Raw genomic sequence first — 72,089 nt, 5'->3', positions numbered from 1 at the left:
CTCCCTATTTTTCTCTTATACCCTTATTTTCTCTTTCTCTTAAAACTTTAGTAGTTAGAATATCAAATTTAAAACCCCGGTTTGACCGAAGCGATTAGACTACGAAATAGAAAAGCCTCTCTGTGGATTCGACCCGACTTCCCTAGCTATTTATAGTGTAGGCTTGTTGGCATTTATTTTTGGTGTTGAACGACACGCATCAGGCGACATTTAGGTTTAGGAGAAAGAGGCTGAAATGATTTGCGAATTTAACAAAACACGATTATAAACCCTCGCTGGAAACACGTTACTCGATCGAGTGGCCCACCTACTCGATCGAGTGGCCCCTACTCGATCGAGTATCCAAGCTACTCGATCGAGTAGCCTCTACTATATCGAGTACCACCCCAAACTCAAAACACAGGATAACTTTGGTACGCACTTCTAAGGACTATTACTGCTTCCAAGGCCGGTCAACGTTGGTCAACTGGTCTCTAAAAAGGGCGGGTATTACAGTCTTCCCCCCTTAAAAAGAACTTCGTCCCCGAAGTTCAACTCACATATCCAAAGCACACGATATGGAAACAAAGCGACATCACAACTCCTCCGACATAGGTCACTATTCTCGAAAACACCACCCCCCGTGTCATCATCATCAACTAACTATCACCCCACCTAGATCGACTTATACACTCAACCAAAAGAAATACCAACCTCACAACACGAACCGGCACAACCAACGATTACCCAACACACTACGAGATTACACTTTCACTAGCAGCAACCATCAACACGAAATAAGTCACGTTAACGCCACTATGTTACTCAACGATACGATTCTATTCCAACACATGACATCATAACTATCTCTTTATGACCGTCTTTTAAAGCACACTATCAACTTTTACTTCAACACACAAATTACTCAACGAACAGTGCAAACAATTTTCATACGAGAAATGTAATCAAAGTAATAGAAAACATTATAAACAAACAACAAAATAATTGCAACATCGGCCTTTTTATTTTGCGACATTACTCTTCCCCTCTAAAAAGGAACTTCGTCCCCGAAGTTCACCACCAAATTACTACACATGTTACTTATTACTTACATCTTGACATATATCCAAACCATATTATTCATTATTGACATTACTCATTAATCATACAACCATTAAACCATAAAACATATGCAACTATATTCGAATAACTAGCCACCGTCAAGAATGCATGTATATACCATTTGTATTTGTATATGGAAGGACACAACTCCGGTGAAATATAATTAGTAGACATTACGGATGTAAAATGAATGCAATAAAAAACAATTACTACTTCACTATTCGTTACGAATACGCATCCAAAACCCAAACACGACTTTCAACATATGAAATTAATGGTTCAAACATGTTACTAATCATCACTAACCATGTTAAACACCAAAACATGTAATGATATAACCATGAAAACAATTTTAATTAACGAAAAGTTCCTGTAACAGTGCTACTCGATTGAGTATATAGGGTACTCGATCGAGTGCCCGCTACTCGATCGAGTGTCTTGGCTACTCGATCGAGTAGCCCTGAGATCATAACACTTCATCTCTGTCACACCTGCAGCTACTCGACCGAGTGTGGGGCACTCTGTCGAGTAGCCACGGGTCAAAACCTTAGAAATTCCTGTCATAAACCCCATATATATATATATATATATATATATATATATATATATATATATATATATATATATATATAAAACGTCACATAAGCGCGAGTCGGGATGACAACCCGACCTCCAAAATCCTGCAAACGAGTTCGAACTAAGAAAATTCGGCCTTAGGGCCATCCATACAAACAAAACGTAAAAAGTACCAACTAAAAACAACTACTATCATCCAACATCAGCAACCATAAACAAAGAGAACGAAAAGGAGTATCACTTGGCCGTCATTTGCTCATCCATCACCTCATCTCCACCACCATCTCCTCCCGAGGTGCTCGCTCCCGATGACCCAAGACCCGCATCAACCCCGCCCCATCTCCAGGACTCACATACCATGGGGTCAGGCCACCAAAAGCAAAGGACTGTGGTGTCCCCCATGCCGTCTGGTCCATCCCGTAAGAGTGGAAATCCTACTGTAGTCCCCAACTCTGCTCCACCGCACTGGATGTGGTCCCTCGGTCCCAATCCCCTGAGCATACGCCATCTCATGCATGTTCCGGAGTGTCAAAGTAGATGACACTCTCTCTGCCAAGTAGCTTGAACGCGTCTCTGGGGTATCGAGGTAGGGGTAACAAGGAAAAGGGTGCTGCTGTGGTGCTGCTGGCCGTGGTCTGGTCTCAGTTGTCCTCTCCCTTACACGACGAGGTCCTCTCCCCAACCTGGGCCTATCCTCCACTGTTGCCACGTTCTCCCCCTTCTTCGGTTCGGGCATCACCTGAAGAATCGTGTCATCAATGAGGTATGTCTGCAACTGTCTAGGTACATCATCATCCTCCTCCTCCACATTGGAGTCAACATCTACCACCACTGGGTCTAACGGCTCTGTCGGTGGGAGGTGCTCAGGAGTCGGGATCCTCATCCAGCTCATACCCCACACTCTCCAAGCTAGGCTACCATCAGCTAAAGTTCTCAACCATTTCAGGTCGAGGTAGTAGTCTCTGTCCATAGTAGGCACCGGTGTGGATAGGGGAACGTACTCAGAAGAAGCCTCAAAGGAGGCTAGCTTTTCAGCTAGCCGAGTGGAAATAGCACCACAGCTCAAGTACCGAGTGGTAGAAGTAGCCATCAAGGCAAGGCTAGCACAAACCATGGCATGAGCATTAAAGACCACCCTCTCGGTCCGCTCCGGGTTAAGATAAGACATCAAAAGCAACAACTCATGATTGTTCAGCTTACTCATATCCGGCCTCTCATAAAGAAGATTCGAGATAGAACGAAGAAAGATTCTCAAGGTAACATGTTGAACATCATTAATCAACATGTTGCTGGAGGTGGGAGCTGACTTTCCGGAAAGACAAGCCATAAGGCGGCAAACACCGCACTCAGATGGAATCCTTGGGAGGCTTGGCCAACCCAAGGTGAGAAGCAAAGAGGTCCATAGACAACACAAAACTCGTGTTCATAAGACGGAACTCAACAGACTGCTCAGCTGGCTCGTAATTAAACGAGCTCATAAAATCCAAAGTCATAAAAGGGTAGGAATGCTTCCTTAAACGATACAACCCCATGAATCCCAAGGTCTTCAAGATATGACGGACATCCTCTCAATTCCCAAGTCATCAAGAAGTGTGGTATCCACACAACGGGTGGGTCTCATCTTGAGTTTCTGTAACGCCACAAATCTCTCTCTCTGTTTAAAGTCCACAAAGACCACTGAAGGGTATTCCGGTACAGCGGGTACCACGGGTCCACTACCCTCCCCAACTTTGGGCTGTGAAGCCATCCCCCTCTTACTATGTCGGGTTCCCAAGTTTAGTCTCGGCATCTGTTTCAGCATACAGTTTAAACATACTTGCATAGGAACTTAAAACATGTAATTTACACAATAGAACATTGAATAATCATCTAGGTACACACTTTCACCAACAAATTCCCAATTTGATATATAAATTCAGTTTATAGCATTTCAGACGATCTCTATGGCTGTGAAAAGTTTAACATGTTAAACATGATTTACTCGACCAATTCAGCTATCATGGCATGGCTCAAACGCTACTCCATATATATACTTGATAACATGTGAAACATTCATATATGTTCATAGAAAGGCAACTTAATACATGTCATCACCAACATTCAACATTATGAGCAAACCTCTCAATCAAACTAGTCAGACGGTCTCTACAGCTGTAACGATTTTGATACATTCATCAAGAATTCACATCACCAATACTATATTAAAAGTTTAACTCTTGCATATGCATTCATATTCAACACAAAACCTCAGTTATGGAAAACGAATTTCAATTTGGGGCACTTTTAAGACGGAGTTTTAAGGCAAGTTTTAAGGTAAAAATCACAAAATCCAACTTCCAACATGATATATGCAGCATATAGCACTCAATTTCATCATCCAATAAGTAGAAAACAACCAAAAATCAATTTTGATTTTACAAACCCTAGAAAAATTCATCCCCAATTTTGCAATTTCTATTCTATTTTAGCACAATTAACATCAACAATCATGAAAGGGAAGCATGTGAATCACATTACAACAATTACAAGCAATTTTTCGTCCATATGAATCGAATTTTCAGTTTATTCTATCATTCTAATAGATTCAAAGTGCTAAAAACATGTAAATAGGGAAGAAATTCATACCTTGATTAGATAGGACGTGAAAGAACGAAATTAAACAAAGAGAATCACCCCAATTAATCACCACAACCACAAGAATATGAGAGTTTTTGAGAGATTTTAGAGCTTGGGGTTTCGAATAAGGAAGAAAGAATGAGAAGATTGAGGAAAAACAAGGGTTTTATGAAACTCGTAAAGGCCACTGTACTGTAGCCTACTCGATCGAGTGCCTAGGGTACTCGATCGAGTGCCATCTACTCGATCGAGTAGGTGCTATTTCGTCGAGTATCCGCAGAAAGTTCTCACATCTCGACGTCATAGCTTCCTAACTAGATCGAGTGAGGTCTACTCGGTCTAGTAAGCACTCGCACTCGGTCAAGTAAGGTTGAGTACTCGGTCAGAAGTACAGAAATTAATTGAAGATTCCTGCAAAACAATATCACGTGTCGATTCCAAACCAAGTTCGGAATTCGTCACTGGTTATCGTACTCACTTCTATATCACCATTACTACTCAAACATATCATACCGTCTCATCAGATAAGATTCATATCATATTACGCTACAACAACTGCACACAATACGGTTTACCTACTACTGAGTCATTCATATACACAATTATGTCACCATATCATGTCTAAACTCGTCTTACCACATTGCTAGCAAACTTATGCTCACGTTAAATACAACATTTAAATAATGATAAATTTCCACATGTCATCCAAGTGTATTACTATCATGTTCCAGTTTCAACATAAACAAATTATTCTACACAAATTGATCACCACACAGCGGAAACTTTCAACCATTAAACATTGCATATACGCATCACTATTTGCTATTTCTCATATTATAACTCAACACTTCTTTAACTATCATCATTATAGCTACGGTAGGACTTATAAACTCATATAGGATCACCATTACTAACAACTTGAAGCAAACACCAACATGATCACTTTTCATACTACAACATACACTTCTACACTTTTCACGCATTTCTATTAAATAAAACTTTGTACGTTTCTCATTATCATCACATAAACTCACTAATTCTACCAAACTTCACCATACACGATCCGGGTGCAACTATCACGCCTACATCAACTTCAACAAAGACTCAACCACATATAGTTCCAACGCAATCCACTTTCATGTCAAGTACATACTCACGGACTCCACATTCCCATACCCAGTGACTGGCTTAAGTACAATGGGGCCAAGATTTTGAAATGGGGGCGCCTACTCACCCAAAACCTAGCATCAGCTGGGGCTCCCATTATATATACACCAGGTTCAATATATTAGACTCACTACGTTCATTATGTTCATTGGTTACAGGTTCCAAAATCGTCGCTCTGATACCATTTTATAACACCCCCATATACCGAGGAGCCTTATCTAGACCTTCCTTAGCATATAAGGGCGTTACCATCTCGGTTGCCCGAGGTTAATAATCATCAAAGGTCGATAACAGAACAATTATAGTTAGAGTTACAAGTGTTACATCAAACCAACCAAATAAAGATACAACTCGTCAGCAACACACTATCTCTATCAGTACTCGTGATGACTCATCCCCGCCAGAATTCCAGCCATCAACCACATCAACACCTGCTAAGACTGACTGCTCACCATAAGGGATCACGGCAGACACATAAACAAACAAGACAACCACACAAGGTCAGTAACTGAGACAAGACTCAACACAACCAACAACAATCGTCATACAATAGAAACACAACCAGTCACTCACAATCACATCCACTCCAATCAATCTCTATCACCGACTGTCCACTGGACCAGCCCTGCCAGTGGGGGACCGCAGCCGTTCCCACCTAAGCCCCGCTCATCATACCGAGCGATAATCCTGTCCCATTAATGTGCACATCCTCTCCCGTGGCGGGTTCCACGGAGGGCGAAACTAGGGCGTGAAGCCACTTCCGCAAGTGACTCCACTCAGCCGAGGACGCACCTCGAGAACCAGAGACAATCAATCACAGACAGCTGCAATACAACAACAACCAACAAACTGTACACACCAACCGATTACTGCATATACTCTGCCACACAAACACAACGACAACACAACAACCACGACACAACAACCGACACACTAGACCATCCACAGAAACTGAGTAGGCGAACCTACCTTTAAGCAACTGCAACCATTCCATGCCAACACACGCAATATCCAGCAATCAAGCAACACCTATATACATAATACAATCATCTATTACTGCCATTCTAATCCTAACTGAAAACACAAGACACAGACGATGATGACGACATACCAACCTGAGGAAAACTTGGCAAAGGACCGCTACCCGACTCAAGCTATGCACTCCTAAGGCATAAGGACCTTCTAGGGCTTCCATGGAGGACATATGGTGAAGGGAAGAGGAAAGGGCGACATTTAGGTTTAGGAGAAAGAGGCGGAAATGATTTGCGGATTTAACAAAACACGATTATAAACCCTCGCTGGAAACACGTTACTCGATCAAGTGGCCCACCTACTCGATCGAGTGGCCCCTACTCGATCGAGTATCCAAGCTACTCGATCGAGTAGCCTCTACTATATCGAATACCACCCCTAACTCAAAACACAGGATAACTTTGGTACGCACTTCTAAGGACTATTACTGCTTCCAAGGTCGGTCAACGTTGATCAACTGGTCTCTAAAAAGGGCGGGTATTACAGTCTTCCCCCCTTAAAAAGAACTTCGTCCCCGAAGTTCAACTCACATATCCAAAGCACACGATATGGAAACAAAGCGACATCACAACTCCTCCGACATAGGTCACTATTCTCGAAAACACCACCCCCCGTGTCATCATCATCAACTGACTATCACCCCACCTAGATCGACTTCTACACTCAACCAAAAGAAATACCAACCTCACAACACGAACCGGCACAACCAACGATTATCCAACACACTACGAGATTACACTTTCACTAGCAGCAACCATCAACACGAAATAAGTCACGTTAACGCCACTATGTTACTCAACGATACGATTCTATTCCAACACATGACATCATAACTATCTCTTTATGACCGTCTTTTAAAGCACACTATCAACTTTTAATTCAACACACAAATTACTCAACGAACAGTGCAAACAATTTTCATACGAGAAATGTAATCAAAGTAATAGAAAACATTATAAACAAACAACAAAATAATTGCAACATCGGCCTTTTTATTTTGCGACATTACTCTTCCCCTCTAAAAAGGAACTTCGTCCCCGAAGTTCACCACCAAATTACTACACATGTTACTTATTACTTACATCTTGACATATATCCAAACCATATTATTCATTATTGACATTACTCATTAATCATACAACCATTAAACCCTAAAACATATGCAACTATATTCGAATAACTAGCCACCGTCAAGAATGCATGTATATACCATTTGTATTTGTATATGGAAGGACACAACTCCGGTGAAATATAATTAGTAGACATTACGGATGTACAATGAATGCAATAAGAAACAATTACTACTTCACTATTCGTTACGAATACGCATCCAAAACCCAAACACGACTTTCAACATATGAAATTAACGGTTCAAACATGTTACTAATCATCACTAACCATGTTAAACACCAAAACATGTAATGATATAACCATGAAAACAATTTTAATTAACGAAAAGTTCATGTAACAGTGCTACTCGATCGAGTATATAGGGTACTCGATCGAGTGCCCGCTACTCGATCGAGTGTCTTGGCTACTCGATCGAGTAGCCCTGAGATCAGAACACTCCATCTCTGTCACACCTGCAGCTACTCGACCGAGTATGGGGCACTCTGTCGAGTAGCCACAGATCAAAACCTTAGAAATGCCTGTCATAACCCCATATATATATATATAAAACGTCACATAAGCGCGAGTCGGGATGACAACCCGACCTCCAAAATCCTATAAACGAGTTCGAACTAAGCAAATTCGGCCTTAGGGCCATCCATACAAACCAAACGTAAAAAGTACCAACTAAAAACAACTACTATCATCCAACATCATCAACCATAAACAAAGAGAACGAAAAGGAGTATCACTTCTGCTGCTGCTGCTCATCCATCATCTCATCTCCACCACCATCTCCTCCCGAGGTGCCTACTCCCGATGACCCAAGACCCGCATCAACCCCTGCCCCATCTCCAGGACTCACATACGATGGGGTCAGGCCACCAAAAGCAAAGGACTATGGTGTCCCCCATGCCGTCTGGTCCATCCCGTAAGAGTGGAAATCCTACTGTAGTCCCCAACTCTGCTCCACCGCATTGGATGTGGTCCCTCGGTCCCAATCCCCTGAGCATACGCCATCTCATGCATGTTCCGGAGTGTCAAAGTAGATGACACTCTCTCTGCCAAGTATCTCGAACGCGTTACTGGGGTATCGAGGTAGGGGTAACAAGGAAAAGGGTGCTGTTGTGGTGCTGCTGGCCATGGTCTGGTCTCAGCTGTCCTCTCCCTCACACGACGAGGTCCTCTCCCCAACCTGGGCCTATCCTCCACTGCTGCCACATTCTCCCCCTTCTTCGGTTCGGGCATCACCTGAAGAATCGTGTCATCAATGAGGTATGTCTACAACTGTCGAGGTACATCATCATCCTCCTCCTCCTCATCGGAGTCAACAGCTACCACAACTGGGTCTAACGGTTCTGTCGGTGGGAGGTGCTCAGGAGTCGGGATCCTCATCCAGCTCATACCCCACACTCTCCAAGCTAGGCTACCATCAGCTAAAGTTCTCAACCATTTCAGGTCGAGGTAGTAGTCTCTGTCCATAGTAGGCACCGGTGTGGATAAGGGAACGTACTCAGAAGAAGCCTCAAAGGAGGCTAGCTTTTCAGCTAGCCGAGTGGCAATAGCACCACGGCTCAAGTACCGAGTGGTAGAAGTAGCCATCAAGGCAAGGCTAGCACAAACCATGGCATGAGCATTAAAGACCACCCTCTCAGTCCGTTCCGGGTTAAGATAAGACATCAAAAGCAACAACTCATGATTGTTCAGCTTACTCATATCCGGCCTCTCATAAAGAAGATTCGAGATAGAACGAAGAAAGATTCTCAAGGTAACATGTTGAACATCATTAATCAACATGTTGCTGGAGGTGGGAGCTGACTTTCCGGAAAGACAAGGCATAAGGCGGTAAACACCGCACTCAGTGGAATCTCGCTGATGGAATCCTTGGGAGGCTTGGCCAACCCAAGGTGAGAAGCAAAGAGGTCCATAGACAACACAAAACTCGTGTTCATAAGACGGAACTCAACAGACTGCTCAGTTGGCTCGTATTTAAACGAGCTCATAAAATCCAAAGTCAGAAAAGGGTAGGAATGCTTCTTTAAACGATACAACCCCATGAATCCCAAGGTCTCAAAGATATGACGGACATCCTCTCAATTCCCAAGTCATCAAGAAGTGTGGTATCCACACAACGGGTGGGTCTCATCTTGCGTTTCTGTAACGCCACAAATCTCTCTCTCTGTTTAAAGTCCACAAAGACCACTGAAGGGTATTCCGGTACAGCGGGTACCACGGGTCCACTACCCTCCCCAACTTTGGGCTGTGAAGCCCTCCCCCTCTTACTATGTCGGGTTCCCAAGTTTAGTCTCGGCATCTGTTTCAGCATACAGTTTAAACATACTTGCATAGGCACTTAAAACATGTAATTTACACAATTGAACATTGAATAATCATCTAGGTACACACTTTCACCAACAAATTCCCAATTTGATATATAAATTCAGTTTATAGCATTTCAGACGATCTCTATGGCTGTGAAAAGTTTAACATGTTAAACATGATTTACTCGACCAATTCAGCTATCATGGCATGGCTCAAACGCTACTCCATATATATACTTGATAACATGTGAAACATTCATATATGTTCATAAAAAGGCAACTTAATACATGTCATCACCAACATTCAACATTATGAGCAAACCTCTCAATCAAACTAGTCAGAAGGTCTCTACAGCTGTAACGATTTTGATACATTCATCAAGAATTCACATCAACAATACTATATTAAAAGTTTAACTCTTGCATATGCATTCACATTCAACACAAAACCTCAGTTATGGAAAACAAATTTCAATTTGGGGCACTTTTAAGACGGAGTTTTAAGGCAAGTTTTAAGGTGAAAATCACAAAATCCAACTTCCAACATGATATATGCAGCATATAGCACTCAATTTCATCATCCAATATGTAGAAAACAACCAAAAATCAATTTTGATTTTACAAACCCTAGAAAAATTCATCCCCAATTTTGCGATTTCTATTCTATTTTAGCACAATTAACATCAACAATCATGAAAGGGAAGCATGTGAATCACATTACAACAATTACAAGCAATTTTTCGTCCATATGAATCGAATTTTCAGTTTATTCTATCATTCTAATAGATTCAAAGTGCTAAAAACATGTAAATAGGGAAGAAATTCATACCTTAATTAGATAGGACGTGAAAGAACGAAATTAAACAAAGAGAATCACCCCAATTAATCACCACAACCACAAGAATATGAGAGTTTTTGAGAGATTTTAGAGCTTGGGGTTTCGAATAAGGAAGAAAGAATGAGAAGATTGAGGAAAAACAAGGGTTTTATGAAACCCGTAAAGGCCACTGTACTGTAGCCTACTCGATCGAGTGCCTAGGGTACTCGATCGAGTGCCCTCTACTCGATCGAGTAGGTGCTATTTCGTCGAGTATCCGCAGAAATTTCTCACATCTCGACGTCATAGCTTCCTAACTAGATCGGGTGAGGTCTACTCGGTCTAGTAAGCACTCGCACTCGGTCAAGTAAGGTTGAGTACTCGGTCAGAAGTACAGAAATTAATTGAAGATTCCTGCAAAACAATATCACTTGTCGATTCCAAACCAAGTTCGGAATTCGTCACTGGTTATCGTACTCACTTCTATATCACCATTACTACTCAAACATATCATACCGTCTCATCAGATAAGATTCATATCATATTACGCTACAACAACTGCACACAACACGGTTTACCTGCTACTGAGTCATTCATATACACAATTATGTCACCATATCATGTCTAAACTCGTCTTACCACATTGCTAGCAAACTTATGCTCACGTTAAATACAACATTTAAATAACGATAAATTTCCACATATAATCCAAGTGTATTACTATCATGTTCCCGTTTCAACATAAACAAATTATTCTACACAAATTGATCACCACACAGCGGAAACTTTCAACCATTAAACATTGCATATACGCATCACTATTTGCTATTTCTCATATTATAACTCAACACTTCTTTAACTATCATCATTATAGCTACGGTAGGACTTATAAACTCATATAGGATCACCATTACTAACAACTTGAAGCAAACACCAACATGATCACTTTTCATACTACAACATACACTTCTACACTTTTCACGCATTTCTATTAAATAAAACTTTGTACGTTTCTCATTATCATCACATAAACTCACTAATTCTACCAAACTTCACCATACACTATCCGGGTGCAACTATCACGTCTACATCAACTTCAACAAAGACTCAACCATATATAGTTCCAACGCAATCCACTTTCACGTCAAGCACATACTCACGGACTCCACATTCCCATACCAAGTGACTGGCTTAAGTACAATGGGGCCAAGATTTTGAAATGAGGGCGCCTACTCACCCAAAACCTAGCATCAGCTGGGGCTCCCATTATACATACACCAGGTTCATTTTATTAGACTCACTACGTTCATTATGTTCATTGGTTACAGGTTCCAAAATCGTCGCTCTGATACCATTTTGTAACACCTCCATATACCGAGGAGCCTTATCTAGACCTTCCTTAGCATATAAGGGCGTTACCATCTCGGTTGCCCGAGGTAAATAATCATGAAAGGTCGATAACAGAACAATTATAGTTAGAGTTACAAGTGTTACATCAAACCAACCAAATAAAGATACAACTCGTCAGCTACACACTATCTCTATCAGTACTCGTGATGACTCATCCCCACCAGTATTCCAGCCATCAACCACATCAACACCTGCTAAGACTGACTGCTCACCATAAGGGATCACGGCAGACACATAAACAAACAAGACAACCACACAAGGTCAGTAACTGAGACAAGACTCAACACAACCAACAACAATCGTCACACAATAGAAACACAACCAGTCAAACACAATCACACCCACTCCAATCAATCTCCATCACCGACTGTCCACTGGACTAGCCCTGCCAGTGGGGGACCGCAGTCGTTCCCACCTAAGCCCCGTTCATCATACCGAACGATAACCCTGTCCCATTAATGTGCACATCCCCTCCCGTGGTGGGTTCCACGGAGGGCGAAATTAGGGCGTGAAGCCACTCCCGCAAGTGACTCCACTCAGCCGAGGACGCACCTCGAGAACTAGAGACAATCAATCACAGACAGCTGCAATACAACAACAACCAACAAACTGTACACACCAATCGATTACTGCATATACTCTGCCACACAAACACAACGACAACACAACAACCACGACACAACAACCGACACACTAGACCATCCACAGAAACTGAGTAGGCGAACCTACCTTTAAGCGACTGTAACCATTCCATGCCAACACACGCAATATCCAGCAATCAAGCAACACCTATATACACAATACAATCATCTATTACTACCATTCTAATCCTAACTGAAAACACAAGACACAGACGATGATGATGACATACCTACCTGAGGAAAACTTGGCAAAGGACCGCTACCCGACTCAAGCTACGCACTCCTAAGGCAAAAGGACCTTCAAGGGCTTCTATGGAGGACATATGGTGAAGGGAAGAGGAAAGGGCGACATTTAGGTTTAGGAGAAAGAGGCGGAAATGATTTGCGGATTTAACAAAACATGATTATAAACCCTCGCTGGAAACACGTTACTCGATCGAGTGGCCCACCTACTCGATCGAGTGGCCCCTACTCGATCGAGTATCCAAGCTACTCGATCGAGTAGCCTCTACTCTATCGAGTACCACCCCTAACTCAAAACACAGGATAACTTTGGTACGCACTTCTAAGGACTATTACTGCTTCCAAGGTCGGTCAACGTTGGTCAACTGGTCTCTAAAAAGGGCGGGTATTACAACCTTATCGCCCAACGTAAGTCTGAATAATTAATAGCCGCTCACAAAACTAAGCTACTATCATCACTTATCATAGGGGCATGAAAAGGAATATTGAGGACGAATGCATGGGTGGTATATAATGGAGACACATAATACGGAATGGCAAAGTAAAATCAATAACAAGACAAAAGCAATGAAATTGATCTTAGGATGATTACAGAAATAACCAAGAATCATAATAATAACAAGGTAACATGATGATGATAGAGAGTGGCTTTAGTAGATGTAACAGAAAAGGATTAGGAGGCAAGTGCATTGATAAAGCAACCGTAAGATTGTGGAGTTGTGAGAATTTTGACCTCTTTAATACTTAGGGTTACGTAAAATGAGGAATTAAGGAAAATATCTAAAGGTAAAAACAATAAAACAGAATAAACACAAAAGTGAATAACCCAATTAAAAGATTAAAGATTATATTTTTTCTATTCAAAATTAGTTTCTTAATATATCAAACAATATTTACTTAAATATAAAATAACAAAAGTTTACATACGATAAAAATATATGGAGTATTACAATCTTCCCCTCTTAAAAGGAACTTCGTCCCGAAGTTCGAGTTTAGAAAATATTGACACTAAAAAATTTGAGTGGTATTACACTCCACCATCCTTAAAAATATAGTTTGTCCTCGAACGTAAAATTTTCAAAAAAAAATAAAAAAAAAATGCATTATAAATTGACCTTATGAGTTTTTGACTTGATTCTTTTTCTCATGGTTTACTAACTCTCTATATTTTCTAAAAAGTATAAGTTCTCAAAAAGTAATTATGTTATTATTTATTTATGATTTTTGGATGTTGTAACATGTTTTCTTAGCTTTGAAAAAATGTAAGTTTTGTTTCTTATCTTTTGCACATTGATATTTGGATGTTGTAAATTTTGTGAAGTAGAATAACATGTCTAGTGATATGCGGAATGTGTTTCCCTAAGCCTATTTATATATTGCATCCAAGTTTAAGATTAGATGTTGTTAGTAAGAAATAAACGCGCAAGTAGTAAGTTTAAATAATGTTAGTTCGAATATACTATACAATGTGGGTTTGTTATCAAAGTAATTCACAGATTGTTGTTATCTATTTAACCATTAATCGATGTAATGTTCAAGGTGTATTGCATGTTCTTGTGGTGTTATAATAAGTGATTTAAGTATTTCCGTTGTCGATATCTTGAACTTCGAGGACGAAGTTAATTTTAGGGGGATAGAATGTGATACTACAAATGTTTTGAGTTATTGTTGTGACATCTTTTGACAAATTGATGTAATTGATAATTGTAAATGGATAATTGTGTTATCATAAGTTGTATGGTGCTCAGTTGTGTGGATGTTTATAAATGTTGTTATAGTAGTTATGGGCGAACTTCGGGACGAAGTTCATTTTAAGGGTTGAAGACTGTAATACCCCGTATTTTGGTAATAATTTATATGAATAATTAATGTAATTAAATAGTTAACTAATGACATTTCTAATAATAGTTGCAGATAATACGTTAATTAAATAATAAAATGAGTAAGCAAGTCGGGAATTGGGCTTAGCTAATAATAGGGCCTTGGGCCATGTGCTATAATTGTATGGATAGATTTTAATGGCTTAGTACGAGTAGTAGTCGAGAATTGTTTTAGGATTTAATAATAATATTAATAAGAAGAATAATAAAATAAGTAAAGGTAATAGTAATTATACTATTAATAATCCTAGTAATATTAGTAATAAATTAGTAAAGGAAGTATATGGTAATCCTACTTATGGAAAGACTAATATAATATGTACTAGTAATAATAGTTGTAGTAGTTGTAATAATAATAATAATGATGATAATAATAATAATAATGATAATAATAATAATAATAATAATAATAATAATAATAATAATAATAATAATAATAATAATAATAATAATAATAATAATAATAATAATAATAATAATAATAATAATAATAATAATAATAATAATAATAATAATAATAATAATAATAATAATAATAATAATAATAATAATAATAATAATAATAATAATAATAATAATAATAATAATAATAATAATAATAATAATAATAATAATAATAATAATAATAATAATAATAATAAACAGAGAAACTTTCCTAAAATAATTAATACTACCTTACTACTATATATATAATTTTAAGTTTTAGTTTATCACCTAATCATGTCTAGATTAAATATAAGTAGTGACGAGTTTGTTAAAGAATAAAGTTACAACGATTCTGTAAATCTGTAAGTTGTCTTAAACGAATTATCAGACTGTTTTAAAATCGTTATCTTCAAAAACGTAAAAAAAAAAAGACTTAGGTTATTTTCAAGTCTACTTGATGCCTGTAAATTTTCGTAGCCATTGACCATGTAGATTTTCCAGAATAAATTTGTTATGAACATGTCGACTGAGAATCCGCGAATGCACTAGTAGTCTAAAGTTTATTTCGTAAACCTAATTTATAAATTGAAATTTAGTTGAGTCTTTTGCATATATTAACTTTGAATAATCTAGATGATGGTAGGCATTGTAACTTATCAAAAATAATATGTTAAACTTGTTTTATGAATCGATACTTTTTATGCGACTGAATTCATCAGTATTTATAAAGCTTTCAAGAACACCTTGATAAGTCTGGAATTTTAGGAAAGTTTATTCACAAGAATTGTAGATATGTGTCTTAGGGTTCCAACCTCACTTGTCTTGCATCGTTTGGATTTTTATTGAATTAATTATGAATTTTATAGCGAGACTGAACTGTGCTGTAAAACGGTAGAATTAGAGATTTAGCTTTGAAGTTATCAAAAGGATTAGGACGTGGTGGGTGCATGATTAGTTGGTTGATTATTGGTTATATAGTAATTGTAATTAATTATGTTATGTAGGTTATGAATTTTTATAGGATCAATTTTGATTGCTTGTGTGACTCGCGTGACTCGAAGATTTGCGAAAAGGTGGGATAGCTACTCAATCACTTTAATGTTTACTTGAATGATATTATCTGATTGTATTGGTTGAATTGTTTGGAATTGTGATGGATGATATGTGGTTGTTGGTTGGTTGTATTGAGATGATTTGATTTATGACTACCTCAGCTCGTGACTGAGATGATTTGATTATTGACTTCCTCAGCTCGTGTCTGAGATGAATTATACTATTGATTTCCTCGCCTCGTGTCTGAGATGATAAGAATGTTTTATAGCTCAATTGTTTGCATTTCATATCATGAGCACTTGCATTGGTTTCCCCGGGCTGGTTCTGCAGGACTTGACTCTGGATGTTAGTGAGATTACCCCGGCCAGGGATTGGCGGGATGAACGGAAGCGTCGAAGGATTGATCATGAGCATGCGTTGCATTTGCATTTAATATTGTCTTGTATTCATTTATTGTTGTTGTTTGGCTATTCCTACTTAACCTCGTGGTTGACAGTGTATTCGTGAATACCTGTGATGAACCATAATGGGGGCAGATTTGACAGATACTAAAGATTAGCTGACTTGGGAGCTACGGGGTGCGTGAGGACTTGGCCAATCTACCTAGAAGTCTAGACCACATAGATTATGAGATCACTTTATTTATTTCTGCTGCGAGTTGTAATTATTTTATATTAAGTTTTAGTTGATTAATTTGTAATACATATGTACTCATTAAAGTTTTAATTTAAAATACTTTGGTGAGTTGGACTTTGTTATTCACTACCTCGGGAAACCGAGATGGTAACAGTCTTATTTAGTTGTGAATACATATGTATTCATTAAAGTTTTAATTTAAAATACTTTGGTGAGTTGGACTTTGTTATTCACTACCTCGGAAAACCGAGATGGTAACAGTCTTATTTATTTGTGAATATCTAGCTAAAGGCTCCTGGATAAATGGGGGTGTTACAATAACTCTGGTTAGAGGCTTTAGCGAAAATGATAGTATCCTATTTTTGTGTGCATCCTTACTAATAAGGGGAAGTATATACATACCATCATCCATTATAAGAGTACTTTGGTCATAATTGGAACTTTCGCACGTCCTTACTAATAAGCGGAAGTATATACATACTGTCATCCTTTATAAGAGAACTTAACTAAAAAAAATAGGAAAAAAAATTGTATAGAGATCTTTTTCTGCACCATTGGGCGATAACTGATGGACCATTATAAATAACTTGATCATAATAAAAGACTAGTACAAATTCCGCGCATTGCATGCGCGGTATATAGAGTTTTTTTAGTGTATTATTTATACTTTATAAATTTACACCTCATTAATATTTAATATTTAATATTTCACTTCATTATATTTTGATATGAAACGAAAAAAAAATTGAAATGGAAAACTAATCCAAGAGAAGGAAGTTAAGTTATTGTTTTTTTAATGATTTTGGTTTATTGTCATGAAGCTAGAAATAAGTATGTGTCAAGTTATTCTCTTCGGTAATAATGATTGCATTACTGAAAAGTTTATAGTTTAATACCAACTTTATTTTATTTTAATGATAAAAATCATAATTATGAATTTAATTAAGAGAATAGAGTTTGATTACAAGAATATATTCATCGAAAAGATCAAAAATTTTTGCCTCACGTACTCTTTCTCGCCTGCATCCAAACCCGCAAAATGTCTATCCCCGTCTTTGTAGTTTGCTAGACGGTGGTTGTGATATACACCGCTCTCGGAAATCAATATGTTCCAAGCTATCAACTTTTTACCATCTACATCATTAACCCTATTCTGCACGGTTCGAATCCGGAACATACACTCACACTTAGTTGTCCCTTTCTTCTTAGGCTTGTCGGGAATGTCGGGCTCGTCGGGATCAATCTTATTTCTGGTTTGCCCGCACCTTGAACAACGAAAGTATGACCCCAACAACTCCGGTTGTTTATGATTCTTGGACCCATTTGATGCTTTCACGAAAGCAAACCCGTTATCAAAAGCTGTCTTTTGAGCCCAGTAAAGCGCATCATCTCGACTTGCAAAGCTTGTATCCGTCACAAATAAATGGTTAATTATAATTAACACCGTCACTACCAAATTTCTCAAGTCAATCCTGTTAACATGCAAATTTAACAATGATTAGGTACTAAAATACGTAAAACGACGAAAACAAAAATTAAAAAACCGATCCATGAAGCGACATTGGATATCAACGTCCAGCATCAGCCTAGACGATGATATCCAACGTCCTGATCCATAGGAGACGAATAATCCACACGTCCTGTCCCAACAGGGACGAAGGATTCAACGTCTTGTTCAGCCCAGATGTTGAATGCCCACGTCTTGGCCCATTGCAGACGAGCATTATCATCGTCTAAGCCTACCCTGTGCAAATTAATCATCCCAGCCCACCCTAGACGTGGACAATCAACGTCCAGGTCCAACAAGGACGTGCATTATCAACGTCCTGGTCCAACAAGGACGTGCGCATTCAACGTCCCACTATATTTCTACATCCACTTTCATAATCGATTCATACTAGGCAACAACTAATACTCTAGGTAGCACATACATTCCTCCTAACTAGCCGCTCCGCGTCCGACACCCGGGAATTCCACACTCGTCGGTCACACGCCTAAACATGTTATAATTAGACGAGAAATAAAATGTCAAAAGAGATTGATTAAAAAATGGGGTTGGGTGGAAAATGAGAATTAGTTATAGTCAAAATTAAATTTTACCATCATTTATTTAAATCTGTATATAATAATTAGAACACAAACTAAACACTTACCTAATTGACACATCGTTATATCTAGCCTAATAATCCACATCATCACCATTTATTATTTAAAAAGAAAAAGAAAAAGAAAAAGTTGATTATATTTGTAGCATTAAACAAAAATTAGATTATAATAAACATTGAAATTTGGGTTTTAATTTCAAAGTAGATTATACAACATCAAACATAAATTAAAATTAAAATTAAAATTTTTTGGTTTTATTTTTAAAATCTGTTATATGACAAATAAAAATCATATTACATCACTCTATATTTTACGTTGTTTGTAAATGTTACCCTCTTTTGTTATATACCTCCTTATTTTTAATAAATTAGATACATAAGGAGATGTTGAAAATTAATGTTTTAACATAATTTTTCCTATAACGTACTCAAATATTATAATAGCATAAAAAAATTAAAATATTGTACTATAAGAATAATATTAAATACCCCATGTTACTCTTCTAAAGTCTTCATATGCAACAATTCGCGATGAGAACAAAACAAATTAAAGTAAAAAAAAGCACGTGCTACAAGTCTACAACAAGTGAGAACAAAAAACAACAAAGATACATCATCGACCAAAAAAATATTGCATGAAAAGAAAATATATAATGAAATAGAGAGAATTAAACAAATTGTGCATTACAGAGATTTTTTTTTTTTTTGAAAAATAAACAAAAATGCATTACCCTACCACCAACACGCCCACCCTCTCCTAGCCTACCACCAACCTATCAACCCCTTCCAAGCCACCATCAACCCGTTATGCCCCTCCTAGAAACATGCCAAATACGAGTTCTCTCGCCCATTAACCAGTTATTACCATCACTACACCCTTCTCACTGACACTTCTTTTACGGCTGACTTCCACACAACCACCGTAAATCAAATAAAACCTTAAAAACCTCAATCCTTAAATAAAACGGAAAAGAATTGAATACTGGAAAACGGAGAAGAAAAATACTAATATGATCAATAATTTTTAATAAACAAATCAAATACATTTTCTGTAATCAAATTAAGTTTTAGGAAATTAAGTTTATTGTTTTTTTTAAAGAAAAGAGTATACAAATGAAAAGTGTACTAGATACATAAATGCATACATTATGCCAGTTAATATAAATATTAATCGTAATATTAGCAAATTTATATAATGACAATCCTAAAAAGTGACACTATAATTGTTTATACAACCAAACAATTTCAAACTTTATTACGAAGTATATAGAAAAATATTGGCCAATGATGAAAATAAGCTACACATGTATCGAATATTCATTTGACATGGTTAATTTTATATCGCAATTCTTAATGTGAAAGGAATAGTTCTACGTTATATTGATACGTTATTACATCTACTTGCCCGTCTAATATTATAACACCTTGAAATTGAAAATAAATATGTTGTTTTACTTCTCGCTAAAATACATGAACAACAATTTATGTGCAACATTTTTGCGTACCAGTGTATTTAGCACAAGGCAATAAAGATGTCAGTATGTATCAAACAAATGAGGTTAAGTTATGTGTGTGCTTACACAGTTAATTTCAAATGCTCCCGTGATTTTCACGTGTACAAAAACTAATTAAGTAGTCATAACTTAACCCGTTGAAGCAATATTGTAGATTCTTCGTTAAAAAGCTTCTCTTGAATTTGATGTTGTTTTAATTGATGTCCAGAGATAGATGGTTGTAAGGTGCTCGATGAAATTCCCCAAAGAAAACTAAAAGACAAAGTACAAGGTGATTTCTAACTTTTAAACTATCCATTTGGAATTATGCTCCGTATATTTTATGACTTGGTTGTAGTTTATTTTTATTAATAGTATTATGTACATAGCTTGTTATCATGTAGCTTAATTTAGTAAGTTAATAATGTACTCATCGTTTGCACATGTCAAATCAAGTAACTTTGTTTACAGAGCACTAAATCATGTTCAATTTAATTAATATGATGATCTATCCTTACTTACATGTATAATGGTTTAATGAGCATTTGCAGTGTTCATTGGGACAAATATTACGGAAAAGAATTAGATTCTATATTTGAACAAATGCTTCGAAATGGTCTAAGTATACATTCATCTTTTGGCTGATTTTATTTTTTCAGTGATGGGGTCCTTTATAATTGAAATGAGCAGGAGAATGGTTTACAACGAAGGAACTCCCTTCAATATCGTTCATAGAGTTGACATCAACAAACAAGTAAGGACATCGTTCCTACTAAGATGTTGCTCTAATTGTCTTTTGTTCAGTTGTATCCTTGATATGATTTCAAGTATTTTTTTTTTTTAAAAATACAATTTTATATCCATGTCTTAGAATACTAGCCGGAAAAACCACGTGATACGCCCGCGGCATCCAACTCTTTTTGGCAATACCAAATTGCAACTGAAGAGCAAGTGCTATATCGCCAAAATAACAATTTAACTAAGAGAGTATGGTTTAAAGCAATTTTCTCTATCAAATTTTCATTATGCCAAGCTTTCATTAATATAGCAAACGGCTTCTTATTACATCATACATATTTTTAAGACTGCAGCATAATAACTACAAGTATCAGTAGCTGAAAGTTGGAGAGGAAAGACTAAAGAGGACTGATTCGTAGTGGGAACTTAAATAAGAAGTTCATCAATGGAGGGAAAATGTGCACGAAGGTGGAGAAAAGTAATGTAACGGTGGTCAAAACTCAAAATGCTAAGTGACAACTCTAACATCTTAACCACACTTCCACTTGAGTCTAATAGATTCAATTGATGGCAAAATTAAATAGGCTGCAATTAAGAGTAAATATAAAAGTTTTAGAACGATTTCATAAGCAGAAACTATATTTTTGAAGCAACAATTTTGCGAAGTTTCAAAAGCGACCAAAGTTGACGATGTCGACTGAATGAAAGTAATAAGCAATTACTCTCCGGTCTCCGTCGTCGCCATCCTCATCATTGTCATCACTGTCGTCCATTATATTCGCAACGCATCTCTCCTTGACCAGCCTCCCTTGTGAACCATGATTTAACATGGAGAATAATGTTGTCTCAAATGGTAGAGCTGCATAAAAAATCGCATCATCATAAGAAAGAAAAACATATATGTATAAACTAATAGACAATATATAAGTATGGAAACCAGAAGAAATCTTCATATGTATACAGCCTACTCACCCACTTACTGGCTTACTGCATCATCATCAATATCATCTTCATCCTTTGGAAGATATGGAGGCTGGAGGGTTTTAAAAAGTTGAAAAAACTCAGATTTACAATCTTAGTAATAGGTTTGTTATTTTTAAATCCTTTTTTAAGGTTTTTTTATTAAGATTTTTTAAGTCAAACACACAGAAAGCCATTCGATCTGCGTTCCACAAAGTATAAACAAAGTACATGTAGGTATTAAAAATTATAGATCAAAGTGATAAGATGGTTTCCCTATCGCCTTCTCTAGAATAGGTTCATCAATCTTAGTATAAACTGCATTTTTAAAATAAGTATTTTCATCGAAAAAGGACAAGATTGAAGCCCTTTGGATTGTCATTCCTAGGTATATATCCCACTTAGGGGGTGTTTGGTTCAAGCATTGTAGGTATGAGGTATGGGTTTGGAATGAGCTAAACCCATACCTTGTGTTTGGTTCACTATTTTTGTAATTTGATACCCATACCTCAAACCCATGAGGTATGAGTTTCTCATACCCAAGGAGGGAGGTGGGTATGAAAATGATACCTTGGGTATCATATCAAAGAAGAGTATTTGAAAAAAAGTTATCATTAGAAAAAATTGTTTTTTCCTCACAAAACTAAATATATTAATATAATTATTTTTTTTCCGAGTTCTTTCTTTTCCGTGAAAAATACAAATGATGATTTTTCTTCAACATTTTTGATAATATTTAAGAATAGAAGTATTAAGATATCAAAAAAAGAAGAAAATATGTATAAAAAATTATATTCAAGTTTTTAACTAATTAATATATGAAAATTTAAAGGAGAAAATCAATACTCCCTCCATTATTCTTTATATGTCATTCTAGCAATTTTCACAATTTTTAAGAAGTGATTAAAAAGTGATTATAACATCAATTAAGCATTTAAGTAAAGCTTTGAAAAATATTAGTTTTTTTTTGGTGCATAAAGTTTTGAAAATTGTAAAATAGTTTAAATCAACCAATGGAAGGACGTTTAAAGAGGATGGTATTAAATATCGATAATTAATAGTGCATAGAAAAATGCAAAACGACATATAATGAGTAAATTGTTCAATTGTCTAAAATGACATATAAAGAATAATGGAACGAGTACAATAAGTAAATGGTACAATCAATAATATAGACATACAAAAAAAAAGTTCATTCCTCATTCCGGAGTTGAACTAAACACAAGGTATCAGGAATGGAGTTCCAAACCCATACCACCCTAGTTTGATTCCTGATCCCATACCGATACCTTTATGCGAACCAAACGCCCCCTTAATGTCTTTAAGATATTTAAAAGCTTATTCACTATGCTTACCTGAAACCACAAATTAAATAGGTAATTTTCAAGTTCTAATCATAAACGTCAAACAAAATTTAATGCTAAAAAATGGTCAAATCTGGCACGCAATCACCTCATCGGACAAATTTCACTAATTGTTCATTAGTTTGTTGAGTTGAGCCAAAAGTTGAGTACACTTTTCTATGAGCACAGATTATCGAATACAACCTTCCATTCAGTGAGAACAAATATTTAAACCTTAAGATTGCTAGCACTTTTGAAATTATTTCCAAGCAATATACAGTAAAATTAAGCAGGAACAGTTGCTACCTTCTGAAGCTTCCGCTATTTGCGTGGCTTCTTTTGCAACTCTCTAAACCTCAACTATACCATTAACAATCTCGTACCCTTATAGATGAAAGGAATGCAAATAGAATTTAGTTAGTTCAAACATTACAATTCACATATCAAATACACTCTGCCCTCAGAAATAACGAAACAAAGACATAATTTGTTAGCAATCATCAGAAACATACCTTTATGTAACGTTGTTCACAGAGCTTTTGATATTTAGCTCCTAGAGCAGGTCGCTCCTCAAAAATTGGGACTCCAGCTCATCGTATCCTAATGAGAATAAAAGAAAAAAGACTCATGAGAATGATAAGTAATAAGAGAGGAGGGAGCTTGATGCTCAACAGCTAATCGAACATGTTGAAAGAATCAATAGTTAGGACAATTACTGAAAAACATGAGAAACAAAGCACAAAAAAAACTTAAAGCCACTATAACCAACAACAATTGAATGCAGTTACTGAATTCCACTGCCACAGAATAAAAACCAGTGATGGCTTACAAAAATCTAAATTCATTAAAATTCTACAATACCAAAATAAGGAGAAAAAAACAAAGCATATACTTTAAATTAAATAAGAAGAACTAAGACAAAAGAAAGTACACACGTACATAACTTCGACAACAAAACCTTTGTGTAAACTATGATTTTGCAGTACGAAAGAGAGAATCTACAATACACGACAACTGAAACACAGATAAATATTTTTATTTTTGGTACATTTTGATAAATATTAATTACCGCCTAAGGTAGGTTTGACGACAAATGACAAGCCAAAGTCAATACCACAATGCCAAAGTACTGACAATTGAAACACAGGAACTTAATGCCTTTGTACTAATCCTACTGACAAAGCCTAGCCGTTCATTCAAGCAAACCTTGCATTAATCAAAAGAGTGCCCTGAGGATGCAAAGTCAAACTCATTACAAAGAAAAGTGCATTCAACATTTTGACTATGATTTGATCTTTATTTTTTTTTTCTCGGTACTACAATACTACCACTAATCATACCATTATGCAGCGTTGTATGTCTCCAATTGTTTCACACAAACACACAGGATATGCTAGAAAATACTCAACCACCAATCAAAACCACTGACAACACCGACTTTATATCGCTGCATGAATGAGCAAGACTTGAAAACAACCTAATTGATAGGAGTTTAGTATTCATAAAAAATTTTAAAAACCTGAACCTACGATCGAAAAAATGACAAAAACTACGCACCCAAATGACCTAAAATTTCATCGATCATGCACAAACTCCCCTTTTAAATGCAATGCAATGAGCAGTCGAGTGATAAAATTGTTGTTACAATAATGAGTGCTTAAGAAACCCCTTCTGAATTATCGTTATTGTTGGAAAAAGTCAACTTATATATGAATACTTTGTTAAAAAAAATACTTACAACACTTTTCTAAACACGTAACGAAAAAAAAAATTTACCACCATAATTAGCAAGGTCTAATCGAAGTGTAATCGTCAAACATTTCCCACATAATACTAAAGGCAACAACTAATTACAATACTTGCTATCTGGGAGAGCATACGAAACCCTTAACAATTTACGAAATATCAATTCATAACAAGCAATTTCTAAAGTAACAATACAAACTTTTCTATTAGACATTTCCACAAACAGTTGGTATGCAGTAAAAAAATACTACTCTAACCTTTCAATACAACAACTAATAAATAGCATAAGCAAAAGACAAGCAATTTCCGTGGAATTGCAATTTGCAATGTAAATAATAAAAAAACAAAGCGATTACCTTGTATATGTGATGTCTAATGACAAATATCTCATTATGAATGTCCCAGATTTAGTAATTTTAAAACGTTGCATCAAAGTCTTGTAATTAAATGAACATAGTCGTATTTAGTAGACGTTCTGAATAGCATAGCTACAAGATAAGTAGGAAAACAAAAGTTACAACAATGATACTGAATTATAATGAGACAATCAAAAGAAGCGTTTTGAATAATCAAAAGAACAATATTGAATTAAGGGTATTGTCAACAACATAAGAAATGAAACTTGAATTATAGAAAAACAAACATGATTAAAGAGAATAAAATCATACCGCAATAAATAATTTTGAAGGATACAAACGCAGTCAGTGATGTCTGAGTATTTGGCGGTGGATGAAAACGCACCGCTTGCACTGACGGTGGATGAAAGAGTAATGGAAAAGAAGCAAAAACTCCGGGGGAAATAAATTAATACCAAAAAGAGGGTTGACCGTAAATATGGAGATGGTCAAGGGGCACAAGCACACTTAAAATACCCTAACCCCCCTATTCTCTTTTTACATAAGAAATAAGATAAGATTTAGACCCCATTGATTATTTAAATACTTGTTGAAATTAATTTCAGAAGATAAGACAAGGATTCAAATAATAAACAAAATATCCAAATTTTATGGAAATTTGAGTCCTGCTGAGTTTATTGCATTTCACTAAAACTGTTAGTTTCATTTGTTATGTGAAAAACGATAATATTAAAGTAGGGGAAAAAAACATACACAAGGGGTCTTCTAACTAACCGTAGCTATTGTTCGGACGTACTTGAACAAACAAGCAAATCAGAATGCTAGAAAGAGCAGTTCTACCATTGATGAAATGATGAATATTTAGTCTTACGTCTGAAAAAAAAAAAGCTCCATATTTAATTTCATGATCAAACAAATGGATTCATGAAGAAATAATAATCTTGAATTTACTTTGAACACTTGAACTATTTCACCACATTAATGACGTACTGAATGTAGAAACCAAAGTTGTCTAATTTGTTATTAAAGTATCACAAATAGTCTCCTATGCTCTTATTGGATTTCTCTTATAAATTAAAGTAGTAGTTGAGCAAGCACTGTCATAGATTACGATTGCACAATCTCTTTATCCACCGGAGATTGAGTGAATCTGGTAGTATAGGTTCAAACTTTTAGTGAAAATTGCCCTAATAGTATGCCTTGAATTTTAGGTATACTTTAGGCATTGTGGTAACTTTGAGCTCCAAGTGAAAAATATTTTGATTGCTTGAACGTTAGATATTTTCTATGATCTAGAAATGTCAATTTGTATTAAACTTTTATGTAAAAAACCTCTATCCAGGAATCATTCTTTGGATTTTACTTGTGAAATGGATAAGTGAGCATTACTAACCGTTGTTGTCACTCTGTCACTTAAAGATGAACTCTTAGATAATATGTTTCATGTTTGTAGGTTGACAGCTATAATGTTATTACCTTACTAGAATTCGTATTTAAGAAATATAAATTAATAGTCATCATTTAGGTTGGTCTGCAGCTATAATGTATATAAAAACTAAAAGGTCAAATATGTAAGAAATAAGAAAAAGTTCTAAAAACCACGAGAACTAGACTTATCTTTTAGGAGTTTAGGATAAGACCAACTTATCTCATCATTTCAGAAAAGAAAGGATCAGAGAAGTGAGTTAAAGTCAGTTAAAGTCATCCAGCCAGAAGATTTGGACAAGATGTTCGATAGGTGCTACAAAGGCGACAACTTTATTGGTCTTGCGAAAGCAATATTTAACTACCACTTCCTTAAAGAAACGATAGTACAACTTCACATTGTCGATACTCATTACTTTGTGATAGGTAAACCCCTACTAGGACCCCATACTCCATCGTTATAGTTAAGATAGTATGTAATAATAATAAAAAAATATATACACATTTTTATCGAATCCTACCCTGAAGTGTCATGAAATTTTGTTCATTTCCGATTTGTTCCAACTCCGCCATTGTAGTTAGATAGTGTGTACTAATAACAAAACACATATTTATCACTGCCCCAATGGAGTCTCGCGAAATTTTGTTCATTTGTGTTTTTGTTCCAACTACATTCTTATTGTATGTGACTAAATGATATGTTGTTTGTGGGTGTGTTAGTAGAATTTCTAGCTTAAATGCCCAACGTTAATGTTCATCACTCGTGCAGAAGGATTCACATTTGGAGATCTACATTAACAACAAGGTAGTTGGCTTCGTGTGGAAGGGCATACATTTGGAGATTTATATCAACACAAATGAAGAAGTGTTTATTATTCAATTGTTTAGTAGCTGAAAGGATTTTCTCCTATTGGCTTGATCTAAATTAGATATTACTCCCTTATGAAACACGTTTTGCTAAAATTACTACCTTAACTTCAAGTCAGGCAAGAATTTGCTCCCAAATCCCAACTCAGGTGAAATATTCCGTCATTTTTTTAATTTTCCCGTCTTTTGTCTATTTTCATGACCATTTTGCCCCTGCAATCTCTTCACCTTATGTTATATTCCTTTCTTTTGCTCAAATTACTCCATATTCATCTATACCAACTCTAAAACAAATTTCAATTAATTATTTCTACAATTTGGAAGGCAAATTTATTTGAAGGTGAATTTCTTTATCTCTCCCTTTATTTGCAGATTTCATATGTAAAAACTCTTCATTGTTTTTTTGTACAATTAATTGAAATTGTAATTAATTGAATTTGCAATTAGGGTTCTTATTTTATTTGGGTATTTTTCTGATTTGAATTGTTGTTGTAATGCAATAGAATGTAGTCATTCAAAGGAAAGCAGCTACCATGGTACTAGCTAACATCCAAGGAAATGCTTATGTGGGATTCCTGTGGCGATATTAACATCATGGACATCTGACAATCCTGGAAGATGGTTTGAGAAGTGTAAATTCTCAAATTTCAGGACTAGTTCAGTTGGGTGTGAACGGTTTCGCTGGCATGATCGCACTCAAATGGATTGGCAAAAAGAGGTTATCAACAAACTGATGATGGAGAAGAGATTGTTGAAATGTGAAGTTGATATATTAGGTAGGGATGTTCAGCCGCTTAAAGATGAGAGGAAGAAGCTGGTGCTAGAGATTGAGAAGATGAAGGTCTTTGGTGCGGTTGGGGTTGCTGGCAAACGGGCCTTATTTTTCAAAGGTTCAACTATGGCAATTTTTGCCATTATGTTTGTAGTTGTAGTGTTAATGTTCACCACATTTTAGTTTAACAAATGAAGCTCATGAAAATTTTCAATTAACAATTCATGAGCCATTTGATGTTGTAATGTATGGAACTTATTCAGGGTTGTATCTTCCGTATATTTTGTTTCACGAAATAAGGAAGTGTATATCTACCGAAATTTCATAAAAACCGCGGAAATCTTTCTTCATTAGGAGGAAACCTCTGGGGAAATGACGCATCAGGTGTTGCGCCTCTTCCAAGAGTCGCAGTGGCTGCTGCGCCTCTTCCCCAGCCGTCTTTTCACGCTTTCCAGAACATTTCCTTGATTTGTTTCCATATCCGTGTCATTCCTAAACTCCTTCGTGTGCTTAGTATAAATAGAGACCTTCGGTCTCCATATTTGGCACGCGAGTGTCCGCCCTTCTCTTCTCTCTTTGCATTCTAGACCATGCTTTTGCACAAGGACGTGCATTATCAACGCCCTGGTCCAACAAGGACGTGCACATTCAACGTCCCACTATATTTCTATGTCCACTTTCATAATCGATTCATACTAGGCAACAACTAATGCTCTAGGTAGCATGGACACTCCTCCTAACTAGCCGCTCCGTGTCCGACACCATGCCCGACACTCGTCGGACACACGCCTAAACATGTTATAATTTAGACGAGGAATAAAATGTCAAAAGAGATTTATTAGAAAATGGATTTAGGTGGGAAATGAAAATTAGTTATAGTCATAATCAAATTTTACTTTCACTTATTTATATTCAATATCAAATACATTAGAAAAATAAAATCATACGTTATTTATAACATAAAATATATATTTTATTAAATTTAAATAACGTGTCCCATGTTCTAAATTTCATGGGATGCCGTATCACGTGTGTGTGTCCGTTTTGGTGCTACTTAGCTAATACTAAACAATGTCCGATTCAAACGAAAATAAAAATAAAAACTACAATTCGATAGATTATTAAATTAGTTAATTAGTCAACTTACCGATGATTCGTCGTTAGCCGTTGATTTAGATGGTTCGTTGTTTGACATTGAATCCGATTAAAAAAGTCTTGAATTTTTTTTGAAGTTTATTGTTTGAGAGTATTTTGGGAGAGAATAGAGTAGAGAGAGAGAGAGAGTACGTGTAGTGAACGTCTTTTTAAAAAAAAAAAAACGTCGACGATTTGGTACAAAACGTCAAAGATTAGTAAACAAGTACTTCATAATGCAAACAATTATTGAAAAAGTCAAACTTGAGAGTGGTCAACCCATTAAATTGTTTTCAGTAGCCTGAAAAAGATTACTCCAACTGTTGTAGGATACTCCTAGTTAGCACCCAAAAAAAAAAAAAATTAATGCAAACAATTATACCACTTAGAGTTTAGAAATTCGTAGCCACCAAAAAAATTATACTGTAAATTTGTTTCTTGGTCTCTACCCACTGCCCTGGTATCCAAATATTGCAGCTTTGCTCCCCAGCTCAAGATCCTAATGTTATTGTTCAAAGCCTTTGAAGGACAGGAGTGGAGCACAAATGCAACCTTCAACAATTTAAAATACTTGAGAATGGAGGAGCTTGATATCGAAAAATGGGAAGCATCAGATGATAACTTTCCTGGACTGAAGCGATTGGTTGATCGAAGATGCAAGCAGCTCCATAGAATCCTGGAAGATTTCGCCAACATTGGAGAATTGATGTGCATTGAAACTCACGGGTGTGATGTGTCTGTCTGTCGTTAAGTCGGTTCTTAAAATCAAGAGGAAGCAAATTAGTGGAGGGAACATGAAGTTGGAGACCAACATAAATCCTACTGTGCTCCTCCCTAATGTTGAGGATGAGGATGAATTCAGTGAGTAAATTGTTTGGGTTTAATATTAACAAAGTTACGGCTATGACGTGTCAGAGCGGTATTGGGCGTAACAAACATTATACGGGATGTAACAAACATTTGAGTACCAAGAAGGCGGGTAAAATGGATCCAACAACCGAGAAACCATTTACCAACCTAAAAATATCGTTATTGTCCTCTTCAATAGTCAGTCAGTGAATCATCATCTTTCACATATTTAACTACTCTTTCACTCCAACTATAATGCAAACAATTATACCACTGAGAGTTGGAGAAATTTGTAGCCACCTAAAAAATTACTGTAATTAATTTATTTCTTGGTGTGTGTACCCACTGCCCTGGTATCCAAATGTATTGCTCTCAACTTATATATGTATCAAGTTTTGGCTCATAATTTGATTCATTACAAGCAGACAGAGCCTTCTTGGCGTCCTTAAGGGCATACTCCTTCCTCATCTTCTTTCGCCTTAACTCAGATCGGATCATTGTTACAACACCGTAACTGCAAAAATAAAATGAAAAGCAATGAGTTAGGACAATGTAAAACCGAGTCTAAGTTGGTTTATGGAGAGCAAAACAAACGCGGCTTTCTATTCTTGTAATTGTTATTCATCACAACATATACATGTAGAAACGTTACACCAGTTCATACCGATTATCCAAGACAAAGTTACAACTACTTACCCAATTCCTATCATACCGCCAATAGCATAACATCCCTGAAAACTAAACCAAATACTAGCCATCTTGGAACAAAGTTTTGTTTCTGCAACAATTCAAGTAAATTTAACAACCAATGTTAATATGCATGTTAGAAACCAAATTAATCAACCAAACTTAATAGCTAAAACTAACAAGGTTAAAAAAGATTTCAGTTTGACGACAATAGTAAATTCAAATCAAATCAGATCCTCCATATAATATAATTCTAATTAGAATTTGGTCTCGTAAAAATTCAACAAGAACTTATGAGGAACAAAATAAATGAAGCAAAGTTAGGTAAGAAAGTTATAAAAAAGATTTCAATTTAGTTGCCAATAATAATATAGAAATAATTAACAATAATTAATGAAATGAAATTAGGAGGCAACGCTTGAAGATGAGATATTGACATAGACGACGTGGAGGGAAATCAGAGAATTGACATGGCAATCAGAGAATTGTGGAGTGAAAATAAGCTATTGATAAACAAATCTTTGTTATATAAGGAAATAAATATCATACTATATATTAATCCTCTAATTCACCGCTGACACGGCACCCAATATAGCACGTTGAATTGACCATGGCAATCAGAGAATTGCGGAGGGAAAATAAGCTATTGATAAACAAATCTTTGTTATATAAGGTGTTCCGGGCGTAATTCCGGAGCAGATATTCGTTACCACCCGTTGCATGTAGAATGATGTCTTGAATTGAATCCTTCTTGTCTTTATCGTTCCTCTCGGCCTCTCCTGCAACAATGAACGAACTGAGGGCTTGGCTTTGTGCCAAGCGTACTCACTCCGACGCTCAAGTCAGTAACTTAGGGATAAGTTGTTCCTTGGCTAAATGTATATTGTAGAGAGAGAAGGAAGATTATACCAGATGAATAGTGTTTCTTAGGTTAAGTTGTGTGTATTTTCCTCAATGAAGGTTGAGGAGTATTTATAGACTTTCACCTTTTGTCACGTAGTGGCCAAGTGGCTAGCAGGTGGAAAGACTGATCTACCCCTCGGCCGAGGGACCTATGGCAGGCCGGCGGGCCCTGTTGACTCACCGTCGAGGGGTCTTGGATGTGAGTACGCGGGTATGTGCCCCGGGCAAAGTTGCCATGCCGAGACCAGTGACAGCCGATGGGTCGCATCGGCTAGGGTTTGTCTAAGTCGTTGACTTGTTTGTGGATATCTTTGACCTTGCTCAATATGTTGACTTGGTCGGGCGGTGCGAATATGCCCCATCAATTTGCCCCCAGCGTAGTCTATGCCGTGGTATGGGCTCCGATGTACTTTTGAGCGTATATTCTGCGCAAGTAATTTGTAAAAAATTTTCTGCATCGGCTTCTTCTGCGGCGGCTTTATTTACCTCGGCCTGGTCTTTTCTTAGGCCGTACCATATCCCCCCTCCGCATGGATGCGTAAAGGGCATCCGATGTGGAAAAGAAAGTGACGCTGGCCGAGACCAGGGTTGAGAGAGCCGGTTGTTTTTGATTGCCCCCGGCCGGCGCTACTTAGCTTGGTTGATCATGTGGCCGGCGTAGAATAGATGCTTGGGAATTTGTTGAGGAAGGTGAATAGGCGGAGAGATACGAATGGGCGTGTTGAAGATGCTTGGTCATCATTTTGCATTGATTGACGTTCGATCGTTGCAACGATTGACATCCCGTGGTTGCATGTCGACACGTGTCCGCACGCCGATTGGTTGACGCTTCATGGGTCATTCTCACGATTGGTCTTTCTTCATGGGCTTTTCCCTATAAATAGGGCAGTTATCCCGTGAAATTGGCCACCAATTTCATTCTCCAAAATTTTCTGCTCTCTAAACTTTCGAAGGCTTCTTTGTCTTCTATTTCTCAGAGTTGTTACTCCGGCGAGTGTTTTTCTTCAAGGTAAACAAACTTTCCAATTTCTTAACTCGTAAGTTATTATTGTAAACATGTCTTCTCGCCGATGCCGGCCTAGCAAACCGACGCGGGGGGGGGGGGGGGGGTCCCCGTCGCGTCTTGATGAGGAGGAGAAATTGGACGCCCTCCCGATAAGGCACAGGGGCCCTAGGTCTCCTTCTCCTGAAGTCGATCCTCGAATTTTGGAGGAATGGGAGGATGACTCGATGTTGATGATGACGCGACGATTTTGGTGATGATGTCAAGAGGCTCGTCCCAAAGAGGTGAGGCAAGATGCGTTATGGATCACGGTGACGTCTGCAAGGTACGCGTTGACCGAGCTTGGACCCATAAGTTGGCCAGTTGTTCTGGTGAGAAATTTTTCGAGGGCCATTTCTTCTTTGGCAGGGGATACAAGATTGTTATCCCTGAGGAGGGCCAGGCCGTCTGTTGCCCTCCGCCGGGCCATACCGGCGTATACATGCGACACTTGAGTACGGGCTCCGGTTTCACTTGAATGAGTACGTCATGGCCATCATTAAAGCTATGAACGTCGTTGTGGCCCAACTGCATCCGTTGGCCATGAGGACGATAGTCGGCTTTGTGTGGCTTTGTCTCTTCAAGGGGGAGGCCCCGACGGTGAATTTATTCCGCCGGCTTCATTATCTCCAGCCGTCTATTGCCGATCGCGTTGGTTGGTACAGTGTGCACACGGATAAAGGTTATGTCTCTGTTGACAAACTTACTTCTTGCAAAGACTGGAGAGATCGGTGGGTGTATGTTAAGGTGCTTGGATGACTATCCGCCGCCCCTCTCCTTCGGACCAGGTGAATTTGCGGTGTGAGACTAAGGCGGAGCATGACGGATGGGTCACCTAAGAAGCTCAAGATGGATGCCAGCAAGGTCCTTCTTAAAGAGGATGAGAAGTCAAGCGATGAGGCTTTTGAGGCGGACAAGGGTGGGGTGCCGAAAAAATGGATTCCCCCAACGCAGATCATTCTTCAGGATGAGCCGCTCTACCATGTCGGCCTCATACCGGCCCTAGCACAGGGTGAGTGGGGTCGGTATGAGGCCCATCACCGCTCTTAATGTTCCTGTTTTTCGAACTTCGATTTATTTCTTCTACTTAATTCTTGCTTTTATTTCTTTCGCAGACCATTTTGGACGGGATTTGTCTGAGGATATCCTCCGGAGAATGGGGCTGCACAAAGACAAAACCGTTGCTAACTTGCATCCCAAGGCTCTGACCCATGACCGTAGGACGTCGCCGAATGATCTTATGGACCAGCGGCTGAAAAGCTTGAATGCGGTGGAGGCCCAGGCGAAGGTTGTTAGTAACATGCCGCGCCATACGCGAAAAACAAAACCTTCGGCGGTGATGGCATCGACATCGGCTCCGCCTTCCATCCCCCCTGTTCAGAAGGAGACGGTGGAGATCGTTTACATCTCCAATGGGGATGACTCCGATGAGGAGGAGGGGTCTCCCCTTGTCCGTAAAAGAAAGCAGACAGCCTTTACCGCTGCCGTTGCTTCTGCTGCTGACGAGGAAATGCGCCCTTCGGCCAAGAAGGCCATGCACGGTATTGATCTATCCTGTGGCTCAGACGTAGCCGGTTCATTAGGCGCTGCCGGTGACAGGCTTTCCGGCATGTCTATGTATGTTGATACTGATGCTTACTTTAAATTTTGTAGATCAGCCGCTGTCGGCCGCCGCTCTTGTCGAGCAGCAAGTGGAGGAGAAACCCGCGCAGGCTGGTGATCATAACGTCGCCATCGACTCTTCATCCCAGAAGGTTTCCCTTTCCCGGCCGCAGGCTGGTGATCATAACGTCGCCAGTGACTCTTCATCCCAGAAGGTTTCCCCCTCACAGCTTGTAGCGGAAAGCGCGAGGTTGATCAAGAGACTGGCGAGGTGGAACGAGCTGACCGGTGCTCGTATCATGGAGCAGGAGAAGGCCGTGGCTCAGTCCGCTTTTGAGCTTAATGCCACTAAGAAGGTGGCCGCGAAGGCGAAGCTGGATCTTCTCAATGAGCAGAGGCTTAGGGGGGAGGCCGAGAAGGCGCTCTTGGCTGAGAGAAAGCTCAGGGAGGACGCTGAAAAGGAGGTCCTTGCTGAGAGAGCCAAGGCCGAGACTGCCGCGGCCGAAATTGAAAAGCTGCTGGCGAAGTGTAACCTTATTCAGAGGCACGCCGACCTCTATTTCCAGCAGAGGAATGAATTCAGGGAACGGTTTCAGATCCAGGGGAAAGTGATTCGGAGCAAGGAGGCCATCATCAGGCAAAAGGAGGACGACATTGAGATGCTCCAAACCAAAATGCTCCCTGACCTGTGCTCCGAATTCCGGGATCTGGCCGAAGACGCTGCCAGGGAAGTAATTGAGGAGCTTTTCCCTCTTGAAGGTTCCTTTCCGTGGAGCAAATTCGACGAGCTGTTTGATGACAAGCTCGAAGCTAAGGAGAAGGCCGTGGAGGAGAAGGCCAAGGAGGCGGTGCGGGTGAAGATAGAGCAGGAGGCGGCCGAGGAGGCAGCAGCTCTTGCCGAGAAGGCTAAGGCGGCCAAGGAGGAAGTCGAGAGGGCAAGGGCGGCTGAGGAGGCCGAGGCTAAAGCTGAGGCTGCTGAAGTTGAGGCTGCTAGGGAAACTGCTGGGTTGCCCATCGAAGAAGGTGCTGCTACCGCCGCTGATGGCGAGCAGCAACAGACATAGGAAGATGATGTATGTCCCCTTTTGTCTTTCTGTCTTTGTATTTTGTACAGCTTTGGTAGGTTGTCTTTTGGCTGACCCTTATGGGGACGGCCGTCGTTTGTATTTATTGTAATTTGTTGAACATATTTAATAAGAGCTCGTTTCTTCTGCCTCCGGCCAGGCCGCGGTCTTTACCTCATTCCTTTTTCTTGTGCTAATAGTTGAGCGTCTCAATCTGTACTTAGCGTTTTCACTTTGCCTCTGGCTTGGCCGAGGTCTTTTCCCGTCTTCGTCTGAGTTATTCTCTTGCGTTTATTAATTGAGTGTCTCTTTTGTTTCCGCCTCGGCTTGGCCGAGGCGGTCTAGAGTGCGTATCTCAATTGTGTTAACGCTTCTGAGGCATTTTGAACGCTTTGCGAGTATCACCTGCGCTGGTCGTCACCATCGAGGTGTCTGCTTCCTGGTGGTGATTGCCGCTCTTGTCGGTGTTTGACAGTGTGAGCCAGCATCTACTTATTGTTATTGACTGTCGTGGCGTCTACCACTTGGAGTGACTGCGACGGCGCCCACTTCTTGATGGAGACTGCCGTGGCGTCTACCACTTGGAGTGACTGCGACGGCGTCAAACCTCTTGGGGTGACTGCCGTGGCGTCTACTACTTGGGGTGACTGCGACGGCGCCTATTTCTTCATGGAGACTGTTGTGGCGTCTACCACTTGGAGTGACTGCGACGGCGTCAAACCTCTTGGGGTGATCGCTGTGGCGTCTACTACTTGGGGTGATCTGCGACGGCGCCTATTTCTTCATGGAGATCTGCCGTGGCGTCTACCACTTGGAGTGACTGCGACGGCGTCAAACCTCTTGGGGTGATCGCCGTGGCGTCTACTACTTGGGGTGATCTGCGACAGCGCCTTATTTCTTCATGGAGATCGCTGTGGCGTCTACCACTTGGAGTGACTGCGACGGCGTCAAACCTCTTGGGGTGACCGCCGTGGCGTCTACTACTTGGGGTGACTGCGACGGCGCCTATTTCTTCATGGAGATCGCCGCTCTTGTCGGTATGACAAAGTGTGAGCCGACATCTGCTATCGATAAAGACTACCGCTCTTGTCGGTATGACGGTGCGAGCTTGGCGTCTGCTTTTTCCTAGTGACTAGGGGAAAATGAACATTTTGATGGAAGACTTGGACGATTTTTCATTAGGTAAAAACATGCGTCGGGGTGCCCACAGCTGTTTTGGACACCTCCGCCGCTACATAGAGTATTCCCGAGATTACCAGCGTCCTAATGGCCTATCAAAGGCACACCGTCCTAGTCAACCGCTAGTTACATCCATGAGGTCGCCCTCCTGTTGTAAGGATAGACTTTTCCCTTTCTCCGATTTCTTTGCCACTTTGAGGGATTGCATGTTGCATCCTCTCGGCGCCTATCCGGCGTTGACCACCTCGTCATTCTCGTCTTTGGAGACGAGCTTATGCGCTTCCCCCGGTCCGAGACATACATCAGTGTTAGGGCCCGGATGGACATCACTGCGTCAGCCTCACTCAGGGTGACTCGGCCTATGAGAACGTTGTAGGCGGACGAGCCGTCGATGACCACGAACTCGGCTAGGACGTTTTTAGCCGCATTCTTTTCGCCGAACGTCACCGGGAGTCCGATTGATCCCAGTGGTACCAGGCCGGCCCCAGAGAAGTCAGTATAGTGGGTTGGTTCGGGGCTCAAGTCCTTGACTTTTAGGCCGAGGCCGAGGAAGCACTCCCGAACATGATGTTCGTGTACGCGCCCGTGTCAATCGTGCACCTCTTGACCGGGTGGTTGGATATGTCCAAATTGACTACAAGTGGGTCGGCTGAGGAGCGATGACTCCTTCGTAGTCCTTCCTTCCAATGGTTATATCGGGGATGTTGGAAGCGAGGATCGCTGTGTTGGGCACAAAGTTGATGGCCCGATATAGCTCGTTCAGGTGTCGTTTGTGCCCATGGGCGGACCCTCCGTTCTCGTTGCCCCGATGACAACATGGATCACTCCTATCCGTTCGAAGACGGATTTCTTACCTGAACTGTCGGCGTCGGTCTTTTGGCCTTTGGCAACGTACTTGCCGAGGCTCCCCTTCCGGATCGGTTCTTCAATGGCATTCTTCGATGCCGGCGATCGTTGGTTAAATGGCCGGTGTGGCCGTGGTACTCACGATCTTGGCTCGTGTCACCGTCACTTTTTGGCTTGGGGGTCTCTCCCACTTCGGCCCTCGTTTTTGCTCGGGGGCGAAGACCTCGGCGGGCGATACGACGAGAGGGGTTTTATCACCGTGCCGCCTCGGTGGTACGTTCCCGAACTCCACCCGGCGCCCGTCGAGTCTGTTTCTGGCAGTTTGTCGACCGTGACCTATTATTCTCACGGCGTCTGTCATCGGACCGTGACCCGTTGTTGTCACGGCGTCTTTCATCCGGGTTGTCCTCCCGCGCTCTTCTTTTCGAGTGCTCGGCCTCGGGGCCTACCCAGTCTTGTGATAGTCTTTTACCTTGATGGCCTGGTCGGCCATCCTCCTGGCGGCATCCAAGCTCGGGCCTCCGCACTTGATGAGCTCATTTTTAAGTCTCCCCTTGGGTGGCCCTTCATCGCCGCGAAGGCCGCCAATTCGGGATTAATTTCTCGAATCTGCTGGACCTTTCCATCGAACCTCTTCACATAGCTTCGTAGAGACTCGCCCCCTCCTGTTTGATAGTTAGGAGGTCCGATGTCTCCACGGCCCTTCTCTTGTTGCAAGAGTATTGGGCTAGAAAGGCGTCTCTTAGGTCGGCGTAATAGTATACCGAGCCGTCGGGAAGCCCTTTGTACCAACTTTGAGCCATCCCATGCAAAGTTGTTGGGAAAACTCGGCACTGCACCTCATCGGCTGCTCCCATACCGACATGTAAGACTCGAAAGCCTCGGCGTGGTCCTACCGGATCACTATCTCCTTTGTATGATAGGGGTGGCAACTTGAGCTTAGTTGGCACCTGGACTTCTAGGACGTAGGCGTTGAGGGGTGTCGACCACGTGTCGAACGACACGCGGCGATCGGCTCCTCGCATTCCTAATCCGGCTCCTCTCCTCGTAGCGAGAAGGACTCCTTCTTCGACTCGGACTTCTTCTCCAACTCTCGCCGAGTCGGACTCCTCCTCGGCTCCTTTGGGGTAAGCCTCGTTCGTCTTTGCGGGGACGCTGTCCTCCCATGAGCGCGGAAGGACTTAGGTCTACCACGCCCACTTTGGGCTCCCCCCTGCGACTTGACGGGTCGGCTTCTCCTAGTGCTCCGTTCAAATTTCTCAGAGTCACATTTTGGGCCCTGGTCTCCTGGACGGTTTCCGCCGCTCTTGTCGGCGTGACGGTGTGAGCAAAGGGCGTATTACTAATTAGGTCCGGGACCATTTTCGGTTTGCTATGTCAACCACATGTCCCATGATGGTGACCTGGTTGGTCGGGCAAATGCGGCGGCGTGTCCGATATTATTGGCATCCCGAACTCCGGTTGGATTACTCCGCCGGTGGAGGGCTGCGCGACTCCAGAATTGTTGAAGGTATCATCTTGGTAGAAAGGGGTCTCGTCGGTCACGACTGCGTCTTGTTGTTTCGACATCTTCTTAGCTTTTTGGGTGGGTTTTTTTTTGTTTTTTTTTTTGTTTGGGAATGAATGTGACTAGCTTCTAGTAGCGCTTTCCCACAGACGGCGCCAATTGTTCCGGTCGTAATTCCGGAGCAGATATTCGTTACCACCCGTTGCTTGTAGAATGATGTCTTGAATTGAATCCTTCTTGTCTTTATCGTTCCTCTCGGCCTCTCCTGCAACAATGAACGAACTGAGGGCTTGGCTTTGTGCCAAGCGTACTCACTCCGACGCTCAAGTCAGCAACTTAGGGATAAGTTGTTCCTTGGCTAAATGTATATTGTAGAGAGAGAAGGAAGATTATACCAGATGAATAGTGTTTCTTAGGTTAAGTTGTGTGTATTTTCCTCAATGAAGGTTGAGGAGTATTTATAGACTTTCACCTTTTGTCACGTAGTGGCCAAGTGGCCAAGTGGCTAGCAGGTGGAAAGACTGATCTACCCCTCGGCCGAGGGACCTATGGCAGGCCGGCGGGCCCTGTTGACTCACCGTCGAGGGGTCTTGGATGTGAGTACGCGGGTATGTGCCCCGGCTGGCAAGTTGCCATGCCGAGACCCAGGCTGACAGGCCGATGGGCTGCATCGGCTAGGCTGTCTAAGTCGTTGACTTGCTGTGGATATCTTTGACCTTGCTCAATATTGTAATAAATATTTGTTAATTATCAACAATATATTAATATATTAATATTAATTGGCAGTCAGAGACATATGAGTAATTAAGGAAAATAAATTATTACTACATTTATTTCATATTCAATTATCATACATTACATTCAATGATCATACATTTTTAATGGGAATTACATAAAACGTTAAAAAGATTTTTCTAGATTGTAGAAGAATAAAATATTACAATCCCATTGTTTTTCTGGGCTGAAGTTCATCCTTTTTTATTGATAAATGAATATTTAAATTAAATAAAGGAAAAAAAAGTAAGAAAAACCAAATTCATATAATTAATGAATCATAGTTCATTGTTAACATTATGATTATACATATTACTTCAATCTAAACCATCAACTAATAAAATTTAATATTCTCTCATGTAACTTGACAAAAGAGAAATAATGGCTAATAGATGAGTAAAATTTTATTTAATGAGCATAAATCACATCCTGAATTTTTTTGCACACAATAAGCTGATAAATTAAGATTTTGAATGGTTTTTCAATAAATATATGAAACAAATAAACAATTTTATTAACCTTTAATAAAATAATCAATTTAATAGATTAACGGGTAAGTGAGTATAAAACAGGAACAAAAACTCCATCCTCTCCCACCACCTATAACGGGTAGAATATTTAATAACCATAACTGTTCCACCGACAACTCTATATAAATTTTACGACAGTTGGCGAATATATTACTATTGTATTCAATACAGATATATTTTTAAAATCATTTTTATATGGCATAGATGAAAATAACCCGTGAATTTCTCGGGTTTAAACCTAGTTTTCCTTATTTCCTTTATCCCTTAACCTTATAAAAGAAAAAAAAAACAATAAATAATTAAAATAAAAGGGAATTTTCTAATTTGGGGTTTCGAAATTTCGCAATTTCACAAATTTACAATTAGGCAGCTTGAGATACGTATAATCACATTTTAGGTATCCGAGGTTTTATCTTTTTTTGGTTCTATTCTAAACATTTAGGGCGTATTTGGTTGGAACTTTTGGAATGAATTGGAATGGATTCAATTCGTTCTAGTGTTTAATTCAAGGTTTTTGGAATGAAGTTAGATACTCATGGGGCGTTTGGTATGGGAAAGGGAAAGAGAATGAGATGAAGTAAGGGAAATAAGGGGTAAGGTATAGAATTCCCTTGAACTAAACTTGTTGTTTGGTTATGATCTTGTGAGGAAATGGTTTATCCCCTTATTCCCTTTGTGGTTGTTTGGTTGTTAAAGAAAGGAATCAATCTAATATTACGATTTTTTCTTCTAAACAAATTTTTTCATAGTTTACATTCTTCTTTACATTCTTCTTTAATTTCTCTCAAAATTATTTTTGAGTGAAGTTTGCAGTAAGTGGATCATACATCCGATGTACTACCACCAGTTTTTAGTTTCTGAGCATTATAATAAAGTTTTTGAGTTTTGTTTTAAAAATTATGAATTTTACTATAAAATTTCTGAGTTCATTCACTAAAATATCAAGTTCAAAAAATTTACAATAAAACTCAAAAACATTACCTACAAACTTAGTTAAATTTAGGTTTTGACGAAAAAAAATTAAAATTTAACGTATAAACTTTAATAAGCTCAAAAAAAATACGCATATGCTCAAAACAAATAAAGTTTGAGGTAATAAGCTCAGAAAAAATATAGATATGCTCAAAAACAAATAAAATGTGAGGTAGTACATCCGATGTATGTTCTTTTTTCTCTGAAGTTTGTCTACATTCCAAAGCTCCTGGCCTCGAGCGAGTCTAGGTGCTGCAGTGTCAAACCTTGGAGAACTACAGATGTTTGCAGATAGCTACAAAAAATGACCCTAGAAAAAATAACTCTAAACAATAAAAAAAAGAACATAACTAATTTAAAAACACAATTTCTATTATTTACGCTAAAATAAAGAATCAATCATTAAAACTAAACTAAAAACATGTAATAATACTAACACAAATCTTTTTTTTTCTCTCTTAATCATTGACTCAAAAATGATCTGATCAAGATATCGAAACATACCCGAAATTCAAAATGACCCTGATTTGACCCGAATTAACCAGAAAATGTGACATACCCGAACTGACCTGACTTGAACTTACCCGACCCGACCCGTTTGCCATGTCTCGAGCACGTATATAAGTGTATCAACTTTATTTGTTATTCGCTCTTATTTTTTTATTATCACCCTAGTAAACTATATTGCCTGTAAGGGAACGCATCGTCACTAATATGAATAAATATGATAGATGAACCATCTCAACCAAAACCTTAAGGTGATGGTTGATGCCCAACTATTATATTTATTCCTATTAGTCACAACCATTTTATTATTAAGACGGATATATCCATCCTAAGAAATTCTAGTAGTTTTGATATATCATCGGAACATTCATCCCTCTTCTATCAACCTTGTTTCACTCCTTAAAATTCATTTAATTTCATATCACTAATTGAAAATTTGAGGGTTTCAAGTTCAACAATCAAGTCGTATACAATATAGATTTTTTTTTATTAGTTTGCAACATTTGTTGAAATTACAATGATATATCATCCAATGTCACTGAAACTCGGTAACAATCGGTGTCGCCCAAGCACTTCCCTTCCATAATTAGTAACCTTTATTTATAAACGTGGTGTTATAGAAAGCCAGTGGTATTATCTGAATCTGAACTCACATTTCCAGCGTAAATTTCAAGTTCAGTTTTGATCAACTGTTGCAAGTTCAGGATCAGCAGCTCAAAATCATCTTTGGTCTTCAGCAAGCTTAGCCGCACATATCGATCTTCAGCACCGAACAAACATCCCTTTCGACCAATTATCCCAGCTGATTTCAGCACTGCATAACAATCTTCCTCTTCCTTTCTTTCACACTTCAACCACGCATAAGCTGCGCTCAAGCACGAGCTCAATATCGTCACCAATGTACTTAAAATATACGGAGTAGTATTAATTAATATTAGGCTGAAAGTGTAGGGTTTACCTGGTGAAGGTTGCCGAACTTGTTGATAGTAAGTGCAAAACTGAGGAGGTATAACCTGTAGGGAGAAACGCGTTGATTTTGAAAAAACCGCGTTTAATCTTTCCCATCTGTCTTTCATTGTTTGATGTCCAAATTGAAAAAGTTGTCTTCCTCCTCCATTATCAACCACAACCTTGAGAAGCTCCAATATTCGTAACTGCGTATCGTGTGATACACCAATTGAATTGTAATTTACATAATCATTCATTTTTCGGTGTACTGATTCATCCTTTACCAATGCCCACCTGTGTACAAATAGTAAACAATTCAGAGCTTTAAGATGTTATTCATGAGCAGTACATCTCCAAATTGATTGGTTTCAACAGTCAGTCAGTCTCGGACTTGATGCATATCCGAATCTGCTACCAGCATGACCGGTTAGCTTGGAAACGGAAAACAGCATAATGTGTTCATCTGCAGGGGCCGGAATTGCAGTGTAATGTGGCCAGTAATAGACATGATCATGAATTGCCTTAGCTAAGGGTCCTTGTAAGACTTTCTGATTTAGTTTGCAATCAGGATTGTTGGGAGAAGTCACGAATTCTATCGACATTCGTTCACCATCGCTTTTGTTCTTCCAGTGTGACACATCTCCTTTGAATTCATAATTTCTTGTCGCAAAGTATTTGGTCTGTGATTCATATAACTACTACCACAAACACATATACGATCCTACATTAATAAAACCGTTTTATACAAGACTTAATTAATGTTACGACAAAATTACTCACCGGATAATAAGGGACGGAAACAAGAACAGGTGCAGGAATGAGAGGGGAAAAGGAGGCAAGGGAATGAACAGCAGCATTGAGGAGTTGAGCAGAGCCAGTGCCGAAGACAATACGCCGTCCCTTAGTAACTGCATTTCCAACTAATTCATGAAGTTTGAAGATATATTTCTCGAGTTCAACAGACATTTGACCTCCTACAGGGTATGAGTATCCCAATCTATGCCATCCTGATACTAGTACACTGCTGTTTTCCCTTTGCTTCTTCCAAAATGGTTCAAGAAATAGTGGATTTCCGCTACCATATATACCAAATTGTTTCATTAAAACATGTCATAAGCCAACCGTCTAAAGAGTAGATTTGTCGGGAATTACAATACAATGATCTTAAGATACCTTCTGTTTATATCCAATCTTAAAAGGTAAAATTCCCACTTAATATTCTTATTTCGACACAAACACTAAAAATATATAGGTAAAATGAAACGAAGCACGCCCGGCCTCTATCAAGTTACTCTACTACGAGTACATAATTTAAACTTCCCCTTGCGTATTTTGAAAAGTGTTAAAATGGATGGTATAAGAGCGAGAATTATAGTATGTAAGTACCTATCAGCATCAGCAAGACACGGAAAAGAAAGGTGGGAGCAATCTGAGCCAGTGTAACAAGCATAACACTCGCAAACTGGTTTTCCATGAACGATGGAGCTATCCAAGTAGGCGACTCCATGTCCTGAACATGAGAATGAGGCAACTTCCTCTGCCTCTTCTGCTGCTTTTTTAGTCCAATTTACATTATTTGCATGGTAGTCGGTCCATTTTATGTAAATATATGTACCACAGAGTACTATATTTAGGATTATTGAGTAGGTTAAATACCCCATGTAATACATATACCATGCGCTTTTCTAAGAGTATCTTCTTTGATTTGTAGGCATACAACTATGGAATCTTTATTAATTGTTTAAAGTATGATCATTCTTTATAATGAGTGGTTAGTTTCGTTGATAAGGTGGGAATCTAGTAGAATGTCGTTTTCACGTTGACTTTTATTCTTGGTGTATGTAATTATTCATTTCGGATAATTTGTTATGCCTAAATTAAGAGTAAGTTTGGCCTCAATTTTAAAAAATGAGTTTTTGTTTTAAAATTTAAAAGTAGAAGTATTAATGCTTCTATTTTTATGGGTAAAAATATAAATTTTTTGTTTTTGAGATTTTTTTTTTTAACTTTAAAAAAAGGCAAATGATAACCAACGCCCCTGGGGCGTTTGTTAAGGTATTATGAATTTACGGAAATGTCCCTAAGGCCCTAAATTTATGCTACACTGATGGCCCACTATGCCATGATTAATTTATTTAGCAGTATTTCATAACCACGCATATACGGAATTCTTGTTCCGTTTCTTTCGCAACTCAATTTCTCTCCCATCCCTTACCAACTCAATTTTGTAGCCACCATTTTGAAGCCTCCGTATACCGCCATGATGGTAAGGATCCCCCGACAGCCTCAGTATGACTCATTCACTCCGACGACCACCAACTCTCTATCAAACCCAGTCCTAAAAAGGGTTCGTCATTCCCTTCACAAGGTGTCTAATGGTTCGATTTCTGGCGGCGAAACCGTGGGGTCACCGGAAAAGGTTTTAGGGTTCGGTTTTATGGCACCGCCACAGTACCGTAAAATCGAACCCTAAAATCTTCTCCCGGAAAATTGTTGGAGATGAGATGTAATTAGCGGGTGGTTTGTGTGGTGGTTTTGTTAAGACGATATGAGGGGAAAGGGTTGCATAGAGAGAATTGTATTATTCATTGATAATTCTGATTCAATACAAATGCATATATATAATAAACCCTACTAAGTTAAACCCTAACCCTAGACAATAGGCGGCCTTAATGGGCCTAATATCCTAATACCCTCCCGCAATCGTAAAGGCAGTAAATTGTACGAACTTTACGATTGGAGAATTACAAAAAAAAATCATAATCAATAAAAAAAGGTCTTCATCACTTCATCTCGATCTTTCTTCAAGAAACTTCTCATCTTCACAAGGTGGTAACTTCTCATCTTCACAAGGTGGTAAGGGGTGCGTATAGGACTCGCCAGACAATTTTCAGTGCGTATAGGACTCGCCAGACAATTTTCATTGCGTAACTCGCCAGTTTTTTTCAGTGCGTAACTCGCCAGTTTTTCAGTGCGTATTGGTCTCGCCAGACAATTTTCTTGCGTAACTCGCCAGTTTTTTTTCTTTTGTACCACCTAGATCAAAATCGAAATTATCTTTTAGAGCAATTCTCGATAAAGGAGAAAACACATCATTAAAAGACATATTTATTTTTTTTTTAATAAAAGGAAATTGCAAAAAATGAAAGTCAAACCCATTTTATCATCACAGGGAAATCTTTAATGCTAATGTTATCGGCATATGTGCACACCATGTACACAAATATGCAAACAAACAAACCCTTCACAATGGTCAGACGAAGCTTTGGATTATGTTTATCTCTTCCGCCGTGAATCTTTCGGTTTGATCAACGTATATATATTTTTTTAATCAGATTCCTAGAAAATCCCGCCGGAGGGCTCCATAATTCATTAGTCCCTCCGGCAAGGCAGCGGAATATCGATTTTAGGCCTCAAGAGCGTGAGGCTCTGATACCATGTTAAGACGATATGAGGGGAAAGGGTTACATAGAGAGAATTGTATTATTCATTGATAATTCTGATTCAATACAAATGCATATATATAATAAACCCTACTAGGTTAAACCCTAACCCTAGACAATAGGCGGCCTTAATGGGCCTAATATCCTAATAGGTTTTAGTTGATGATCGGTGGTTAGGTGTAGGGCCCGAGTTTTGTCTGGAGTTTGGGTGGTCGGGTTTAAATGTCATTGGTGAGTATGGAGACGATTGTTGTGGTCGAAAAACGGCGATCAGGTCAGTGAGGTTTTAATGACGGTGGTGACTGGTGGTGGGAAAGTGGGTAAATCATTGCGTAGTAACAAATCACGGGAAGTTTTGAAAATGATGTAAAACCGTATAAAATCTGTATTATTGCAGGTAGCTTTGTCAGTAGTTTACAATGTAATAACAAGACTATCAAACACCCCTGGGGCGCCTGTTAGCAGGATCCTTAAAAAAATCATGTATTTGGCCAAAACGGTTTAAGTCGAAAAACAATTTTAGAAACTGGGTCAAATACACAATATAAAAAAAATGTGTTGCTATGGAAGATCAATTCATGAATAATTAACATCTTCATAAGAAACAACTAAAAAACCAACATAAAAACAAACTGCATAATGATCAAATTTTTATCCTTTGATTTTGGCACAAAAACCAAGAAAAGAGGAGGAAGTGTGGATGATCCCGGTTAATTTTTATCTTTTGATTTTAGCATAAAAACCAAGAAAAAGGAGGAAGTGCGGATGATCAATAATTGACTGACTAAGACACTCTAAAATGAAAAAAGATAACACATAACTGGGACAAAGAGAATACATTTTTGTACGAAATGATTATACATATCTATGTAAGTACTCCGTATGTATTACAGATTTACGGCTTAGTTTCTCCAAATTCTACACATCCTGCTCAATTATGCCATATCAAAATTGATTTATATTGAAAGTTTTTCAATTAGAAAACTTAGAAAGACATAATTCTCACAAATAAAATCGACAAGCTTAAAATTAACCTTTCGAAGTTATTCCAAGAATTTACGCATCGTTTAAGCTAGGATAAATACAATCGACGAAGATAAGATTCCCTCTTTTGTACTCTTTTGTTTTATAATTTAATTGACAATTTCGCAAATTTTTCACTAGGACCAAAAACGACTACCACACGAAAAGTCATATTTTCAGTCTTATGCATGGTAGTAGTTGAAATGTTACCTAGTAAGAAGCCTTGAGAAGGGCTAAGTATCAGGGTTTGTCTGTATTAAAATTATAATCTAACCAAAAATAAGTAATCAACGATAATGATATATACCCACCTCATAGCTTATGTATTTTTGGGAATTCATTGTAATTAAACTACATTTTATTGAAAAATAAATAAAAGAGATTTATGATATAGTTGATTGGAGGGTAAATGAGGCGGGCTAGGGTTTAATTTTCCACCCTGTGGGAGTACGGGTTTGAAAACTTGTACCGCTCTAGGTGATGGGGTGAGTATGGATATAAGTATTGCTTGGTGAGTACGGGTGCGGGAGAGCCTATATCCACCCCTGTCCCGTACCAACGACATCCTTACATAGCTATATGTAAGGTTGTATTACTCGTATGTGTTGTTCTTAGAGGTCACTTTTAGGAATAATCGATGGTGGCCTTTGTTTGGTTCTTTTGCGATCTACAGGCTCTTCTATGGTCTTCAAGGGTTATTGTAACATCCCTATATAGCAAAGTGTCTTACCAATAACCATATTAGTATATAAGGATGCTAGCATCTCGGTTGCTCGAGGTAGTACGCATCAATGCATCATAAAAACAATAAAGAAACAACTTAAAAAAAAGAATGTGATAAAGTTATAAGTCTCAAAAACAACTCCAAAGAACAATTGAAATAAATGTCATAAGACGATCTAATATCGGCTAAATAACGTGACGATTCAGTGATGACAATGCTCATCTACGCCCCGCGAGCTATCCCATCAATCATCAACAATCATCACCTGCTAAACCAACTGCTCACCATCCCCGAATGGATCACCGCATTTTCAGTCAACTGTACAATCAATCAATATATGCAACGGAAACAAATATAACAATACAACGGCCGATCTCCAACTCCAACAATCATTAGTCACTGACTACACACTAAAGTGTGTAGCCCTGCCAGGTTACCCATCGCAACAGGTAACCCACACTGCCAGTAGGGGGCCGCGGCCTTGCCCACCAAATCCCCGCTCATCGCAACGAGCAATCCCAGCTCCTTAATATGCAAATTCTCCTTGTGACGGGAGTCACAAGAAGCGAACATGGGTATGGAACCATCTCCCGACATAGTTCCACAACAATCATCCAACCAACCAATCTCCATCAATTCCAACAACCAATTACATGCCAGCAATCAAACATAAACAATCAATTAAATTGTAAACCCAACTGAGTCGGAAAACTGATACAAATGCGGAAGCGGGTAACGGACTTTGATGAACTGAAAACTTGTCACGTGATAAGTGTGACAAACTAACAGTAATTAACAAAATAAAACAGAATACTTAGTTCGTTATTTAACCTTGAATGCGAACAAATGGTGCCTAACAAAAAAACTACCTTGTTCGATTGCTAAACAGAGATTTGAAGTGCAATCTCAAATCGAAGTTTTAATCAAAGTCTTTGATCATTTAGGGAAGGGGAACACCATACATCACTGATAAGGTTATTTTCAGTCGTTTGCCATAATCAAAATAAATCCTAGCTTAGTACTAACAAAATAGCTAGTGGTAAGTCAGGGTCGAATCCACAGGGAGGCGGTGATTATCTAGTTTGTTTATACTTAAATTTGTCTTAAAGTAACCAATTGTGGGGCTTTGATTATTTGTATGCTAATCAACTAATTGCAAATAAATAAGGACGAATAACAATAATATTAAAGAGTCTAGGGATCGGGTTCACTAGGTCGTCATCAAAGGGTAGAATTTTAATTCATTGATTGAGCAATTAATTGTTGAAAGTCATATGATCAGTCGATTCAATATTTCTTTTAGATCTAATTTAACATGCGATCGCTATCATTAAATTATCTCTATTCAATTATCGTGGCTTATACTAGTTTTAACCCGGTCGGTGATAATCCTAGTTTATGCAAGACTAATTAATCAATTCTGATCAGTAATTAACTAATTAGAAGTAATACGATAATCAAACAACAATTAAGAGCAATTTAACAATCAATTCATAATAATCCCTTTTCTAACAACCTAGATCCCCTTTCATCCTAGAATAAAGGCTAGCTACTCATATTAATACAATAAAAATAATAACGATATAAGAAAGCATAATTAAGAACATAAAAGATGAACAAGTAATTGAAATAGTAATTGAAGAAAGATTATAACAATACCGTAATTAAAGGCAATAGATCCGAACAATAATTAAACTAAACTAAGTATTTGAGAGAGTTTTCTAAGGTAGCTATATTAAACCTACCGAAAATTAAGCATAAAATAACCTAGAGTACGAGTTTTGGTATTTATAGTAGTCATAACCAACTTAAGGAAATTTGCGGAATATTATGAAAACAAGTGGTTCCTCGATCGAGCCTAGGTGCACTCGATCGAGGCACCAATTCCCAGATACCCCAACTCTCGACATTGCAAAGTTTATTGATTAGGTTGGTTCCTCGATCGATCCCAAGGTGTACTCGATCGAGCATGAAGTTCCTCGATCGAGCCTCACTGTACACGATCGAGGCACCAATTTCCTGCTTCGCGCACTGAACTTCAAACGGCCGCCATTTCTTCGTTACTTGTCAGAAACAAGCGATTTTCGCGGCGTTGGAAAGCTAAGAAGATACGCTTTCACATCCAGTTAGAATCACTTAAAAATCTGTTGTATAACTTGAGATATGGTTCATCAAAATAGGCACTTGTAAAAAGAAGCTCTTTTCTTCGTGTTTTCTTCTTAACTTCTCTTCCTTCATTCTTATGGATTCTCGTGCCATGCTTCGTGTATCCCTTCATGCCCACTACGCGATGCCCATTTCATTCCTTTGCTCCTCAAATGCATCATTCCTGCATTAAACATCAAAAGGCGGAAGTATCGACATTCTAACATAAAAGGCATGTAAATGATATAAACTAGCACGAAAACCGTATCAAAAGAAATTAAGGGGAGGCATAAATATGCATATAATTATGACTCATCAAACTCCCCCAAACCATCTTTTTTCTTGTCCTCAAGCAAAGCAACACACAATACAAAGGACAAACATACAAATGACAAATAAACAACTCAGAGCTAATGTTTAATGCACATACAAATCCCAAGCTATCCATATCTGTAACAAAGTAATGACTAGAGTGTACCAATAAAACAAATTCAAAGGTACGGGAAATAGAAAACGTAGCTCAAGGCTCAAATCACCATACTATAGACAAATGCCAAATACCTTTCGATCTTGCAAGACAAATTAGTCGGATTCTCGCGGATTTCACTCATGCACTCATAAGTATATAGGGTGAGTTATATGTGAAGAATAGAAAGAAGTAGAAACACTCACTCGACTTATGAAACATGCATGCAATCTAATGTGATAGAGATTTCCCCAACTAATATGCAATCACCATATGTAGACAAAAGTACATATATCAAGGACAATAAGGGTGGCAAAAGGGTTAAAAGGGATAGAAATGGTTTGTGCCAAAGCACGTTATGGATATGTGGAGATAAGACGGTAGTCGCAGCGCTAAACCAAAACCAAATCTTTGATAATAAATGAACCCAACTTAGAGAAATGATCTCAACTTTACAACATATGAAAGCTAACAAACTACTCTCCAATTATGCATTAGACTCTAACAACCATCCTTTTGATCTTTGCTATACCCACATGACAACAATAAATCCCAACCTGACCATAAAACAAAATAAACATGATAAACAAGCAACTGCGATGTCCCGAAAAGGTAGGCAAATTCTTGGATTGTAGCTCATAAGATGTAATTTAAGATTGGCTACAAGGATTCAAACGGGCTAACAAAAAGGCAATTGTAAGGCTTATTTGAACGGTAAGAACCGCCTATCCACATGTACTTAGTCGAATGAAAGCAATAAAAGTATCAAGAAATCAATGTCACACTTATGCAGTTTGATATTACACATTCCACAAGGAGAAACCACACTCAAGCCTAATTGACAATGAGACCAGTTTATTGATGTTCCTGGCCTAGGAAGCTCTATAGACCTCAGAATTTAAGTAGTTTACCAACATAATTGTGCAAATCTAATCAATATAAGATATGTCAATACGGTTAAGACTTGAATTATGAGCTCTGTTTTCATGGATAACGAGTCAAAACAATGTACATGGACAACTATATGGGATTCAAATGCAAAAACAATGCAATTTTAACATCATTGTTATTAAATTGACCAAGACTCGACCTAAAACAAAGGAAAAACATGTTTTTGTATTTTAAAGTTTTTAATTTTTATGGATTTTTGATATAATAGCACACAACATAATAAATGACCCTCCCCCAAACCTAAATGTCACAGTGTCCTCATTGTGACGCCTACAGCATAGCAATCACACACAAATACAGCAACCTAAAGGACGCAACTAACAAAAGGAAAGGAAAAGAATTAGATAATGCAATTAAAGAAGGTACAAGGGAAGAGGATACCGGGTAAGAGCTTATGATTCCCCCAAACCAGCTGCAAAAATAGGGGAAAAATCATCAACCGCGCAATTCCACATCAAGTCGGCTACGAAATAAACCCAAAAACGTGGTTACTCGATCGAGCCTCGTCTTACTCGATCGAGGAACCATCTAGACGAACGACTTCCTGCATTTAAAATAAATGCGTACACAAATCATAATCAATACAAGTTAAAGCTCGTAATAGTAAATCAAAAAGTAGCGCATGTACTACACACAAGCATAAGTAGCACCAATAAATAATCCAAGCAAAGAATGAAAACAATGAAAAATGTCCTGGCTCATCAAACTCAAAGTTTATAAAATATGAGCAAGCATGCCCATCACTCTTCAATTCCTCATCCATGGGTAGGAGATATGGCTCTTCATCCGTCATAGGAGCTTCCTCAAAGACTTTGACGGGCTCCTCTTTGAAAATTTCGGCCTCTAAAGCATCCAACTCAGCTTCTATGTCGACGCTCTCATCACAGCTATAAATCATCTCAGGAGGGGGATCATCTCCATAAATCAGCTTCTCTATCTCATCCACTTCTTTGCTCCATGGATATGACGCAACAGCAGGGCGTCAGGTGAATTCCTATCAAAACATAAAGCAAGACAATCATCAAAAGTAGGATCAAGAGCATTAATCATATGACAAGAAGCTTTTAAATCAGGAGGGCGTGATGCTTTGTCAAGATCAAAAGTGATAGTATCTTCTCCAATATTAAATGTAAGACTCCCATGTCTAACATCTATAACCGCTCCAGCAGTATGCAAGAATGGTCGTCCTAGAATAATAGAAACACGAGAATCCTCAGCTATATCTATCACTACAAAATCGACTGGAAAGAAAAACTTCCCTATATTAACTGGCACATCTTCTAAGATACCCATGGGGTGCTTAACAGATCTGTCAGCCAATTGGTGTGACACCCCCATATACCAAGGAGCCTTACTAAGACCTTCCCTAGCATATATGGACATCACCATCTCTAGGGCTGTAAATGAACTGAGCCTGCTCGCCAAGCCCTCGGGATCGGCTCGGTCAAAGCTCGGCTCGAGATCGGTCAAACTGAGCTCGAGCTCGGGCTCGAACTAAGCTGAGCCCAAACCGAGCCGAGCTTGAGCACACTAAGGCTCGGCTCGGGAGCTCGTTTGAGCTCGTTATTTTTAAAATTACTTAATGTTTTTCAATATATTTACTTAAATTGTATCAATTTTAAAATAAATAAATTAAAATATTAGTTTATAAGATAAAATTACATAATAATTGTTATTATAAGCTAACAAAAAAAATAATATTCTCGTTTAAATTTGAATTTTTAAATAAAAAATTACTTTATAATTAAAATAATGCTCGAAAAAATAGTACGCAAACAAAGCTCGGGCTCGGGTTCGGGCTCGTAAAATATTATATGAGCCGATCCCGAGCCTTGATTTCAAGAGCTCGGGTTCGGGCTCGAACTCGACTTTTACAATATGAGCCGAGCTCGATCATAGGTAAGCTCGAGCTCGGCTCGGCTCGTTTACACCCCTAACCATCTCGGTTGCCCGAGGAAAGTGATCATCAAAGGTCAATAAAAGAACATTTATAACTGTTTTACAAGTGTTACAACCAAACTGCTAAAGAAAGATACAACTCATCACTATATTCTACTTCCTGTCATAACTCGTGAGGACTCATCCCAGCCCGGACTCTAGCAACCATCCAAGACAACATCTGCTAAGACCGACTGCTCACCATAAGGGATCACGGCAGACACAACAAAACAAAGAAGACAAACCACACAAAGTCAGTAACTGAGACAGGACACGGCAAACATAACCAACTTATAATAACCACAACCAAATACACACACAATCACAACCACTCCAACCAATCTCCGTCACCAACTGTCCACTGGACCAGCCCTGCCAGTGGGGGACCGCAGCCATTCCCACCTAAGCCCCGTTCATCATACCGAGCGATAACCCTGTCCCATTAATGTGCACATCCCCTCCCGTGGCGGGTTCCACGGAGGGCGAAACTAGGGCGTGAAGCCACTCCCGCAAGTGAATCCACTCAGCCGAGGACGCACCTCGAGAACCAGAGACAAGTAATCACAGACAGCTGCAATACAACAAACAACGAACAACACAACCCACCAACCACCATATATAATCAACTACATGAACACAACAACAAGGTATAACGACGCCCGACACACTAGACAATCAACAGAAACTGAGTAGGCGAACCTACCTTTAAGCGACTGCAACAATTCCATGTCCACACACGCAACACCCAGCAATCAAACAACACCTATACATATAACACAATCCTCTATCACTACCCTTCTAACCTTAACTGAAAACACAAAGACGCGGATGATGATGACGACATACCTACATTTGGAAATCTAGCAAAGGAACTGCTACCCGGCTCAAGCTATGCACTCCTATGGCACAAGCACCCTCAAAGGCTTCCATGGAAGGTATTTGGTGAAGGGAAGAGGAAGGGACGACATCTAGGTTTAGAGGAAAGAGGCGGAAATGATTTGCGGTTTTGACAAAATACGATTATAAACCCTCGCTGAAAAGACGCTACTCGATCGAGTACCTAACATACTCGGTCGAGTGGCTCCTACTCGATCGAGTATCCAAGCTACTCGATCGAGTAGCCTCTACTCTATCGAGTACCACCCGCAACTAAAGGACGTCAAGGCACACGGTAACTCTGACACGTATCACTAAGGACTATCACCTGTTCCCAAGGTCGGTCAACGCTGGTCAACGAGTCCCTAAAAGAGCGGGTATTACAGTCTTCCCCCCTTAAAAAGAACTTCGTCCCCGAAGTTCAACTCACCCTTCCCCAAAGCACAAGACACGGAAACAAGGTCGACACCACCGTTCTTCCGACACAGGTCACTACTCTCTAGAAGTTCTAACCCACCATGTCATCATCACCAACTGTCTAATACCATATACACCAACTTCTACGAATCACAACGTTAATCACCAAATTCACCACATGTACTAACACAACTAACGACCATACTACTACTCCGAACTTTTAGCCACGCAGCTATGGAACTATACTCTCACTAATCCACGATTACCAACACGAAATATGTCACACAACACAAACATGTTACCAAACGATCCTATTACAGTGCATGACTCAAAGCGGTACTACTTCATTACCGTTCCTGACATACTTATCTCTCTATGACCGTCCTTTCATAGTAAATTACTCAACTTTTACTTAAACATACAAATTACTCATCAAATAATGAAAACAATTATAACTTCATGCTGAAAATATAACAAGAACAATAGAAAACGTTATAAACAAACAACAAAAATTATTATAATATCGGCCTTTTTATTTTGCGACATTACTCTTCCCCTCTAGAAAGGAACTTCGTCCCCGAAGTTCACCACCTAATTATTACACACATTACCAATACTTATCTCTTGTCATTTACCCAATACATATAACTCCCTTGTTGACATTACTCATTAATCATAACAAACATGAATTTATAAATACAACTGCTACTTTACTCGAATGTTTAGCAACAAACCTGATTACATGTATGTATCAATTTGTATATGAAGTAAATATGCGAATTTTTGTGAGATAAATAACAAGTCTTTTCGATAATAAATAAGTTAGGCTACTAAGCTAGTAGACGTTGAAGATGTAAAATGAATGTAATAGGAACCAACTACTACTTGCGCTATTCGTCAAAAATCTACATTCATAATCCAAGCACGACCTCCAACATATCAAATTAACGGTCCAGACATGTTACTAATTGTCATCAACCATGTTAAACATCGAAGCATGCAAAAATGTAAACATTAAACAATTTTAATTATCGAAATGTCCCTGAAACAGTGCTACTCGATCGAGTGTATAGGGTACTCGATCGAGTGCCCTCTACTCGACCGAGTGTCTTAGCTACTCGATCGAGTAGCCTGAGATCAGAATGATCTTTACCTGCCACACCTGCAGCTACTGGATCGAGTAAAGGGCACTCGGTCGAGTGGACACAGGTCAAATGCTACTTCGAAATTTCCTGACACGTCACAAGGTAAATAAGTATTTGCACAACATCTCATAACCGCGAGTCGGGATGACAACCCGACTCCAAAATCCTACAAACAAGTCTAAGCTAAGCAGATACGGCCTTATGGCCACCAATACAAACCGAATGTAATGAGTACTAACCGAAATAAGCTACTATCCAACATAACCAATAACCATAAACAAAAGAGAAAGAAAGGAGTATCACTCTTGCTGCTGCTGCTCCTCCATGACGTAATCCTTTGCTCCGTCACCACCTGAAGTACCTGCCCCTGAAGCCCCAAGACCTGAATCAACCCCCGCTCCAACCTCTGGACTCACGTACCATGGGGTCAAACCACCAAAAGAAAAAGACTGTGGTGCTCCCCACGCGGACATGTCCACCCCGTAGGAGTGGAAAACCCCGCTGTAGTCTCCAACTCCGCTACACCACACTGGATGCGGTCCCTCTGTCCTAATGCCCTGAGTATATGCTATCTCGTGCATGTTCCGGAGCGTCAAGGTAGAGGACACTCTCTCTGCCAAGTAGCTTGCACGTGTCTCCGGAGTATCAAGGTAGGGATAGCAAGGGAATGGGTGCTGTGGTGGTGATGCTGGCTGTGGCTGGGTCTCAGCCGTCCTCTCCCTCACACGACGTGGTCCTCTCCCTAATCTGGGTCTATCCTCCGCCGCTCTCACACTATCCCCCTTCTTCGGCTTGGGCATAACCTGAAGGATCGTATCATCAATGAGGTACGTCTGTCTCGGCCGAGGTACATCCTAATCCTCCTCCTCATCAGAATCAGCAGCTACCACTACCGCATCTAACGGCTCAGTCGGTGGGAGGTGCTCAGGAGCCGGTATCCTCATCCAACTCATACCCCACACCCTCCATGCTAGGCTACCATACGCCAAAGTTCTCAACCATTTCAGGTCGAGGAAATAATCTATATCCATGGTAGGCACCGGGGTGGCTAAGGGAACGTACTCGGAGGAAGCCTCAAAAGAAGCTAGCTTTTCAGCTAACCGGGTGGCAATATCACAACAACTCAGGTATCTGGTACTAGAAGAGGACACCAAGGCAAGGCTGGCACAAACCATAGCGGGAGCATTGAAGACCACCTTCTCGGTCCGCTCCGGGTTAAGATAAGCCATCAGAAGAAACAACTCGTGGGAGTTCAACTTACTCATATCCAGCCTCTCGTAAAGAAGGCTCGACACAGCACGTAGGAAGATCCTCAAGGTAACATGTTGCACATCATTAATCAACATGTTACTAGCGGTGGGAGCTGATTTCCCGGTAATGCAGGGCATAAGGCGGCATACCCCGCACTCAGCTGGAATCTCACGAATGGATCCCTTGGGAGGCTTAGCCAAACCAAGGTGGGGGGCAAACAGGTCCATGGTTAAAAGGAAACTGGTGTTCATAAGATGGAATTGCACAGTCTGCTCATTCGGCTCGTATTTAAACGAGCTCATGAACTCAAAGGTCAGAAAAGCATAAGAATGCTTCCGTAGACGATATAGCCCAGTGAACCACAAAGTCTCGAAAATGTGACGGACATCCGTCTCAATACCCAGGTCCTCTAAGATAGTCGTGTCAACACAACGGGTTGGTCTCATCTTGCGAGACTGTAAAGCTACAAACCTCTTCCATTGGTTAAAGTCTACAAAAACTACCGAAGGGTACTGCATACAGTACAGTACTCTTTGGTCCGCTACCCTCCCCAACTTCGGGCTGAGAAGCCCTTCCCCTCTTACTTTGTCGGGTTCCCAAGTTTAGTCTCGGCATCTGTTCAAAATATAATTTAAATATACCAACATGTATGCACCAAAACATGCTAATTACACAAATTAAGCCATGAAAGAATTACCTAAGTACACATTATCACCAACAATTTTCCAAATTACAAATAAATTTCAATTTTTTATAGCTCAGACGGTCTTTACAGCTGTGAAAATTTTAGCATAATTAACATGAATTTCTCAACTACTACAACTTTTAAGATTTAAACCTTCAACATACAACCATATTCAACACCAAAATCTCAATCATAGGAAACGAATTTCAATTTGAGGCACTTTTAAGACGGAGTTTTAAGGCAAATTTTGAGGTGAAAATCACAAAAATCAACTCCCCACATCATATATACGGCATACATTACTCAAATTTCGTCCTATAACATGTAAAAGACCCCCAAAAATCAACTTAATTTCTCAAACCCTAGAAAATTCGTCCCCAAATATATGCAATTTCTATTCGATTTTTGTATTATAAACAACAATATTCATAAAAGAGAAGCATCTAGATCATATTACAACAATTACAAGCAAGTTTTCTTCCACATGAATCGATTTTTCAGATTTTCTATCAACCTAATTGTCTTTCAATTGATGAAAAACATTAAAATAGGAAAGAAATCATACCTTAATCAAATAAGAAGTAAAAGAGCAAACAAAAGCAATGAAAATCACCCAAATAAATCACCACAAACACAAGAATTCAAGACCTTGAGAGGGATATGGAGATTAGGGTTTGCGAGGTTGAGGGAATAAATAAGAAGAAAGAGGAAGAAAAGGGGTTTATGAACCCGTGTAATTTCCGGTACTGTAGCTTACTCGATAGAGTGTCTAGGGTACTCGATCGAGTGCCCTCTACTCGATCGAGTAGGCGCTATTTTATCGAGTAACCGTAGGAAATTTCCTACATCTCGACGTCATAGCTTCCTAACTAGATCGAGTGAGGTCTACTCGGTCTTGTAAGCACTCACACTCAGTCAAGTAAAGTTGGGTACGCGGTCAGAATTACAAGATTAACTGAAGATTCCTGCAAAACAATATCACGTGTCGATTCCAAACCAAGTTCGGAAGTCGTCACTTGTTATCGTATTCATACACATTACACCATTACTACTCAATTGTATCGCAACGGTTTCATCATTCGGATTCATATCATATTATTCTACAACGAACCTCACACGAAATTATTTACCACATTATTAAATCGTTCATGTATACATTTAACACATTACTTCATATCTAAACTTTTATCTACGACTTTACTAGCAACTTACCATCGCATTACTCTAGACACTTATTTAACATTGAATTTCAGTACATCACCCAAGTCTACTTAACAAAGTAACTATGTTTCAACATAAACAAATCAGTCTACTCAAATTAAGCACGTCACATGCGGAAACTTTTTACCATTCATATATTACATGCATCCATTATCATCTTGATAACTCTTATTATAATTATGCAACTTTTTAACTATCACCATTTACACTATCATAAGACTTATAAATCCATATAGAACTACCATCGCTAACAACCTGAAGCAACCACAGACATTGTCTCATTTCATATCACATCACCCATTTCTACTCTTTTCATATACTTTTATCGCAATAGCCTTTTCACGTTCCTCGTTACCATCAACACACACATATTAGTTCCATCAAAACTTTACTATATGTATAATTCCAACTTAACTTTTACGCACATACTATCTTCAACAGAGACTCATCCACAATCATTCCTATCATAATCACCATACACATTAGGCACATCTTTGCCGACTCCACACTCCCATACCCAGTGACTGGCTTAAGCACAATGGGGTCAGGATTTTGAAATGAGGGCGCCTACTCACCCAAAATCTAGCATCAGTTGGGGCTCCCATTGTACATACACCAGGTTCATTTTATTAGACTCACTACGTTCATTAGGTTCATTTGTTCAGGTTCCAAAATCGTCGCTCTAATACCACTTTGTGACACCCCCATATACCAAGGAGCCTTACTAAGACCTTCCCTAGCATATATGGACATCACCATCTCGGTTGCCCGAGGAAAGTAATCATCAAAGGTCAATAAAAGAACATTTATAACTGTTTTACAAGTGTTACAACCAAACTGCTAAAGAAAGATACAACTCATCACTATATTCTACTTCCTGTCATAACTCGTGAGGACTCATCCTAGCCCGGACTCCAGCAACCATCCAAGACAACACCTGCTAAAACTGACTGCTCACCATAAGGGATCACGGCAGACACAACAAAACAAAGAAGATAAACCACACAAGGTCAGTAACTGAGATAGGACACGGCAAACATAACCCACTTATAATAACCACAACCAAATACACACACAATCACAACCACTCCAACCAATCTCCGTCACCGACTGTCCACTGGACCAGCCCTGCCAGTGGGAGACCGCAGTCGTTCCCACCTAAGCCCCGCTCATCATACCGAGCGATAACCCTGTCCCATTAATGTGTACATCCCCTCCCGTGGCGGGTTCCACAGAGGGCGAAACTAGGGCGTGAAGCCACTCCCGCAAGTGACTCCACTCAGCCGAGGACGCACCTCGAGAACCAGAGACAAGTAATCACAGACAGCTGCAATAAAACAAACAACGAACAGCACAACCCACCAACCACCATATATAATCAACTACATGAACACAACAACAAGGTATAACGACGCCCGACACACTAGACAATCAACAGAAACTGAGTAGGCGAACCTACCTTTAAGCGACTGCAATGATTCCATGTCCACACACGCAACACCCAGCAATCAAGCAACACCTATACACACAGCGCAATCCTCTATCACTACCCTTCTAACCTTAACTGAAAACACAAAGACACGGATAATGATGACGACAGACCTATATGTGGAAATCTGGCGAAGGAACTGCTACCCGACTCAAGCTATGCACTCTTATGGCACAAGCACCCTCAAAGGCTCCCATGGAAGGTATTTGATGAAGGGAAGAAGAAGGGACGACATCTAGGTTTAGAGGAAAGAGGCGGAAATGATTTGCGGTTTTGACAAAATACGATTATAAACCCTCGCTGAAAAGACGCTACTCGATCGAGTACCTAACGTACTCGATCGAGTGGCCCCTACTCGATCGAGTATCCAAGCTACTCGATCGAGTAGCCTCTACTCTATCGAGTACCACCCGCAACTAAAGGACGTCAAGGCACACGGTAACTCTGACACGTATCACTAAGGACTATCACCTGTTCGCAAGGTCGGTCAACGCTGGTCAACGAGTCCCTAAAAGAGCGGGTATTACAATTGGATAGTCATATTAGTACATTTAAGCTTAGTCATGTTTAATTGCTTGCAAATTTTATAAGGCGTGACACTAACGCTCGCTCCTAAATCACATAAAGCATTGTCAATATTTAAAGGGCCTATAGTACAAGGAATAGAAAAACTCCCTGGATCCTTAAGCTTAGGTGGAGAATTGGCTTGTAACGCGGCGTAACATTCATGAGTGAACGCGACAGTCTCCACTTCATTAAAAGACCGCTTCTTTGACAAAATTTCCTTTAAGAACTTAGCATAAGCCGGCACTTGAGCTACCAATTCAGTAAATGGCACTGTCACTTGAAGATTCTTTACTACCTCCATGAACCTTCCAAACTGTTGTTCAAGTTTAGTTTTCTACAATGTTTGGGGAAAAGGTAGTTGAATTTTAATTGGCTCGGCTTCTTTTGCATTAGGAGTACGTTTAGAAACATCAACGTCAGTTACAGAGGTGCCTCGATCCAGCCCAGTAGTTACTCGATCGAGGAACCTATTTTTATCCATTGTCGTAGCTGAAACACTGTCAGAAGAGATGCCTCGAATGAGCCCGGTGTGCACTCGATCGAGTAAGGAGGATCCTCGATCGAGCCCGTGTCTACTCTATCGAGGAACCTGGCTTTTCCTCGCTTTTTCGTCTTTCCTCTCAACCCGTGTTTGATCTTTGCAATTTTCTTTCTCATCATCACTTAGTTCCAAATTCCCCAATCCCTTAGGATGCATGTAGGGAACCTCATCTTCATTAGTGGGCATGTCCGGACCCTTATAAGAAGTACCGATCCTCAAAGAAATAGAATTAACATGCTCATGTGCTTGTTTACCCTGAGGAGGAAGGCCAGACTGTTTTGAAGGATTTTGAGCCGCCATTTGAGCAACTTGAGCATCCAACATCTTGTTATGAGCCATAAGTTCGGAGATTTTAGCCGTTTGCTTTTGTTTGTATCATCAAAGTTTGTTGCAATAGAGCTTTTAACTCCGACACCTCATTACTTGGAACTTGAGGAGGAGGTTGAAATTGTTGAAAACCTCCTTGATAACGGCGCCAAAATTGATAAGGTTATTTTCAGTCGTTTGCCTTAATCAAAATAAATCCTAGCTTAGTACTAACAAAATAGCTAGTGGTAAGTCAGGGTCGAATCCACAGGGAAACGGTGATTATCTAGTTTGTTTATATTTAAATCTGTCTTAAAGTAACCAATTGTGGGGCTTTGATTGTTTGTATGCTAATCAACTAATTGCAAATAAATAAGGACGAATAACAATAATATTAAAGAGTCTAGGGATCGGGTTCACTAGGTCGTCATCAAAGGGTAGAATTTTAATTCATTGATTGAGCAATTTATATTGTTGAAAGTCATATGATCAGTCGATTCAATATTTCTTTTAGATCTAATTTAACATGCGATCGCTATCATTAAATTATCTCTATTCAATTATCGTGGCCTATACTAGTCTTAACCCGGTCGGTGATAATCCTAGTTTATGCAAGACTAATTAATCAATTACGATCAAGAATTAACTAATCGAAATAATACGATAATCAAACAACAATTAAGAGCAATTTAACAATCAATTCATAATAATCCCTTTTCTAACAACCTAGATCCCCTTTCACCCTAGATTAAAGGCTTAGCTACTCATACTAATAACAATAAAAACAATAACGATATAAGAAAGCATAATTAAGAACATAAAAGATGAACAAGTAATTGAAATAGTAATTGAAGAAAGATTATAACAATACCGTAATTAAAGGCAATAGATCCGAACAATAATTAAACTAAACTAAGTATTTGAGAGAGTTTTCTAAGGTAGCTATACTAAACCTACCGAAAATTAAGCATAAAATAACCTAGAGTACGAGTTTTGGTATTTATAGTAGTCATAACCAACTTAAGGAAATTTGCGGAATATTATGAAAACAAGTGGTTCCTCGATCGAGCCTAGATGCACTCGATCGAGGCACCAATTCCCAGATACCTCAACTCTCGACATTGCAAAGTTTATTGATTAGGTTGGTTCCTCGATCGATCCCAAGTTATACTCGATCGAGCATGAAGTTCCTCGATCGAGCCTCACTGTACTCGATCGAGGCATCAATTTCCTGCTTCGCGCACTGAACTTCAAACGGCCGCCATTTCTTCGTTACTTGTCAGAAACAAGCGATTTTTACGGCGTTGGAAAGCTAAGAAGATAAGCTTTCAATCCAGTTGGAATCACTTGAAAATCTGTTGTATAACTCGAGATATGGTTCTTCAAAGTAGGCACTTGTAAAAAGAAGCTCTTTTCTTCGTGTTTTCTTCTTAACTTCTCTTCCTTCATTCTTATGGATTCTCGTGCCATGCTTCGTGTATCCCTTCATGCCCACTCTGCGATGCCCATTTCATTCCTTTGCTCCTCAAATGCATCATTCCTGCATTAAACATCAAAAGGCGGAAGTATCGACATTCTAACATAAAAGGCATGTAAATGATATAAACTAGCACGAAAACCGTATCAAAAGCAATTAAGGGGATGCATAAATATGCATATAATTATGACTCATCAATCACCATAAATTGACCTGATAGGTGAGGAGAAGGGGAACACCATATCGACCCAAAAGACAGCGCCATATGATACACCACAACTCGAAATGAACTTAATGAAAAATTTGATCATTCACACTCAATTTGTTCTACTTATCATTTAGTAGTTGACTCCCTCCTATTTCCTTGGTTTTTGTGCCAAAACTAAAGGATAACAATTGACCGGAATGGAGGGAGTACATGATATGAAATATCCATTGGATTGGTCCTAACATGTCGGTGGATTTAACAAGCAAATTAGAAGGATCAAAGTTGAGTTTATGATTGACCACATCTGATTAGCATGCAAGCAATGACAAATGAATGAATGCAAATGCATGAAAGATGGATAACATGCTGAATATTGAGAAATTCTTGGGTACACCGGGTGTACCAAGTCATTGTACACCTAATATATGGACTAATAGACACTCACTACGGTGATAATAAGGATTAATAGTTAATTAGTACTAACTAACATTCTTACATCCCAAACAGAACTAATAGTCACGGCAAATGATTTACCCCTTTGAAGGGGCGCATCACCTGATGTTTCAGTTCTTAGTGCATGGGTTCTGGCCATGGAAGTCAAAAACCCGATTTGTTGTTTAAGTTCGATTAGTATTTAAAATTGTTTCCTTTATTCTATTAGAAAAAAAAAAGTGGTTCTTTTATGATTTATCTATGAAAGCAGATGGACTCGAGAAAGAAAAAAAGAATGATGAATGCAATAAAAGTTTTAAATTGAAATAATGATTCTAACTCCTCTAACATTAATTATTTTAGATCTAGAGTCGGTACGAAAGTATCTTTAAATTTAAATTTGATATATAGCAATTAATATCAAATACAACGATTTTAGATCAAATTAAAGGTAAAAAATAAAGTTTGAAAGCTTTGGAAACAAATTTGAGAATAAAAAATCAACTTAAACCTCGTAATATTGAAGAGCTAGAGATCTAAAATTGAAAGACTAGTTAAATCATTTTAAACCGTCTATTATTTTATTTATTTCACTATTAATGATCTAAACTAAATAATAAGTAGCGTTTTTTTTAATAATACCAAAAACAAATATTTGAAAATAGAAGATTTGAAAAAAAAAATTGGATTTGTGAACTCCTAAGGTGACCGAGTAATAATTAACTTTGCAAAGCATGCCGGAAGAAAAAGGAGAAAGGCAGAAACACATAAGCAACCTCTTAAAAGAGGCGCATTCAGTGATGCGTCGCGCTCATTTTAAGAGGTGTTGTTTTTGTTGCGTTTTTTCTAAGTGTCTAGCCTTCTTTAAAAGGCTAATTAAAATTTAAGGCTCCGTTTGGCAAGTCATTTCAGGTACCTGATTTGGTCAAAGTAACTTGTTTGACCAAAATTTCAGGTACTTATTTTTCTATAAGCGTTTGGCAAGTAGCTTATTTAATCAAATAAGGTACCTGAAATAAAATGCTACATAGGCTCTGTTTGGCAAAACTAACTGAAAATGTAGCTGAAACCTGAAAAGGTAGCTTAAAACTGAAAAGGTAATCAAAACTCGAAAAGGTAAATCGATAAGGTAGTTTGAAAATTAGGAGCTGATAAGGTAACTGATTATATAAAAATGTGTTTGGCAAACTAGCTGAAAAGGTAGCTGATTTTGGTAAAATGACGTAAAAGGATCTGAAAATTATTTAATATAATAGAATAAAGGGGTAAAAAATGGAAAATAAGTCATTTCAGGTACCTGATTTCTCAAATGCTACCTGAGGTAGCATTTCATTTCAGGTACCTTATTTGACCAAATAATATACTTGCCAAACACTTAGGCTCTGTTTGGTAAAACTGACTGAAAAGGTAGCTGAAACCTGAAAAGGTAGCTGAAAATCAAAAGCTAATCGAAAATCGAAAAAGGTAATCGATAAGGTAGTTTGAAAATTAGAATCGATAAGGTAGCTGATTATATAAAAAAATGTTTGGCAAACTAACTGAAAAGGTAACTGATTTTGATGAAATGACGTAAAAGGATATGATAATTATTTAATAGTATAGATTTGAAGGGTAAAAATGGAAAATCAAACCAAATCAGGTACCTGAAATCTCAAATGCTACTCTAGGTAGCATTTCATTTCAGGTAGCTTATTTGGTCAAATAAGCTACTTGCCAAACGCTTACAGAAAAATAAGGTACCTGAAATTTTGGTCAAATAAGCTACTTTGACCAAATCAGGTACCTGAAATGCCTTGCCAAACGGAGCCTTACAAAAAAATCAGGTAGCTGAAATTTTGGTCAAATAAGCTACTTTGGTCAAATAAGCTACCTGAAGTGTTGTGCCAAACGGAGCCCTAGATTAGCATTTGAGATTTCAGGTACCTGATTTGTTTTGACTTTACGTTTTTACCTCTTATATTTATACTATTAAATAATTATCATATCATTTTACGTCATTTCATCAAAATCAGTTAACTTTTCAGTTAGTTTGCCAAACACTTTTTTATATAATCAGCTACCTTATCAGTTCCTAATTTTCAGCTACCTTATCAGTTACCTTTTCAGGCTTCAATTAGCTTTTCAGTTTTCAGCTGCCTTTTCAAATTTCAGCTACCTTTTCAGTTAGTTTTACCAAACATAGCCTAAATCTAATAATTAGGAAAACTTATATGAAAATATGAAAACAATAAATATGATACAAATATAGGATAATTACTTACTCCCATAGTCTCATAGTTACATGTTAGCGTTTCAAGATAAAACTAAGTCGGCTTTAATTGTTACTAGGAACTTTATGTGTAGAGGGTGTCTTTGTTAAAGCAAAGTTTGATTAATTAAGAGTGTAATCAGAGAACGCGCGTTTGCGGATTGCAAGGAGAAGTAAATGAATGTTTCTTTTAGGATGCACGACTCAAACTCTAAAACGAGAATAATATTTTTGTGAATTTCCAGAATTTTCGAACTCGGAACGAGATGGAATATGAAAGAGGAGACAATTTTAACTCGAACTCAAAATTGACACTAATTATTGTCAAAATAGCCGTAATGGAATACAGATGACGACTCAGAGGTGGATCGATATTTTCGAGTAACGCATTATAAGCCGACTTATGAAATATCATCAAAACGCAAGCTTGAGGAAGGTATAGACATAGCTGTCTACACATAGCATTGTGTTGTCGCTTTGGTTGATTTACGTTACTCGATTAGTTTTTTTTTTTTTTTTTTTTTTTTTTGGTAACGGTTAATTGCACCGCTACCTTCCCGGTGTCAGACGAAACTCGCGGATATACGTGATAGCGCAAAACCACGTATATCGGTGAAACCACCCGACGAATAAAAATAAATTTTACTCGATTAGTCACTTGATGTGATTTCGTAAAAATGTTATTTTCGATTATTCTCGTTTTGGATCCGTTCTATAAGACGAAATTATACTAGAGTTGCATATAACCTCTAACATGGCAAATGGACACTGCTCATTGGTCGGTCAGGAGTCACTCGTATTGTTCGCGATTCAATACTCAATGCGTGTCAGTTACGTAACATGTTTAAATTACCGGGAAACAATAAAAAATCAAAAATAATATAACACGCTGGACATTCACACGTAAAATCCCTTCATAAATTGGCCTTATCCCCCAATATCCCCGCTCATTTATGCAACTAACTTTCTTCATTTCTGAATCCTTTCAATTATTTTCTTCCTTGGTAAGTTAACCTTCAGTATATAAAACATTTTTTTTTGATTTTCTTTCCAATTTCAAACTTTTCATCCCATTTCTGGGTTATTATCATCTTGGATTGTTTCAATTTGGGAAATTTAAAGCATAATTTATTGTTTTTTTTAATTTAAATTTCTTTAGAACAATAAAAAGTTGAAAGATTGTATCTTTTTCCAAATGGGTTCTTGTTATTGGAGAATTTTGTTAATTCTGTTGTTCAATTTTAATGTATAATTAAAAAATTGAATTGAAAAAGAATGAAAGATAAAGCAATGGTTGTTATAAAGTTTTGTTTTGGTTCTTTCTAGTCAAATTATTCAGCTCCCCACTTTGGTCGATGCCTGTTTTTCTCATTTATTTTTTGTCAATCATAACTACAGAATCAGATCCTTGTGTATCCATTTAGTTGGTTATTTCCGAATCGACTTCTGTTTAGCTTAACTTAGGTTACTTCACCTCGCATTTTTTTTAGGACAAGATAACCCGTAGCTGCTAACTTTGGTGCACATTGGCCATTTTGTCACCAACATATATATGATCGCGTCATTTTTGGGCGAGACTTTTGTTACAATTTGTTATTCTTATATACATATGGCTAGTTTACTTGTTCAATTGAACCAAGTTTAAGTTAGGCTCACTAAAGTAGTTATTCTTTGGTCAATACAAGTTGATATTGATATGGTCTAATTATTAATATTCTGCACCTTTTAATTCTATATATAAATCACCAATTCTTGATATTTTGTTTCCCTTTGTGTCAAGGTACCATAACATTCAATCCAAATTCAAAAACACCAACAAACATTTTTCTGATTTCTATCCTGCAAAGTTCAATCCTGTAACAAAATGGCAATCAAGACAAACGGGTTCTTAAACGGATCATTGCCCGAAGAATTGATGCAAATTCTTGTAACATTGGCATCGACTTGGGAAGATGTCGAAAACCCGACTGAAATTCAAGTCAAGGCATTAAGTGGAGCCATGACTAATCAAGTGTTTCAAATAATTTGGCTTACTGAAAAGACTGATCTTCATAGGAAAGTTCTGGTTAGAATTTATGGTGATGGGGTTGACATCTTTTTCAACCGGGATGATGAAATTCGTACCTTTGAATGCTTATCTCACCATGGTCAAGGTCCTCGTCTTCTTGGCCGCTTCCCTGATGGTCGCGTTGAGGAGTTCATTCATGCCAGGGTATGCAACTAACAATTCAGTTCATATTAGTCATAATCTTTCTTGTTTCAAGTTGTCATTTTGTGATCATATCCTAAATTAGTAAATAATACACCTAATTTGGTTAGAATGTGTATGAATTAATGCTGAAATTTTGCCTTGTCATAATTGTTGCCTTCTTGAGTAATTTTCTGTTGGACAGCTTTCTTGTTTTTCTGTTTTCTGTAACTGTCGTTTTTCTTTTCGTTCGATTATTTGAAGAGAACTATAAGCTTTTCGTATGCAACTGATCTTTTCTACGTATTGCATAGTTTTGATCTATCAACTGTGCTAACAAAATGGTATATTTAGATGATACGGAATATGTTTGTTAAAATCTCTTAATGAGTTCTATCTTTTTACGGAATTTCCCTCTTGAGACGCTCTCGTCTTAATGTTATCATGGGGCATTCTGAATAATGAGACTAGCAAGGGTATATTGGTGGATTTTATAATTGAGTGGTTTGACCTCACGTTATATTAATGTAAAACCGGTTTTCAAAAGACTGATGAATTTGTGTGGGTATCAGACACTATCAGCAGAAGATTTGCGTGACCCAGAAATATCAGCTTTAATAGCATCTAAAATGAAGGAATTTCACAGCCTTAACATGCCTGGCGCAAAAACTGCTGTCTTGTGGAGCAGACTAAGGTACTGATTCCTTGAGAAAATGACCAGATGATTTGTTAACTTTCTGAGATTTCCGATTGTCTTATCAATTTTCCTGACATGTAGGCGTTGGTTGAGGAAGGCTAAGAACTTATGTTCAGAAACTGATATCAAGGTGTTTGGACTAGACCGTCTAGATGACGAAATCCAGGAGATTGAAAAAGAGCTGACACTGGATGATCAAGAGATCGGGTTTTGTCATAATGACCTTCAGTATGGAAACATAATGATGGATGAGGAAACTAAAGCAATCACACTTATTGTAAGCAAAAACTCGAACTTCTCCTGGTATGATTTATGTAATGCATGTAACAGTTGGATCTGATTTGTAAATTTTGTGCAGGACTACGAGTACTCAAGCTATAACCCTGTTGCTTATGACCTTGCTAATCACTTTTGTGAAATGGCTGCCAATTATCATTCTGATACTCCTCATATACTCGATTACAGCAAATACCCAGGTTAGTTTATGAAGATTTGCCTATCAAAATACTTCATTTGTTATCGTAACTGTGATTTCAGAGTCTAACATGTTCATTTGTTTGTTATACCAGATCAAGAGGAGCGCGGAAGATTCATCTATGCTTATTTGAGCTCATCAGGTTAGTCGATCTGCAAGCTGTCATGTTTCCTGCAATCTAAATTATTGGTCTGAATATCATGGAAGGTATAAATTCTAAAGTTGGTGGTAGTTGCAAGTTGTGACATCTGACCAGAAAGTATTACAGCAGCTATATTAGACATTTGCAAGATGTGACACATGAAAATTACGTAATTCGTCAGCTGGAAACGTACTAACAAGAGATTCCTATAACCAAACGATAACAAATCAATCACCGTCTTTCGTCTTTGTCACAGATTCAGGAATTTTAGTGTTTTTTTTACCGTAAACTAGATATTTCATACTGAATTTCCTGCTTTCAGTCATCAATTTTAATAATTACGAGGACATCAAAAAGTTGGGACATGGTATTCCCGTGCCCTATCCTATCTATACTGTCGCATTAGACTACATTTGAGATTTATTGATGGATTAAAGTGTTACTCCATTGTCTATAGTTAGTAAAGCAAAGTACAGAAAGTTCACACTTTTACTATAATGAATTTAGATTTAGAAAGCGAGGTATAAATTCTAGAAGAATACAACTTTAATATTTCATTTTCGAGAACTAAAAGTGATTCACTGCCATTTGACATGGGACCGCAGGAGAAGAACCTAGTGGGAGTGAAGTGGAAGACTTTCTGCAACTTGTTGAGAAGTACTCACTTGCAAACCATCTCTTCTGGGGCCTTTGGGGCATCATCTCGGTAAGACGCGTTCATGTTAGCCGATTTCAAATTAATCCGGAATTAATCTTCTGAATTGAACTTACCTTTCATTTATTCTAATACCTCAACCTTATCGGACATGGTTTTACAGGCTTATGTGAATAAGATCGACTTCGATTACAAGGAGTATGCAAGGCAGAGGTTCCAGCAGTACTGGCTAAGGAAGCGTCAACTCCTTGGTCCATCTTTACTACCACTTGACGATGCTGAAACTGCATAGATTAGTTTGGGCATGTCTAGTTTTCTTACCTTCAAAATTTCGTAAACTACAAATTAGCGCGGTAAAATGGCCTTTATTCACTTAGAACTTGGGTTTTTGTTTACTAATGTAAATAGTAAGCTACCAGTGCTGATTTTGGTAAATGTAACTATCGCATTTCACCGACTCTGTAAACGAAAATATGGAGTAAGTAGTATGATGCTATAGAGTATAATATTTTGTTTGGGAATAATTTTGGTGATTGTAAATAATATCTTGGATTGTTTTTACGATCATGATTAACATTCTGGTTACTCTTCTGAGAATTATCTTACTTACTGATGACAGCAATGTTAGCTCTGTGTCTCAAAAGTTCTCGTCTATCACTATTCACAATGGATGTCCCTGTTTAGTGCATCATTTGGTCATGTTTATGAATGTTTTGAATAGCTTAATAGTGAATATTTTTGTTAGTCAGGATTTAAAAGCGTGCAAGCTTTATCAACAAAATACTCTGTAGATTGTTTATTGAAGTTAATAAAGTTGATATAAGCAAGTAATCAAAGTCAATGAAAACAATACGAAGATAGGCACGTTGTAGTGCTGCCAATTTTATTTACTAAAAAAAAACTTGGGGTAACGGTGTCGGTAGGTACTAGGTTAGCAGATATAATTCAAAGTTATGCAATCACTAGGGGTGGGGTTACGAACCGACTTTTTCCAAATTTTA

At 38.5% G+C, this 72,089-nt stretch overlaps 2 protein-coding genes and 1 long non-coding RNA gene across 4 annotated transcripts; 1 reads left to right on the top strand and 2 right to left on the bottom strand.

Moving 5' to 3' along the window:
• Nucleotides 1-30,927: 30,927 nt before the first annotated feature.
• On the bottom strand, nt 30,928-31,694 carry LOC141658809 (uncharacterized). Its single transcript, XR_012549444.1, has 2 exons — nt 31,514-31,694; nt 30,928-31,331 (listed from the first exon to the last, which is right to left on the bottom strand). It is a non-coding gene; the product is annotated as an uncharacterized LOC141658809 (long non-coding RNA).
• An 11,199-nt stretch (nt 31,695-42,893) lies between these two features.
• Nucleotides 42,894-45,133, bottom strand: LOC141586919 (tryptophan aminotransferase-related protein 3-like). Its single transcript, XM_074408327.1, has 5 exons — nt 44,765-45,133; nt 44,159-44,453; nt 43,782-44,073; nt 43,389-43,673; nt 42,894-43,295 (listed from the first exon to the last, which is right to left on the bottom strand). The coding sequence occupies exons 1-5, from the start codon at nt 45,046-45,048 to the stop codon at nt 43,045-43,047; spliced, it is 1,407 nt and encodes a 468-aa protein (XP_074264428.1). The 5' UTR covers nt 45,049-45,133; the 3' UTR covers nt 42,894-43,044.
• Nucleotides 45,134-67,826: 22,693 nt separating this feature from the next.
• Nucleotides 67,827-71,685, top strand: LOC141586918 (putative choline kinase 1). 2 transcript variants are annotated; one of them, XM_074408325.1, is made up of 8 exons: nt 67,827-67,935; nt 68,712-69,143; nt 69,692-69,813; nt 69,898-70,093; nt 70,175-70,292; nt 70,386-70,433; nt 71,039-71,139; nt 71,252-71,685. In XM_074408325.1, exons 2-8 carry the CDS (start codon nt 68,796-68,798, stop codon nt 71,378-71,380), a joined length of 1,062 nt encoding a protein of 353 aa, XP_074264426.1. In that variant the 5' UTR covers nt 67,827-67,935; nt 68,712-68,795; the 3' UTR covers nt 71,381-71,685. The 2 variants fall into 2 exon arrangements, with proteins under 2 accessions (XP_074264426.1, XP_074264427.1); XM_074408326.1 differs by having other exon boundaries at nt 67,828-67,935; nt 71,042-71,139.
• Nucleotides 71,686-72,089: the final 404 nt, after the last annotated feature.

Source organism: Silene latifolia, chromosome 6 (genome assembly GCF_048544455.1).
Source record: "Silene latifolia isolate original U9 population chromosome 6, ASM4854445v1, whole genome shotgun sequence".
NCBI lineage: Eukaryota > Viridiplantae > Streptophyta > Magnoliopsida > Caryophyllales > Caryophyllaceae > Silene > Silene latifolia.
Note: the sequence above shows the minus strand (reverse complement) of the source record. Positions and strands in the feature narration are given on the sequence as shown.

What these genes read in the sequence shown, in the direction of transcription:
- LOC141586919 (XM_074408327.1), bottom strand. Translation starts at nt 45,048, where the DNA reads ATGTATTACATGGGGTATTTAACCTACTCAATAATCCTAAATATAGTA. An exon ending in TCATGCTGGTAGCAGATTCG is followed by an intron (nt 43,674 to 43,781) that starts GATATGCATCAA and finishes TATTTGTACACA; the next exon opens with GGTGGGCATTGGTAAAGGAT. An exon ending in AGTTCGGCAACCTTCACCAG is followed by an intron (nt 43,296 to 43,388) that starts GTAAACCCTACA and finishes GCTTGAGCGCAG; the next exon opens with CTTATGCGTGGTTGAAGTGT.
- LOC141586918 (XM_074408325.1), top strand. Translation starts at nt 68,796, where the DNA reads ATGGCAATCAAGACAAACGGGTTCTTAAACGGATCATTGCCCGAAGAA. An exon ending in GTCTTGTGGAGCAGACTAAG is followed by an intron (nt 69,814 to 69,897) that starts GTACTGATTCCT and finishes CCTGACATGTAG; the next exon opens with GCGTTGGTTGAGGAAGGCTA. An exon ending in TGCTTATTTGAGCTCATCAG is followed by an intron (nt 70,434 to 71,038) that starts GTTAGTCGATCT and finishes ATGGGACCGCAG; the next exon opens with GAGAAGAACCTAGTGGGAGT.